The sequence below is a fragment of the Pleurodeles waltl genome, chromosome 12, assembly GCF_031143425.1.
Source record: "Pleurodeles waltl isolate 20211129_DDA chromosome 12, aPleWal1.hap1.20221129, whole genome shotgun sequence".
In the NCBI taxonomy this organism is placed as follows: Eukaryota; Metazoa; Chordata; class Amphibia; order Caudata; family Salamandridae; genus Pleurodeles; species Pleurodeles waltl.
Genome location: NC_090451.1, coordinates 414,339,189 through 414,411,277, shown reverse-complemented (window position 1 = coordinate 414,411,277; position 72,089 = coordinate 414,339,189).

Genomic DNA, 72,089 nt, shown 5'->3' with positions numbered 1-72,089 from the left:
ATATATTTTGGTGTTAAATGTTAACAATGTTATTGACATATTGATTGATATTTTGATCAGTTATCTCGTCCTACGGTGTCTCACCACTGGGCCCAAAGATTCATCGGCCTAAAACAAGTCCTGATATGTATAAATTAACATAGACGGACGCGTTAACAAACTGATAAACGTAATCTTCTCCAAATTCTTTTTTTAAGTTTAGTATTTTCACTGATGAAGTGGAAATTATGCATGTATTTCCGGTAAACCCGTACATGAGAACAATGATACACAAAAAAAGAATTAAATACAAAGGCTCATTCAAACATTATGAATACAAATAATCGCAGAATGCAGGTAACCTGATTAAACCTAGTATTATTAAAAGAAAGTAAAAACAGAATAAGGAAAGTAAAGGAAGAAGAGAAGAAAGAGAGAAAAAAGGAGGAAAAAAAGCTGTAAATAGAATAAAATTGTTGAGCAAAACTTCTAATTTATTGTATGAGAATAAAAACCCTGTTATAAAAAGGAAAAATGCATAGACAACAATCCATAATCCAAGTGCTTAAATGTATTAAGTGGTTACGTTATAGTGTGAATGTGTTCAGACAAATAAATAGTTAACCCCTTAGCTGCTGTGCCCCCCACCTCAATCTCCCACCCTCTGTGCTGAGCCCTTATTTGGGGTAGTTTGCACTTAGGTCTCCATAACTTTTTTTTCCACATAAGGTATCCATGCCAAATTTGCGTCCTCCTTTTTCCAACATCCTGGGGATTGTAAAGGTACCCACGGTTTGTGGATTTCCCTAGATGGGACTTAGAAAATAGGCAAAAAATAGCAACATTTTCAGTTTTTTTTAGAACAAAAGGGAAAAAGTGCTCAAGATAAAAGTATCTGTTTTTTTTTCCCTAAGAACGGCATCCACAAATAGTTTGCTGTACTAAAGTTACCAACTTACCAGCTGTCAGGAACATACAGAGCTGAATCTAAAAATCAATATTTATCCACAGTTTGGGAATTTTTCTAAGAGGTAGCCTATTTTCCCTATTTTTGTGTGGTCGATCTACTTGAGGTTTGTGATGGAAACCAGTGTGAAACCCATGGTTGATTAAAAAAAGTTAAAGATTTCTGAAAAGTAGACAACATTTCAAATTCAGCAAGAGATCATATGTGTAGATCCCACAAGGTTTTGCCAAGGAAGAGAACTATTGAAATAAAGACAAATTGGAAATAAGTAGGATAAAACAGGCAAATTTGACAACATTTTCATTTGTAATGTTTTGTCACAATGGCCAATTGACAGAAGCAATATACCCAGGGGCGACTCATTCGCTATGGAGCGTCGCCCCCCTGGCCAGGAGCCAGGAGATGAAAAATTAAACAATAGTTTTCTATCGTTTCAATTTTTATCTGCTGGCTCAGCCAGCAGGTGCAGGAAGTTAAAGGACTGGGCCACGGGGATGTTTGAGGATGGGAGGTGGGGAGGGTGCACTGAGTATGCATGTGGGTGTCTGAGGTGGCCAAATACTTATACGCACCTAGGTTTCTCCAACCTGACTGCATACACAGCTAGGCTGGAGAAACTGCACAGACCCCAGACTTGAGTCTGAGTGGCAGTCACTGCCACTTAGACCAATCATGACGCCACTTACATGCTATGTTTAGCATGTAAGCAGGGCCAATGATTGCTTATATGCAGGAAACAACATCTTCCCGCACATAAACAATAATTTCTGGCATTTCACTCTTTCTATGAGTGCTGCAAAATGCAGCACGCATAGAAAAATAAAAAAACGAGGAGGACTAAAAGTATTCCTCCTCGTTGCACCTTCCTAATGCCACCCCTCTGGGTGGCGTTAGATTTTGGTGCTGCCTCAGGTTTACAAAATCAAAATTCAATTGGTGTTGCTGTGGCACACCCACAGCAACACCCATTGCATGCTCCTCTGAAGCAGCTAACTGCGTCGAAGGGGCCCATATTTACAAGAGGCATAACACCACAAAAAGTGGCGCTACAGCTCCTTGTAAGTATGGAGCAGAGTTTAGCACCACTGGAGCGTCACGTAAAGTGATGCTCCAGTGGCGCTAGGGCTTCTTAAGGATACCCCTTAGTGGTATCCCAGGTGAGCTGATTTGAATGGCTCTCACCATGTTTTTTTTTTTATCCAGAATCCCTTGCAAACCTCAACTTTTAACTAAAAACACCTTTCTCACATTTCTGTGATGGAAAGTTCTGGAATCTGTGGGGAGCCACAAACTTCATTCCACCTGGCATTCCCCCAGGTCTCCTTATAAAAAGGGTACCTTACTTGCATGGGTAGTCCTAGTGCCTGCAATAAGAAAGGACTCAAAACGCAACATGGACACAGAGCATTTTTCCACAAAAAACTGGCCCTTTTTTCCAATGTGGGTAGCTTGGTATTTCAGACCCTAACTCAGCCAGCACCTAAGGAAACCTAGCCAACATATACGTGTTTGAAAGCTAGACACCTAGGGATATCCAAGGTGTTCTGACTTGCATGGCTCACACCTCTTTTTGGACCCAGAATCCCTTGCAAACCTCAAACATTGACTAAAAAAACATATTTTCCTCACATTTCTGTGATGGAAAGCTCCAGAGTCTGTGGGGAGCCACAAACTTACTGCCACCTGGCATTCCCCCAGGTCTCTCCATAAAATTGGTTCCTTACGTGGGTGGCTAGACCTAGCGCCCACAACAAACAGTGGCCTGAAACACGACATGGGCACAGACCATTTTCAACCCAAAACTGATCCTTTTTTTCCAATGTGGGTAGCTTGAGGTTTTGGACCCTAGCTCAGCCAGCACCTAGGGAAACCTAGCCAACCTTTACATTTTTTTAAAATGGACACCTAGGGCTATCCCCAGTGGGGTGACTTGTGTGGCTCACAGCACTTTCTTTACCCAGAATCCCTTTCAAACCTCAAATTTTGACTAAAGAACGCATTTTCCTCATATCTCTGTGATGGAAAGCTTTGGAATCTGCAGGGAGCCACAAAAATTCTTCCACCTGACATTCCGCCAGATCTCTTGATAAAAATGGTACCTCACTTGTGTGGGTAGGCCTACTGCCAGCAACACAAAAATTGCCCTTTTTTTCCAATTTGGGTAAATCGAGATTTTGGACCCTAGCTCAGCCGGCACATTTGAAAAACCTAGCCATCTGTACATTTTTGAAAACTAGACACCTAGGAGTATCCAATGTGGGCTGACCTGCATGGCTCACGTTGTGTTTTTTTTTTTTTTTTACTAAGAATCCCTTGAAAATTTCAAACATTCACTAAAATAACATATTTCCCTCAAATATCTGTAATGGAAAGTTCTGGAATCTGAGGAGAGCCACAAACTTCCTTCCACCTGGCATTTCCCCTGGTCTCTCCATAAAAATGGCACCTCACTTGTGTGGGTAGGCCTAGTGACCGCAACAGGAAATGGCCCAAAACATAATATGGATGCAAATCATTTTCCCACCAAAAACTGATCCTTTTTTTCCAAATTGTGTATCTTGAGATTTTGGACCCTGGCTCAGCCAGTACCTAGGGAAATCTAGCCAATCTGTACATTTTTAACAGCTAGACACCTGGGAGTATCCAAGGTGAGTGAACTTGCATGCCTCACACCATGTTTTGTGACCTAGAATCCCTTGCAAATCTCAAGCTTTCACAAAATAAACACATTTTTCTCACATTTTTGTGATTGAAAGTTATGGAATATGTGGGGAGCCACAAACCTCCTTATAGCCGGCATTCCCCCAGGTCTGTCCATAAAAATGGCTCTTCATGTGTGTGAGTGGGCCAAGTGTCCAGAACAGGGAAGGGCCCAAAACATATTGTGGTGATAATAATAAATAATGGGGGAGTGCTAATTAATCCTGTGATCGGGAATCATGTAAGGAAAGGTATGAAACACAGGCATTTCTGAAAAGTAGAGATCAAGGGGAGTCCAGGGAGGTATCACTTGTGTAGATTCCCCAAAGTTTTCTAACCCAGAATGCCCTTCAAAGGTGAAATGCTGAATAAAAACAATATTTTTCCTTTCATTTCTGTGACCTAAACTTCATAAATATGCAGTGATCCAGAAACTTCTTGCGATCCAGCATTCCTCAACTTGTCCCGATAAAAACACTACCCCACTGGTGTGCCTGGGCCTAGTGCCCACAACAGGAATAGATCACACAAGGTTCATGGTAGCCCTTGTATAAGGGCTACTGATGAACCTGGGGTGATCCATTTCAGACACAGTCACTAGGCACAGGCACACAAGTGGGGTAATGTATGTATCAGGACAAGTGGGGGAACACTGGGTGGTAGGAACTTTGTAAATCCATGCACATTCCTGTAGTTTATGTCACAGAAATGAAAGGAAATATGTTTTTTTATTCAATGTTTCACATTTTCATTGTATTCTGGGTAAGACAATTTATGGGGACCCACACAAGCTACACCTCCCTGGACTTCCCCAGGTGTCTAGTTTTAATAAATGCCTGGTGTTGGTAGGTTTCACTATATGGCCTCTGAGCCTGGGACCAAAAACGTAGGTGCCCGCCTTGCAAAACCAGGTTGTTTTGTGATATACAATTTTTATGTCTCCACAATATGTTTTGGGCCCACCCATCCCTGTGACATCCACTTGCCCACCCTCACAGGTGAGGCACCATTTTTCTCAGAAGACTTTGGGAAATACTGGGTGGTAGAAAATTTGTGGCTACCCACAAATTCCTGGACTTTTCCTCATGGAAATGTATGGAAAATGTGTTTTTTTAGGCAAAATTTAAATTTTGCATGGGGTTCTGGGTAAAAGCAACCAGTGAGAGCCACGCGAGTCATTCACCCCTGGACTCCTCTAGTTGTAAAAAAAAAATGCAGGTTTGCCTAGGTGTCAGCTGAGCTAGGGCCCAAAATCCACAGCTACCCATAATTATTTAAAAAAAAAGACCAGGGTAAGGGCCATTTTACCACCACAGATTTAAATCTGGTAGTAATTTTTTACAGTTAATCCACCACTCCCACTGGTTGGTTTTAGCACTTCTAGAAATTCTGGTTTCAAAGCATAAATACTTATCGAAGTATCTGCATATTGAAACCAAGCCTTCTGAAGGTGAGCCATAAAGCCTTTTTACGGCACCAACCACTTTATGGTCCATTCACACGTCATTCATGCACAACACACAAGACTTTCATACTACCTGCCACGGGCCAATCAATGCACTCACATCAACTTACTGCCACCAGACAAGAGCCCATCACATTCATACACCACAGGATGGAATACGTTTGACTACATTTTAACACCTGTCAAGTAACCGCCTCCTTCTTCTTGAACATTACCGAATGCATACGTAGTAAACCTTTGTGAGAAAGAAGCCTCTTTCTAGCATGGTTACCCCCACTTTTGGCCTGTTTGTGAGTGTGTGTCAGTGTGTTTTTACTGTGTCACTGGGATCCTGATAGCCAGGACCCCAGTGCTCATAGTTTGTGGCCTAATGTGTTTGCCTGTGTAGTGCCTAAGGGGCATATTTATACTCCTTTCGCGTCGAATTTGCGTCGTTTTTTTCAACGCAAATTCGGCGCAAAACTAACGCCATATTTATACTTTGGCGTTAGACGCGTCTAGCGCCAAAGTATGAGGAAAGAGCGTCATTTTTTTGCGTGAACGCCTTCCTTGCGTTAATGAGATGCAAGGTAGGCGTTCCCGTCTAAAAAAATGACTGCGACGCAAATGCGTCGTATTTATACTCCCGGGCAAAAATCATGCCCGGGAGTGGGCGGGGCAAAAAACCCCGCATTTGCGCCGGATTTTAGCGCCTGGGTCAGGGCAGGCGTTAAGGGACCTGTGGGCTCAAAATGAGCCCACAGCTGCCCTCCCATGCCCCCAGGGACCATCCCTGCCACCCTTGCCCACCCCAGGAGGACACCCAAGGATGGAGGGACCCATCCCAGGGACATTCAGGTAAGTTCAGGTAAGTATAATTTTTTATTTTTTTTATATTTTTTTTGGCATAGGGGGGCCTGATTTGTGCCCCCCTACATGCCTCAATGCCCAATGACCATGCCCAGGGGACATAAGTCCCCTGGGCATGGCCATTGGGCAAGGGGGCATGACTCCTGTCTTTACTAAGACAGGAGTCATGTAAATGGCGTCTGGGCGTCGTTAAAAATGGCGCAAATCGGGTGGAGGCGATTTTTTGGCGTCAACCTGACTTGCACCATTTTAAGACGCCCTAACGCCATTTTCCCCAACGCCGGCGCTGCCTGGTGTACGTAGTTTTTTTCCACGCACACCAGGCAGCGCCGGTCTGCTAGCGCCGGCTAACGCCATTCAATAAATACGGCGCCCGCATGGCGCTTCAGAATGGCGTTAGCCGGCGCAAAACTTTTTGACGCTAAACTGCGTTAGCGCAGTTTAGCGTCAAAAAGTATAAATTCGGGCCTAAGTGTATCACTGAGGCTCTGCTAATCACAACCTCAGTGCTTATGCTCTCTCTGCTTTTAAATGTGTCACTGTAGGCTAGTGACTTCATTTACCAATTTCAATTGGCATACTCGACCCCTCTTATAAGTCCCTAGTATATGGTACCTAGGTACCAAGGGCATTGGGGTTCCAGGAGATCCATATGGGCTGCGGCATTTCTTTTGCCACCCATAGGGAGCTCAAACAAACCCTTGCACAGGCCTGCCATTGCAGCCTGCGTGAAATACCGCACACGTTATTTCACAGCCATTTTCACTATACTTAAGTACTTATAAGTTACCTATATGTCTAACCTTCACTTGCTGAAGGTTAGGTGCAAAGTTACTGAGTGTGAGGGCACCCTTGCACTAGCTAAGGTTCCCACACATAGTTCAGGGCCATTTCCCTGGACTTTGTGAGTGCGGGGACACCATTACACAAGTGCACTACATATAGGTCAATACCTATATGTAGCTTCACAATGGCAACTCCGAATATGGCCACGTAACATGTCTAAGATCATGGAATTGCCCCCACATTCCAAATCTGGTATTGGGGAGCCAATTCCATGCATCCTGGGGGCTCCACGACGGACCCCCAGTACTGCCAAACCAGCTCTTTGAGGCTTGCACTGCAGCTACAGCTGCTGCCACCTCACAGACAGGGTTATGCCCTCCTGGGGTATGGGCAGCCCAGTCCCAGGAAGGCAGAACAAAGCATTTCCTCTGAGAGCAGGGTGTTACACCCGCTCCCTTTGGAAATAGGTGTTACAGGCTGGGGAGGGGTAGCCTCCCCCAGCCTCTGGAAATGCATTGAAGGGCACAGATGGTGCCCTCCTTGCATAAACCAGTCTACACTAGTTCAGGGACCCCTTCTCCCCTGCTCTGGCACGAAACTGGACACAGGAAAGGGGAGTGACCACTCCCCTGCCCATCACCACCCCAGGGGTAGTGCCCAGAGCTCCTCCAGTGTGTCCCAGACTTCAGCCATCTTGCTTTGCAAGGTGTGTGGGCACTTTGGAGGGCTCTGAGTGGCCAGTGCCAGTAGGTGACGTCAGTGACCCCTCCTGATAGGTCCATGCCTGATAAGGTAGCCAATTACCCTCTCAGGGCTATTTAGGGTCCCTCCAGTGGGTTCTCTTCAGATTCTGCTTGCAAGTTTCTTTCTGGAATCCTCTGCAACAACTTCAGCATCCTCTGACCTCGGATCAAACGCAGCCTGCTCCAATAAATGCTGTAACTTCAACAAAGTGTCTACAAAAGACACTTTTCTTCAGCAACCTCAGCTCCAAGTCAGCAACTGCAACAGTTTCCATGGTGTGCATGCTCTCAGGACTCCCTGTATTCATCCTGCACCAGAAGGACCAAAGAAATCTCCCGTGAAGTGATTAAGTCACTCCCCTGCTCCAAGCAGGCACCTACCAAGGTGATGACCAGTACCCTGGGACTCCTCTCACGTCGATGAGCCTGCTCCTAAGGACACAGAGGGTGGACATCATTGACATAGACTGTCCTGAGGTCCTGCTGACGCAATTTGGAGGAGGTAAGATCTTGCCTTCTCCGAGAACGACTGTACCCCTGTGTTTTGTGTCTTCTTCACCTCTTGAGGCCTCTGTGCACTCTTTGCAAAATTCCTTTGTGCACAGCCTAGCCCAGGTCCCCAGCACTCCACCCTGTGACGCTCAACTCACAGAGTTGTTCTCTGGCGGCGTGGGGCCTTCTTCTGTTGTGCTGCATCAACTGCATTTTGCACCTCCTTTGAACCCAGATCTTGCTGCTTCTGGGGGTGCTGGATGGCATCCTGAGGGCTCTCTAAAGTGCTGAGATGCCCCTCTTCCTCCTCCCACAGAGTTGAGGTCCCCAGGTCCCTCCTGGGTCCATCTACTGCCATTTTGATGAAAAATGCAGTTTTGACGTAGCCAAGCCTTGTTTGCGCCTTCCAACACGAAATCTCATCTGCAACTATCTTCACGCCGTGGGACATATTTTGCATCAGGAACCCGCTACACTTCCTAGGGTGTATTTCTGCAGTCTTCAACTAACCAGGGACTCTTCTTTTGCACCCTCTTCTGGGTTGGCAGGGGCTCCTGTCCTTCCTGGAACTTCTTTCGACTTCTAGACTTGGTCCCCTTCCTTTGCAGGTCTTCAGGTCCAATAATCCAGCAGTTGTTCTTTGCAGACTTGGTTGGCTGCTGCAAAACCCCCAAAACGAGGTATAGTGTGTCCTAAGGAAACTTGCAGTACTTTACTCCTGCTTTTCTGGGCTCTGGGGTGGAGTAATTTACTTACTTTTAATGTATTCTTACTCTCCCAGCGATTGTGCACACACTACACTTGTCTACGGGGGAATTTGTGATTCACATTCCACTTTTTTGGTATATGGTTGGTGTTGCCCCTAGACCTATTTTCTCCCATTGCATTCTGGTAGCAACAGTAGGAATAAGAAGAGAACTATTCTAGTAAAATGTATAAAAGTCCTAATATGCTATTAGCATTTGGTAAAGGGTTTTTGTTTCTCAAATCTAGTTTATATATATTTTGAGATGCTAATTGGCAATTTTTGATGACTTTTTTGAGTATTGTGTGTATATAGATACATATATAGAAAATCCCAAAGGAAAATAATGGAGCACTCACAGTGTCAGATTACAGTTATTTAATCCAAGCAGCAGATGCATTTCGGGGTTAGCCGTTATCAATGCATACTAAAACAACATAACGCAGCTGATGAAGGCTTTTGAATACAACTTATACACTCCCTTTGGAGCATGGAAAATAAGACTCAAAAGAGGACTGCTGCCATCCAGTGTGTTATTCAGCATCTTTTGGCAGCCATATCTATTTGGTTGACTTTTAATAATTTTGCATAGTCACATCAACAGTGTGCCACTTCTCTCCACTAAAGTCTGAGATGACAGATAACATATCCCACCTTAAATAGATGCACAACATCAAAGTGCAAATATACAAATACCACATGTCTGGTGAATTATACACAGTCCAATCCTTACCTTTCAATCTTTTAGCTGTGTTACTTTGTAAAGCGTCCCTCAGGAAAACTACACATATTTAAAAAGGTCATCTATGTATTTATATATATTTACTTAGAGAGAGAGAGAGATAGGATCTCTCTTTACATATATATATATATATATATATATATATATATATATATATATATATATATATATCAAATCAAATCAAATCAAATCATTAACATTTATAAAGCGCGCTACTCACCCGTGCGGGTCTCAAGGCGCTAGGGGAAAGGGGGAGTTACTGCTGCTCGAATAGCCAGGTTTTTAGGAGTCTCCGGAAAGCGGAGTGGTCCTGGGTGGTCCTGAGGCTGGTGGGGAGGGAGTTCCAGGTCTTGGCCGCCAGGAAGGAAAAAGATCTCCCACCCGCCATGGAGCGGCGGATGCGAGGGACGGCAGCGAGTGCGAGACCAGAGGAACGGAGGAGGCGGGTGGGGACGTAGAAGCTGAGGCGTCGGTTGAGGTATTCCGGTCCCTGTTGTGGAGGGCTTTGTGTGCGTGGGTGAGAAGTCGAAAGGTGATCCTTTTGCTGACTGGGAGCCAATGCAGGTGTCTCAGGTGTGCGGAGATGTGGCTGTTGCGGGGTACGTCGAGGATGAGGCGGGCCGAGGCGTTTTGAATGCGTTGCAGGCGATTTTGGAGTTTGGCTGTGGTCCCGGCGTAGAGGGTGTTGCCGTAGTCCAGGCGGCTCGTGACGAGGGCGTGGGTCACGGTTTTTCTAGTGTCAGCGGGGATCCAGCGGAAGATCTTGCGGAGCATGCGGAGGGTGAGGAAGCAGGCGGAGGACACGGTGTTGACTTGCTTGGTCATGGTGAGAAGAGGGTCCAAGATGAAGCCGAGGTTGCGGGCGTGGTCTGTGGGGGTCGGTGAGGTGCCGAGGGCCGTGGGCCACCAGGAGTCGTCCCAGGCGGACGGGGTGTTGCCGAGGATGAGGACTTCCGTTTTTTCAGAGTTCAGCTTTAGGCGGCTGAGCCTCATCCAATCTGCGACGTCCTTCATACCCTCTTGTAGGTTGGTCTTGGCGCTGGCGGGGTCCTTGGTGAGGGAGAGTATAAGTTGGGTGTCGTCGGCGTAGGAGGTGATGATGATGTCGTGCTTGCGAACGATGTTGGCGAGGGGGCTCATGTAGACATTGAAGAGTGTCGGGCTGAGCGATGAGCCTTGAGGTACGCCGCAGATGATCTCGGTGGGTTCTGAGCGAAACGGAGGGAGGTAAACTCTTTGGGAACGGTTTGAGAGGAAGGAGGCGATCCAGTCCAGGGCCTGGCCTTGGATCCCAGTGGAGCGGAGGCGGGTGATTAGGGTGCGGTGACAGACGGTGTCGAAGGCAGCCGAGAGGTCGAGGAGAATGGGGGCGACTGTTTCACCGTTGTCCATCAGGGTTCTGATGTCGTCAGTGACTGAGATGAGGGCGGTTTCCATGCTGTGGTTGGTTCGGAATCCGGTTTGTGAAGGGTCGAGCAGGTTGTTGTTTTCCAGGAAGGTGGTCAGCTGTTTGTTGACGGTCTTCTCTATTACCTTGGCTGGGAAAGGCAGAAGAGAGATGGGGCGGAAGTTTTTCAGGTCGCTCGGGTCAGCCGTAGGTTTCTTTAGTAGGGCGTTGACTTCGGCGTGTTTCCAGCATTCGGGGAAGTTAGCAGAAGAAAAAGAAGAGTTGATGACGGTCTGGAGGTGCGGGGCGATGATGTCGTCGGCTTTGTTAAAGATGAAGTGAGGGCAGGGGTCCGAAGGGGCGCCGCAGTGGATAGAGTTCATGATGGATTTGGTTTCTTCAGTGTTGATGTGGGTCCAGTTGTTGAGGGTAATGGCCGGGGGTGCGGGTTCGGTGGTGTTATGTTGGGTCTGGTGTCCGAAGCTGTCGTGGAGGTCACTGATCTTGCGATGGAAGAAAGTGGCGAGGGATTCACACAAATCCTGTGAGGGCGTGACGGCGTTGGCGTTGGGGTTGGAGAACTCCTTGACGATGCTGAAGAGTTCCCTGCTGTTGTGGGTGTTTTTGTCCAGTCTGTCGGTGAAAAAGTTCTTTTTAGCAGCGCGGATCAGGCGGTGGTGTTCGCGGGTAGCGTTCTTGAGGGCGGTCATGTTGTCAGCGGTGTGGTCCTTGCGCCAGGCCTTCTCGAGGGCGCGACAAGTTTTCTTTGATTCTTTGAGGGTGTCAGAGAACCAGAGAGGTTTTTTGGTGTTGGTCTGTCGATGCGTGCGTTGGAGGGGAGCAAGGTTGTCTGCGCAGTTGGAGATCCAGTTTGTGAGGCTGAGGGCTGCGTCGTTGGGGTCGGTGGTGAGGGTGGGTTGGTTGGCGGCGAGTGCTGAGAAGAGTTGCTCTTCGGGGATCTTGTTCCACTGTCGACGAGGGATGGGTTGAGTGCGGAGGTGGTGGGTCTCGCGTCGGAATGTGAAGTGGACACAGCTGTGGTCGGTCCAGTGTAGAGCGGAGGTGTGGCTGAAGAAGACGTGTTTGCTGGCGGAGAAGATAGGGTCAAGCGTGTGTCCGGCGATGTGGGTGGCGGTGTTCACCAGTTGTTTGAGGCCGAGGTTGGCGAGGTTGTCGAGCAGGGTGGTGGTGTTGGGGTTGTTATTTTGTTCCAGATGGAAGTTGAGGTCGCCTAGGAGGATGTAGTCCGGTGAGGCGATGGCGTCGCTGAAGGGGGCGCGCGGTCCGGGAGGACGGTAGACGAAGGATCCTCTGAGGGTGGTCCTCGGGTCGGTGCAATCTGAAAATGCAGGTGTTCAGCGGCGAGAGGGGTGTCTTCGGTGGAGGTGGTGACGCTGATGGAGTCTTTGAAGACAATGGCGATACCTCCTCCTACTTGGTTGGTGTGGTCTTTTCTGGAGATCTTATAGCCTTCGGGGATGGCGGTGGCGATGTCTGGAGCAGAGGAGGCGTTCATCCAGGTCTCCGTGATGAAGGCGACGTCCGGTGCTGTGGAGTCCTGGAGGTCCCAGAGTTCAACGGCGTGCTTGTGGACGGATCGAGCGTTGACCAGGATGCACTTGAGGTGGTTGATGGCGCGTGGGCTTGTGGTCGTGGTAGTTGCGTGGTGGAAGATGTGTTTGCAGGAGTTGCAGGCGAAGGGTCCATGGGTGCGTTTGGGGTGAGCTTGGAAGCAGGTGTTGGAGCGTCCTGGGTTGAGGGCGAGGAGGGCGGTGGGGTCGTAGCGGATCAGCGGGGCTTGGGAGAGCTGGGGACCAGGGTTCGTGGCGCTGGGAGCGGGCCAGGCGTGGACGGGCGCCATATGAGGTAGGAGGGGGGGAGGGGTCAGCTGGGGGCGAATGGGAGCTGGGGGGCGGGGCGTGCAGGAGGTCGCGGCGGGAAAGCGCGAGGGAGGGGGGGACAGGTAGAGTGAGAAGAGCTGGGGGAGGGGGGTTTAAGGGTGGAGGGGGGAGAGTGTTAGGAGGTTTGGGAGATTAGGAAGAGAGATAGGAGTAGGGTTGTGAAGATAGGGGAGGGGGTTGTAGAGGTAGGTGAGGGTGAGAGGTAGAGTGAGAGGATAGGAAGAATAGGTAATAGAGGGGGTGGCGGGAAGGGGGGAGAGATAGAGAAATAGATAGATAGATAGATAGAGAAATAGATAGATGGAGAGATAGGTAGATAGGAGGAGGTGGAGAGTGAGGGAGTTAGATAGTGAGATAGAGAGATATAGAGATAGGTGGATAGGAGGAGAGAGGGAGGTAGATAGCGAATGGGTTAGATAGGGGTAATAGAGAGGGGGAGGCGAGTGAGGGAGGGGGATGAGGCAGGAGCAGGAGGGCAGGCGCGGGGAGAAGAAGACGGTGGGGGCAGAGGAGCCGAAGACAGAAGATAGAAGACAGAAGACCGGAAGAACAGAAGAACAGAAGACCGGAAGAACAGAAGAACAGAAGAACAGAAGAACAGAAGACCGGAAGAACAGAAGAACAGAAGAACAGAAGAACAGAAGACCGGAAGAACAGAAGAACAGAAGAACAGAAGACCGGAAGAACAGAAGAACAGAAGAAACAGGAGTCCAGAAGAACTCAGAAGAGCAGAAGTTCACAGAAGAGCAGAAGATCACAGATGAAGATACGAAGAACAGAAGGCAAAAGACAGGCAGAAGACCTCAGAAGAAGATGAAGAAGAAGAGAGGCGACAGGAGAGGCAGAGAAGCACACAGAAGAAGAGAGAAGACAGGGAGAAGAAGAGTACAGAATAAGATTACAGGCGAGGAGCGATAGCGAATGGGTTAGATAGGGGTGATAGAGAGGAGGAGGCGAGTGAGGGAGGGGGATGAGGCAGGAGCAGGAGGGCAGGCGCGGGGAGAAGAAGACGGAGGGGGCAGAGGAGCCGAAGACAGAAGATAGAAGACAGAAGACCGGAAGAACAGAAGAACAGAAGAACAGAAGAACAGAAGACCAGAAGAACAGAAGACCGGAAGAACAGAAGAACAGAAGAACAGAAGAACAGAAGACCGGAAGAACAGAAGAACAGAAGAAACAGGAGTCCAGAAGAACTCAGAAGAGCAGAAGTTCACAGAAGAGCAGAAGATCACAGATGAAGATACGAAGAACAGAAGGCAGAAGACAGGCAGAAGACCTCAGAAGAAGATGAAGAAGAAGAGAGGCGACAGGAGAGGCAGAGAAGCACACAGAAGAAGAGAGAAGACGGGAGAAGAAGAGTACAGAAGAAGATTACAGGCGAGGAGCGAGGAGGAAGAACAGAGAAGAAGAAAAGAAGAAAAGAAGCAGGAGCAGGAGAGAGGGTGAGTAGCGCGGGGCAGGGCGAGGGGCTGGGAGGTGGGGGGTACTTACTGTGAGGTGGGTCTCAGGAACTCAGGAACCTGGAGGAGCTGCAGCGGCAGGGGGAGCGACCTACCCTTGGGTCAAGGGTCGCTGCCATATATATATATATATGTGTGTGTTTGTGTATATATAGAGCTATCTCTATATCTAAATCTATCTATATATATATATGTAGCCTCTCTCTCTACGTAAAAATATACAAATATATCAAATATATTGATCACTTTTTTCTATTGGACGTGTGGTGACATGCCCGTGCAAAATCTGCACAAAGTAGCTTCAAAACAAAGCAATTTAACCAAATTAACCTGTGTAAGTGAGCAAGAGCCACCTCATAAATTGTGCCCACCACATAGCAGTGTCCTGATATCTGTCACAAAGTGAGTAAACCATAACACCATCACTGGTGAATTGGGAATTATGTGCTCAGAAAGCCCAAACATGATTAGACCAATTAGTGGGAGACCACATAATACAATTAAAATAAAATGAAGGTGTATAAGGGTTAGTATTAGGACGGTAGTACCTTCTTATGTACACATGCTTGGAAGAAAATAAACTTCTGTTAAAATAAGGGAATTGACAAAAATGTAAGCCAAAAGCCTCACATAATGAGAGGTAAGTTGGGTGTAAAAGAAACCAAACTCTGCATCGGGAACTCGCCTCTGAGACGACACAGTAAGTAGGGAAGTAAGTAAGGTCATTCACTAGTAAAATGAACAGGGTGAACAGTAAACCCTGCTGACCAAGAAGGTGGTAAATCTCGTTCCTATGGCGAAGAGAGTAAAAGGAAAAAAGAAAAGAAAGAAGAAGAAAAAAAAAAGGAAGAAAAAGAAAAGGTTGGCATCAGAACAGGTCAGGAGAAATCAAGTGAAGTCAAAAAGTTGCAGATAGTACTGCCACAAAATGAAAGCACATTGGCAATTAATGTACTTGTGGCTGAGAGAGAAAGGACAGACTAAACAAAAGGGCCCATGGGTGAGTACTGCCAGAAAGTGCCTGAGACCTGTAGCAGTAGGCCCAGTGCAGCATGCAACGAGGCAGTGAAAAGGTGACTAGACGTTAAGAGCACAACAAATCTAAACCGGCTGACTAAATGGTCCACAAGAACGGACCAAAGAGAGTGACATAAAACGGGGTGGCAGGGTGAATGAGGTGTGTATTAATGAAAAGGTAGGGGAACAGGGCACAAAATAACATTGGGCAGTATGGAGTAGCTTACATGGTCTATGTCGACCACATCTATGCAGGAACCTACATCTCTATATATATTTTGCAGCCTTGAAAAGTCACCTGTTGTGACCAAACACGTGTTAGCTGTGTATATGGAACTATGCTCAACTGACTACTTGACTGTGTATTGGAGGGCTGACTCCCCCTGACAATTTCAATTATTTAAATTGTTTTATTTTCCTCTGGGGGCGCAATCATGCTCCCATGGGAAAAAACACCTTTCTTTTAATTTATATGTCCCCGGCCATGATCCGTGTTCAGGAATTTGTTTGTGAGAGCCATCACTGGAAAGGAGAGGGAGACTCTCACCTTTTAAGCGATGCCTCCCACATACATAGGGGACTTCTAAAACACCCCAAAACCTCACCGGATGCGGAACAGACCTTACCTTGTTCTCAATGGCTGCTCTGGTGGGGTTTTTTTTATGTCCACGGAGTGCACTGATGGGGCAGATGGGTTGGGGTGTGGGGCAGGGAGAGATGCAGAAGCTATTCTGCATCTCCTCGGGCTTTAGAAAAAAATCCTCCAATGCTCTGCACCGGAGGATTTTTCAAAGGCCTCCCTGGTGAAAGCCAGTGGTTGTGAGATGTAGCAGGGAGGGTGTGTGTGTGGCCATTGGCCATCAAATACACCTCACGGGTTAATGGTTCACAAAGTTTGCCTCATTTTTCTGACAAATATGAAGAGTGAAGGTTATACCGATCGAGAAGGTGGTTATGACAAACCAAGTTCCACCACTGTTTTAATGTAATACCCTCAGACTTCCAATTAGTGATGATCATCTGGAATGCAATAGCAAGCAGCATATCAACCAGTTTGCAAAGTAATTTATTTTGAGGCCAGATACTTTGTCAATAACCTAAAAATAAAACCTTTATGGGATAATGAAATGTGAACTTTGGTGACATCTCCTATTGTTGTCCATAACTGTTTCCAGAATAAGGAAGGTTTAACATAGAAAGAACATGTGAAGATATGTAACAGGATGAGAGGATCAACACCAGTATGCATCACTTTTGAGTAAATTGAGTTTAAACAAATATTTAGGTGTATAATAAAGCCTGTTATAGAAGTAATATAGCGTTTGTGTGAGGTTGGTGGTACATGCCTTTTAATAAATGTTTTCACATTCTTCTGCCAGAGTATGGGAGGCCAACAAGAAACCATATCTGCTTCTCACAGAACCTACAATTTTGATTTTGGTCTATCTAAAGAGAGGGTTATCAGTGTTTTATAAGTTACTGAGGCCTTGGAAGCATGGAGTATGTACCTGTGATTTGACTGCACACAGTTTCCCTGATTGGAAGAGGAAGACAAATATGGCAGTTTAGAAGCCAACAAGGATTATAAAATCTGATATTGTTTGAGACATTTCAGGGAGAGATTAAAAGAAGAGTAGTGACTTGTAAATGAAATAATGCAATTATTATGTAGACTCAATTGAAAAACAGTAACTATACTCTTTTGTAAACCACTTTTTTGAAGGACCTGGTTAAATATTTGTGAGTAACCGAAAGTAATTGATCCTGTGAGGTAATTTCAGCCACCAAGTATGGCTTGAATAGAGAACTAGAATGAGAGATGACTTCTGGTATTTAGGGGTGCGTGTCATATGTGTAATATGACTATGAGAAAAAGGAGAGATAAGAGTTAATTCCTGCTGAAATCATAATTTGGTTGAAGGTTTTGAAGGTTCAAGAAATCAGCTATGAAGATGTTCAATAACGAAGGCTGTATGATAGGAAGAGAAGTCTGGAAAATTAACGCCTCAGATGGATTTTGATACCTTTAAGAGATGTAGGGAAATACTGGAAGGTTTCCCATTCCATGAAAATGTAGATACGAGTCTATTGATAGCTATGAAGTATTTGACCCAAATTTTAATAAATAACGCCATAAGAAAGACAATAATAATTGGTAGACCCATCATTTTAATAGTATCCAAGAAGGGCATCCATATTAGATTCCAATATATCTCTGAGAGCTTTACCGTATAGGATACCAACACATTTCATCTTTTCAGGGTTCCAGGATTGATCCATCCCAGTAAAGGGAACTTTATTACAAAACCTTTTGAGAGGCATCACTTCAGATTTTTCAATGTTAAGTTTGTAACCTGATGCTTTCCAATATGATTTTAGTTCTTCAAAAAGCTAGGCAGAGACGTTTCAGGTTTGGAGATATAGAGGAGGATGTCATCTACATATGCTGCATATTTTATGTAAACCCTATATAACTGGAAACAGGAGAAGATGTCAGAGTGTTTCAACCTGAATAAGGAGGGCTCGCATGCAAGAATATACAACCTGGAAGACGGGGCATCCCTGCCGTGTGCCCCTCTGGAGATAAATGTAAGAGGATTGGATACAATTGACCAAAACAGAAGTACATGTGGAGGTGCATAATAAGAAAGTTAATTGAAAAAAATGTGATCCGAACCCATGCCAATGAAGAGCATACTTTAGATAGTTCCAGTCTAATAAAAAAAAATGCATTTTTAGCATTTAGAGCCACAGCTACCAGAGAGTGAATATGTTTTTCTGCTTTACTAAGGATGTTCATAAACACCCAAAAATTGCCCAGTATTGTCCTATTTTTTATTAAACCAGTCTACTGAACTCTCACTAGATTGGGCATAAAGTTGTTAAGATGCAGAGCAAGCACTAAGGCAAAAAGTTTACAGTCTGTATTAAAAACTGATATGGGGCGGTAATTCTTGCAATGAGAGGGGTCTCTTTCTTTTTTAGGAATACAACAAATCATCACTTCCATAAAAGATCCAGAACATTTATTCAATGTGAGGAAGTGAGTGATTAATTTAAACAGCTGGGGAAAAGTAATTTAAAAGAACTGAAGGTAGAATTAAACTATAAATCCATCTGGACACAGTGCCATACATTATGAAAGATGCTTGATTGCAGAGAACAGTTCTTCCACATGCAGTGGATCTTCAAGAGGGGCCAAGTCAACTTGGGAAGGCTTCTGCATGTAAGGGTCGGAAACAAATAAGGAGAGGGAGCCCTCAGAAGGAGTGGCTTCTGGGGTATATAGCTTTTGGTAATAATCTACAAAACATCTAGCAATATCTGGATCAGAGAAACATTTAGTACCATATTTATAAGTGGTAGAGGCAACGGTAGAACAAAGTTCCAGTTTTATTTAATCCCCCATAATATCTAAATAAATTTTTAGAAATGTTCCACATGCCCTTTCCATCGTAGTTTTATTGAATTAAAGTTTGACTGTCACTGATGCATCGAGGTCAGTTTTATTATTTTTAGACTTAAAATATTTATGCTCTAATCTCATAATTTCACTGAGAATGAAAGCTGATTCCTTCTCCATATCTTCCTATTTGTTAGAGATATAGCTAATAATGAGGCCTCCAGATGCAGTTTTCAATGCATCTCAAACAAAATGAAAAGAAGACTCTCCCATATCATTAATGTTAGACCTGACATGCCTTAGGGTGGTCACCCCTAACTTTTTGCCTGCCTCTCTCCACTTTTTGGACTCTGTTTTTGTTGGCCTAAAAGCCTAACCTAGAGTCTAACTCTACGCACTTTACCACCGCTAACTAGTGCTAAAGTGCATATGCTCTCTCCCTTTAAACATGGTAACTTTGGATCATACTCAATTGGACTAGTTAATATACTTATAAGTCCTCAGTAATGGGCACTGTATGTGCCTAGGGCCTGTACATTAAATGCTACTAGTGGGCCTGCAGCACTGGTTGTGCCACCCACTCAAGTAGCCCCTTTACCTTGTCCCAGGCCTGCCATGGCAAGGCCTGTGTGTGCAGTTTCACTGCCACTTCGACTTGGCATTTAAAAGTACTTGCCAAGCCTAAAGCTCCCCTTTTTCTACACATAAGTCACCTCTAATGTGTGCCCTAGGTAACCCCTAGAGCAGGGTGCTGTGTGGGTAAAAGGAAAAACATGTACCTGTGTAGTTTACATGTCCTGGTAGTGTAAAACTCCTAAATTTGTTTTTACACTACTGTGAGGCCTGCTCCCTTCATAGGCTAACATTGGGGCTGCCCTCATACATTGGTGAAGTGGCAGCTGCTGATCTGAAGGGAGTAGGAAGGTCATATTTAGTATGGCCAGAATGGTAATACAAAATCCTGCTGACTGCTGAAGTTGGATTTAATATTACTATTTTAGAAATGCCACTTTTAGAAAGTGAGCATTTTTCTGCACTTAAATCTTTCTGTGCCTTACAATCCACGCCTGGCTAGGTTTAGTTGACAGCTCCTTGTGCATTCACTCAGACACACCCCAAACACAGGGTACTCAGCCTCACTTGCATACATCTGCATTTTGAATGGGTCTTCCTGGGCTGGGAGGGTGGAGGGCCTGCTCTGACACAAAGGACTGCCACACCCCCTACTGGGACCCTGGCAGACAGGATTGAACTGAAAGGGGAACTGGTGCACTTCTAAACCACTCTTTGAAGTCTCCCCCACTTCAAAGGCATATTTGGGTATAAAACAGGGCCTCTGCCCTACCACCTCAGACACTTGCTGGAGAAGAAACCTGAACCAGAACCTGCATCCTGTCAAGAAGAACTGCCTGGCTACTCAAAGGACTCACCTGTCTGCTTTCTACAAAGGACTGCTGCCTTGCTGTTGGCCTGCTGCCTTGCTGAACTCTTGTCTGGCTGCCAAAGCGCTCTCCAAGGGCTTGGATAGAGCTTGCCTCCTGTTCCCTGAGGTCTCAGGACCAAAAAGACTTCTCTTTTTCATTTGGACTCCTCATGCGCTGAAAAATTGGACGCACAGCTTGCTCCGCGGTGAGAAAATCGCTGCACGCCGACGCTGCCCGACGCAATGCCTACGTGGCGACCGGAACTTCGACGCACGGCCTCGCATGGACAATGCCGCCCGGCTTCCAGAGAGGAAATCGACGTGACGCCTGCAGTGAGAAAGAAAATTACACGCACAGCCTCACGGAATGATGCGCAGCCGGATAACAAGCCGAGGAATCCACGCACAGACCCTGGGACATCTGGTAATCCCGTGAACCATAGACGGAGTCGGCCCGCGTGCCGGAAAACGACACACGTCTTCCCCGAGTGAAAAATAACGACACAAGTCCGTGTGTGAATGGGTGAAACCGATGCACACACCATTTTTCTTCCCGCAGAACGACGCACGTCTCCCCGCGTGAAAAATAACAACGCAAGTCTGTGTGTGAAGGGGCGAAACCACACACACCATTTTTCCACGCATCTCCTCCTCTGCGGCCCTCTGCGGAGATTTTCCACTCCAAACCAGGTACTTTGTGCTTGAAAGAGACTGTGGCGGTCATTCGGTCGCGAATGACGGAAGCACCGCTGGCGGTGCTTCCAAGCCCATTCTGACCGTGGCGGTAAAGCCGCGGTCAGAAAACCGGGGCCGGCGGTTTCCCACTGTTTTTCACCGGCTGGGCGAATCTGCCGGATTCCGACCCCCTTACCGCCAGCCTGTTTCTGGCAGTTTTCACTGCCAGGAAGAGGCTGGCGGTAACGGGTGTCCTGGGGCCCCCTAACAGGGCCCCATGATGCTTTTCACTGTCTGCCTAGCGGACAGTGAAAAGCGCGACGGGTGCAACTGCACCCGTCGCACGCCCGCAACACCGCCGGCTCCATTCGGTTGCAGGCCTCCTTCCCGCTGGGCCGGCGGGCGCTAATATGGTTAGCGCCCGCCGGCCCAGTGGGAAGGTTGGAATGCCGGAAGCGCTATTTTGGCCGCATAGCGGCCAAATGGCAGTTCCCGCATGGCGGGCGGCTACAGCCGCCCGCCAGACTTTGAATGAGGGCCTGTGTTTGCTTTTTAAAGACTTAAGACACTTTGGGGGTAATTCTGACCCCGGCGGTCATGGACCGCCGGGGCCAGGGTTGGAGGGAGCACCGCCAACAGGCTGGCGGTGCTCCACAGGGTATTCTGACCGCAGCGGTTCAGCCGCGGCCAGAAAGGGAAAACCGGCGGTCTCCCGCCGGTTTTCCGCTGCCCTGGGAATCCCCCATGGCGGCGCAGCTTGCTGCGCCGCCATGGGGGATTCTGACACCCCATACCGCTATCCTGTTCCTGGCGGTTCGCCCGCCAGGAACAGGATGGCGGTATGGGGTGTCGTGCCAATGGCATGGGCACTGCAGGGGCCCCCGTAAGAGGGCCCCACTTTGTATTGCAGTGTCTGCCTTGCAGACACTGAAATACGCGACGGGTGCCACTGCACCCGTCGCACCTTCCCACTCCGCCGGCTCAATTCTGAGCCGGCGTCCACGTGGGAAGGATGATTTGCACTGGGCTGGCGGGCGGCCTTTTGTCGGTCGCCCGCCAGCCCAGTGCAAATCCCAAAATACCCTCTGCGGTCTTTCGACCGCGTAGCGGTATTTTGGAGGGGGGAACTCTGGCGGGTGGCCTCCGCCGCCCGCCAGGGTGAGAATCACCCCCTTTATATCACTTTTCAGTGATATTTCTACAAATTCTTATTGCATCTTTTATTGTGTTGAACTACAAATATTCAGATAAATATTCTATATTTTTCTAAACACTGTGTGGTGTATTTTTGTGGTGCTATATGGTGTTATTGTATGATTTATTGCACAAATACTTTACACATTGCCTTCTAAGTTAAGTCTGACTACTCGTGCCAAGCTACCAGAGGGTGGGCACAGGATAATTTGGATTGTGGGTGACTTACCCTGACTAGAGTGAGGGTTCTTGCTTGGACAGAGGGTAACCTGACTGCCAACCAAAAACCCCATTTCTAACATTGGTGATCAGCGGTGAGGATAGGACTTGTATTTGTGCAGTGACATACAGTAGCTAAGTATTTCACTACCTACCCACAGTAGAAGGTCAACTTGATCTTTATCTCTTTTTGCAAAATTCGTTTTTCCTGACAATTTTCAAAAACTAAGTCCTCACTCAACATGTCTCTGGCTGGGTCTCAAGTAGGAGATTTGGACCTAGCCCTGTTGGAGACATATACTGTCAAACAGCTAAAAGGGTTCTGCAGGGTGATGAGAGTTCCCACCCAAGGAGCCTCCAAAAAGGAGGACTTTCAAGTGGCGCTGAGGGCCTGGGCAGAAGCCCATTTAGAGGAAAGTGATGAGGAAAAGGAGTCAGAAAATGGCCTCTCAGAGGATTTATTGCCATCAGTGGGTAATGTTACCACTGAAATAGTGCCCCCTTCCAGGCCAGGGAGCAGTGTCTCTGAGCAAAGCCTGACCGCAGAGGAAAGGAGAGAAGAAAGGGAGTTCCAATTGCAAATGGCAAAACTGAAAATTGAGGCCCAACAGGAGGAAAAGAGAGCAGAGAGAGAAGCCAAACAAGCTGAGGCTGAAAGAGCAGCCAAACAGGTGGAAGCTGAAAGAGCTTTGGCTGAAAAGAAACTATTGTTGGCTCATGAACTGAGTCACAAGGAGCTGGAGATCAAGGCAAGACAGTCTGAATCCAGCAGTAATGGTGGCAGCATACAGACAGGACCTGCTGGAGAAAAGAAGGTTCGTATACCCAAAAATGTGGTGCCCATTTTTGTGGTGGGAGATGACATAGATAAATGGTTAGCTGCTTATGAAGTTGCAGTAAAGGCTCTTGAGGTTCCTGAAGGGCAATGGGGGTAGCTATGTGGGGTTATGTGCCGCCATTGGGGAGGGACACACTTCTTACATTGGATCAACCTGATCAAAACACATACCAACTTCAGAAAGCCACTTTACTTGCCAAGTTTGGTCTGACCACTGAGGGATACCGTCAGAGGTTCAGGGACAGCACCAAACAATCCACACAAACATGGGTAGATTTCTTTGACTTTTCCAGTAAGGCACTGAATGGATGGGTGTGGGGCAACAAAGTAGATAATTATAAGGGGGTTTATGACTTGATTCTGAGAGAGCATATGCTCAATACTACTTTTACAGAGTTGCGCCAGCACTTGGTAGACAGTAAGCTGACTGATCCCAGGAAGCTTGCTGAGGAGGCGGACCTCTGGGTTAGCACCAGAGAGTCCAAAAAGGTAGCTGGGGGGTACACCCACAAAGGTGGTCAGGGTTCCCAACAGAAGTAAGAGGGGAGAGATAAACTTACAGATAAGGAACTCTCCAAAGGCCCCCAAAAGAATTCCCAGGGAGGGGGTGGCAACCATTCCTTTTCCAGATTCGGAAAAAAGCCCGGGACTTATGATAAATCAGGGAGATCCAACCCCAAATGCTTAGAGTGCTACCAGTATGGTCACTATAAAGGCGACCCCCAGTGCTCCAAGAGGGCACCGTCTACTACTGGACAGACACCTGGGTTGACTAGTGTAGCGCTTGGGGGGGAGATGGACCCAGATAGCTTTGGGGAACAGGCAGAGGTTTCCCTTTTGTCCCTGGGAGAAAGAGAAATGGTGTCCAAAGCCCACATGCCCCAAAATACTCCCAAGTACAGGCAGTGGGTCACCATTGATGGGCAAAAGGTGGAGGCTCTGCATGACACAGGAGCCAGTATGACTGCTATCAAGAGTCAACTGGTGTCATCAGAGCAGATATTCCCTAATACATTCCACCAGGTCATAGTCGCTGACAATCGTGAGAGTCACCTACTGGTTCCCTTTGAGTGGGGGGGTCTCTGGTACTCTGAAAGTAGCTGTGAGTCCTGCCATGCCTGTAGTTTGTCTGTTAGGCAATGATCTTGAGCATACTGCCTGGAAAGAATTAGAGCTCAGATCCCACCTGGAGATGGTAGGGTTACCTGAGTGGGTCTGCATGACCACACGGTCCATGGCTGCCTGGGAAGGGAGTCAAGGGCGTCTGGAGCCTGGGAAAATGGCCCAGACAGCTGCAAAGAGGAAGGGCAAGAGGCACGGGAAACCCGCCTCAAATGTCTCCATGGTGGTTGACGAGGCCCCTGAGGAGGAGGAGGCCCCTGAGCCAACTGGGGAGGACATAGCTGACCTGGGTAACCTACCTGAACTTGCTGGCTGGCAAGTAGAGGGGGAGCCAACCAGAGCAGAATTCTGCAAGGCACAGAAGGAATGCCCCGCCCTTGAGGGTCTGAGGCAACAGGCCACAGCCCAAGCAGGGGGTGATGCCTCTGGCACTCACCATATTTACTGGGAGAATGACCTCCTTTACAGTGAGCGTAAGGTTCCAGGTCCTGGGGCAGCCCGTGTGCTGGTGGTCCCCCAGTGTTACCGGAACTTCCTACTGGGTCTGGCTCACGACATCCCCCTGGCAGGACACCTGGGCCAAGACAAGACCTTTAACAGGCTTGACACCCACTTCCATTGGCCCAGAATGAGGACAGCCTCAGATAACTTCTGCAGAGCTTGCCCCACCTGCCAGGCTAGTGGGAACACAGGGAAACGGCTTAAGGCTCCCCTACTCCCGCTCCCAGTCATTGGCACCCCCTTTGAAAGGGTGCGCATCGACATTTTTGGTCCCTTGGACCCCAAAGCTGCCTTGGGCAACAGGTTTATCCTGGTTTTGGTGGACCATGCCACCCGCTATCCAGAGGCAATCCCTTTGAGAATAGTGACTGCACCGGTGGTAATCAGAGCCCTGTTGGGAATATTTACCTCTGTGGGATTCCCTAAGGAGGTTGTGTCTGACAGGGGCACAAACTTCATGTCTGCATACATGAAGTCCATGTGGGATGAGTGTGGGGTGACCTATCGGTTTACCACCCCTTACCATCCTCAATCCAATGGGCTTGTTGAGAGATTCAACAAGACCCTGAAAGGCATGATTAGTGGCCTGACTGATGCCATGAGGCGTAAGTGGGACATCCTCTTACCCTGCCTGTTGTTTGCTTACAGAGAGGTGCCCCAGAAAGGGGTGGGGTTCAGCCCCTTTGAGCTTCTCTATGGTCACCCTGTCAGGGGACCCCTAAGCATTGTGAAGGAGGGCTGGGAGAAAGCTCCCAAGTCACCTCCCAGGATGTGGTCAGCTACATGCTGGCCCTCCGCAACCAAACCCAACGCTTCTGGAAGCAGGCCCAGAGTAACCTCAAGGCCAGTCAAGAGGTGATGAACGAGTGGTATGACCGGAAGACCACTCTGGTTGAGTTCTCACGTGGAGACAAAGTTTGGGTGATGGAGCCAGTAGAGCCCAGGGCTCTCCAGGACCGCTGGACTGGCCCCTTTGAGATCAAGGAGCGTAAAGGGGAGGCCACTTAACTAGTGGACCTCAAGACCCCTAGGCACCCCCTAAGGGTCCTCCATCACAACCGGCTCAAACCTCACTTTGAGAGGTCTGAGGTCAGTATGCTCCTGGTCACAGATGAGGGCATGGAAGAGGAGAGTGAACCTCTCCCCGACCTCCTCTCTGTCAAAGAAGGGGATGGGTCAGTGGGGGGTGTCAATCTCTCTGACTCCATGACTCTAACCCAGAGAGGAGACTGCTATGAGCTGTTAGAGCAGTTCTCCTCCCTGTTCTCCCTTACTCCTGGACTGACCCACATCTGTGTTCATGACATTGACACAGGTGACAGTCCCCCTGAGAAGAACAAAATTTACAGGTTGTCAGATAAGGTGAAGGCCAGCATCAAGGAGGAGGTCTCCAAGATGTTGACTTTAGGGGTTATTGAGAAATCCAGTAGTCCCTGGGCCAGCCCGGTGGTATTGGTTCCTAAGGCTACTGCCCCAGGTGCGAAGCCAGAACTCCGGTTCTGTGTGGACTACCGGGGTCTCAACTCAGTCACCCGACTGATGCTCACCCCATCCCCCGAGCTGATGAGCTCGTTGACAGACTCGGTGCTGCCAAGTTCCTGAGTACGTTCGATCTTACTTCAGGGTACTGGCAGATCGGCCTGACTGAGGGGGCTAAAGAAAGATCAGCATTTTCCACCCCTGATGGCCATTACCAATTCCGGGTGATGCCATTTGGACTGGAAAATGCCCCCGCTACCTTCCGGTTGGTTAACGGGGTCCTAGCTGGTAAAGATGCCTACTGTGCAGCTTACCTGGACGACATAGCTGTCTACAGTTCCAGCTGGGAGGAACACCTGCTCCACCTCAAGGAGGTGCTTCAGGCTCTGCAACAGGCAGGCCTGACTATCAAGGCTAGTGAGTGCCAGATTTGGCAGGGTTCCATGGTGTACTTGGGACACCTAGTAGGTGGTGGCAAGGTGCAGCCACTCCAGGCCAAGATTGAAACTATCAAGGCATGGCAACCACCTAGAACACAGACTGAGGTGAGAGCCTTTTTGGGCCTCACTGGATACTACTGCAGATTCGTCAAGGGCTATGGTACCATTGTGTCCCCCTTGACAGAACTCACTTCCAAGAAACAACCTAGGTTGGTGAATTGGACAGAGGCTTGTCAGAAAGCCTTTGATTCTCTGAAGGAAGCCATGTGCACGGCCCCCGTGCTCAAGGCCCCTGAGTACTACCAGGAATTTATTGTGCAGACAGACGCTTCAGAGCATGGCATAGGGGCTGTTCTAGCACAGCTAAATGAGGAGGGCTCAGACCAACCAGTAGTCTTTATTAGCAGAAGACTATTACCACGGGAACAAAGGTGGAGTGCTATTGAGAGAGAAGCATTTGCTGTGGTGTGGGCACTGAAGAAGCTAAGACCCTATCGGTTTGGGACTCACTTCCGGTTTCAGACAGATCACAGGCCCCTCAGATGGCTCATGCAGATGAGGGGTGAGAATCCAAAACTCTTGAGGTGGTCCATTTCCCTACAGGGGATGGACTTTACGGTGGAGCACTGCCGAGGGGTTGACCACGCCAATGCTGATGGTCTCTCCAGATACTTCCACCTTAGCGATGAGAGCTCCCAGGAGGTCAGGAAGCTCTCCCCACTTTCAGCTGGGGGGGACACATGTTAGACCGTACATGCCTTAGGGTGGTCACCACTAACTTTTTGCCTGCCTCTCTCCACTTTTTGGACTCTGTTTTTGCTGGCTTTTAGACTCTGCGCACTTTACCACTGCTAACCAGTGCTACCGTGCATATGCTCTCTCCCTTTAAACATGGTAACTTTGGATCATACCCAATTGGACTATTTAATATACTTATAAGTCCCTAGTAATGGGCACTGTATGTGCCTAGGGCCGGTACATTAAATGCTACTAGTGGGCCTGCAGCGCTGGTTGTGCCACCCACTCAAGTGGCCCCTTTACCTTGTCCCAGGCCTGCCATGGCAAGGCCTGTGTGTGCAGTTTCACTGCCACTTCGGCTTGGCATTTAAAAGTACTTGCCAAGCCTAAAGCTCCCCTTTTTCTACACATAAGTCACCTCTAATGTGTGCCCTAGGTAACCCCTAGAGCAGGGTGCTGTGTGGGTAAAAGGCAGGACATGTACCTGTGTAGTTTACATGTCCTGGTAGCGTAAAACTCCTAAATTTGTTTTTACACTACTGTGAGGCCTGCTCCCCATTGGCTAACATTGGGACTGCCCTCATACATTGGTGAAGTGGCAGCTGCTGATCTGAAGGGAGTAGGAAGGTCATATTTAGTATGGCCAGATTGGTAATACAAAATCCTGCTGACTGGTGAAGTTGGATTTAATATTACTATTTTAGAAATGCCACTTTTAGAAAGTGAGCATTTCTCTGCACTTAAATCTTTCTGTGCCTTACAATCCATGTCTGGCTAGGTTTAGTTGACAGCTCCTTGTGCATTCACTCAGACACACCCCAAACACAGGGTACTCAGCCTCACTTGCATACATCTGCATTTTGAATGGGTCTTCCTGGGCTGGGAGGGTGGAGGGCCTGCTCTGACACAAAGGACTGCCACACCCCCTACTGGGACCCTGGCAGACAGGATTGAACTGAAAGGGGAACTGGTGCACTTCTAAACCACTCTTTGAAGTCTCCCCCACTTCAAAGGCATATTTGGGTATAAAACAGGGCCTCTGCCCAACCTCCTCAGACACTTGCTGGAGAAGAAACCTGAACCAGAACCTGCATCCTGCTAAGAAGAACTGCCTGGCTGCTCAAAGGACTCACCTGTCGGCTTTCTACAAAGGACTGCTGCCTTGCTGTTGGCCTGCTGCCTTGCTGAACTCTTGTCTGGCTGCCAAAGCGCTCTCCAAGGGCTTGGATAGAGCTTGCCTCCTGTTCCCTGAAGTCTCAGGACCAAAAAGACTTCTCTTTTTCATTTGGACTCCTCGTGCGGCGAGAAATTTGATGCACAGCTTGCTCTGCGGTGAGAAAATCGCTGCACACCGACACTGCCCGATGCGACGCCTACGGGGAGACCAGAACTTCGACGCACGGCTTTGCATGGACAACGCCGCCCGGCTTCCAGTGAGGAAATCGACGCGACGCCTGCCGTGAGACAGAAAATTCCATGTACAGCCTCCCGGAACGATGCGCAGCCGGATAACAAGCCGAGGAATCCATGCACAGACCCTGGGACATCTGGTAATCCCGTGAACCATAGACGGAGTCCGCCCGCGTGCTGGAAAATGACGCACGTCTTCCCCGAGTGAAAAATAACGACGCAAGTCCGTGTGTGAAGGGGCGAAACCGACGCACACACCATTTTTCTTCCCGCAGAACGACACACGTCTCCCCGCGTGAAAAATAACAATGCAAGTCCGTGTGTGAAGGGGTGAAACTGACGCACACCCCATTTTTCCACGCATCTCCTCCTCTGCAGCCCTCTGCAGAGATTTTCCACTCCAAACCAGGTACTTTGTGCTTGAAAGAGACTTTGTTTGCTTTTTAAAGACTTAAGACACTTTGGGGGTTATTCTAACTTTGGAGGAGGTGTTAATCCGTCCCAAAAGTGACGGAAAAGTGACGGATTTACCACCAGCCGTATTACGAGTCCATTATATCCTATGGAACTCGTACTACGGCTGGTGGTAAATCCGTCACTTTTCCGTCACTTTTGGGACGGTTTAACACCTCCTCCAAAGTTAGAATAACCCCCTTTATATCACTTTTCAGTGATATTTCTACAAAGTCTTATTTCATCTTTTATTGTGTTGAACTACAAATATCTAGATAAATATTCTATATTTTTCTAAACACTGTGTGGTGTATTTTGTTGGTGCTATATAGTGTTATTGCATGATTTATTGCACAAATACTTTACACATTGTTACAAGTTAAGCCTGACTGCTCGTGCCAAGCTACCAGAGGGTGGGCACAGGATAATTTGGATTGTGTGTGACTTACCCTGACTAGAGTGAGGGTTCTTGCTTGGACAGAGGGTAACCTGACTGCCAACCAAAAACCCCATTTCTAACAATTAACATTTAAAATGTTTTGAAATCCTTATCGGAACGTAAGTGATTGTTGAACCTCCAATGGGATCTGTGTGTAGCATTGTGAAGCACATGTAAATCAGTGGAGACAAGTGCTTAAGTTTGATATTACAGCCTATCTCAGAATTGACAAGGTGTTGTGTGAGGCTTTTGCTGATAATTTCCGTTTTATTGGTGCTATGAGCAAGGACATAAAATCAACCATAGAACAGGTTAGATTTCAAGTCTGAAATAACACCATTTTAGAATAACCTGTGATAAGAATTATATGATATAGGGGGACATAGATATATTCATTATGAATTACTCTTTGACTAACTTTTATTTTTTCGAATTCGTATATTACAAAGGTTTTATTCAACAAAGGGCTTAGCTACTTGTGCAATGGTGCTAAAATCTGTTCACATATTCAGGTCTGGGGTTCCAAACGCTTCCAGACAGTTATTAAAATGTATTACAACTTTAAAAGCAATTGCAATGGTTGAGTTTCCATAATAGATGATAAACTAGCTTAAAATGAACAATATACATTGAAGACGGTGAACTGGAGGTCCGATTCAAAGGGTTTTCTTCCATGAAAGGTGAGAGCTTTCTGCCATGAAAGGTATGAATTACTCCTAGAAATTCTGGAATTAAAGAGTAAATGAGGAGTATGTTAGGGCTACTCTCCGAAAAAAAAAAACCTTTGTGAATCAGTTCAATTATTTAAGGTTCAATTATATAAATATTTTATTGTGTAGCTTCAAAACCAAGCACTCTATGAATGAAAAGCACCTCAAACAAGCAAGTCACATTTTCTAGAAGGAGTTTGCAAAGTAAAGTATGCACAATTCTTGCAAAAACTAGAAATAAAAAAACCCTCACAGTAACCAAAGTTACATTCAAGGCACACATTGGTGTATTAATAAGGGATTTTTTAAGACATTGTCTCAGTGACTGTTATTTTTGTTGTGTCACTCAACGAGAAAAAGCTAGGCAAGGTAAGCACTAGAGATGCGCAAAGGTTACTTAATTTGTATGTCTGTAATTATGGGAAGATTCAGAAAAATTATGTGAAATGTGAAACCGACATTTGGCGCTATATTTTAGCACAAAATCCATCCTTGCATCCATTTTTGACACAATGACACATTTGAAGCTAGAACAATAGTGCAAAATCCACAAGCACTGCAAACAACAGATGCTTGTTTTTTGGTCATTCACATTGTGCCCATGGATTTCTGCTAAATGTTTGCTGCAAACACCACACAATTATGTGGCATTGTGCAATACAAAATTCCCAAATGTATTCAAGATTGCACTCCCATAACGTATAGTTTGCATAGACCTAGTAAGCACTACCATGCAATGGCTCTGATTTACCATGATTTTGCATTCCGACTGTGTCACTTTTGTGGCATAGCCCAGACTCAAAATAATTTTTGCCATTTACTACGACATACAACCTCACTTTGCATTGATTTTCATATTTTAATATATGCAAATTATTGCAACACATTGCATAGCACTGTCTAGAGTTACTTTGCATTGAGTAGGCATTACATGGGTGGAGCATAGGAGCACAACCAGACTTACAAAAACTTATAAACCTGGGTTTGCACCAAAATGGTGTGTCTACCTGACAGATGCATAACGAGGCAAAATAGGTTGATTTCTCCTCCTTACTTTCTGTTCCCATGTGTGCAGCATTCTGTTGCGCACAAAGAAAGAGGAATATGCCTCTAGGGATTGTTTTTCTGCAAGAAGGTGTCCCTCCCAGAGCAAAAACAATCCTGCCCAAAACGCAGGCACCCTTGCACTCTTGTGCAAGGGTGCCTGCATTTCCACTAGGCATCAGACAGTGAGCAAGAGCAAGAAAAGAGCATAAGTGCTCCATATGTTTGTAAATATGGAGCATTTCTGCTCTCTCATTTTCACGCAACTCACCACAGCAAGTTCCCCTGCTGTGCACGTTGCATGAAAAAAAGTAAATGCGCCTCCAAATGTTTATGAGTTACAAGAGAGACACAGGGGCATATTTATACTCCGTTTGCGCCGAATTTGCGTCGTTTTTTTCGAAGCAAATTAGACGCAAAACTAACTCCATATTTATACTTTGGCGTTAGACGCGTCTAGCGCCAAAGTTCATGGAGTTAGCGTCATTTTTTTGCGTGAACACCTTCCTTGCGTTAATGATATGCAAGGTAGGCGTTCCCGTCTTAAAAAATGACTCCGATGCATATGCGTCGTATTTATACTCCCGGGCAAAAATGACGCCCGGGAGTGGGCGGGTCTAAAAAACCCGCATTAGCGCCGGATTTTAGCACCTGGGTCAGGGCAGGCGTTAAGGGACCTGTGGGCTCAGAATGAGCCCAGAGGTGCCCTCCCCTGCCCCCAGGGACACCCCCTGCCACCCTTGCCCACCTCAGGAGGACACCCAAGGATGGAGGGACCCACCCCAGGGACATTAAGGTAAGTCCAGGTAAGTATTTTTTTTAATTTTTTTTGTGGCATAGGGGGGCCTGATTTGTGCCCCCCTACATGCCACTATGCCCAATGACCATGCCCAGGGGACAGAAGTCCCCTGGGCATGGCCATTGGGCAAGGGGGCATGACTCATGTCTTTGCTAAGACAGGAGTCATTTCAATGGGGGATGGGCGTCGTAAAAAAATGGCGCAAATCGGGTTGTGGCGATTTTTTTGCCTCAGCCTGACTTGCACCATTTATGGACGCCCATACGCCATTTTCCCCCTATGCCGGCGCTGCCTGGTGTACGTCGTTTTTTTTAACGCACACCAGACAGCGCCGGCGGCTAACGCCGGCTAACGTCATTGAATAAATACGGCGCCCGCATGGCGCTTCAGAATGGCGTTAGCCGGCGCTAATTTTTTTGGCGCAAAACTGCGTTAGCGCAGTTTTGCGTCAAAAAGTATAAATATGGCCCACAGTTTCAAGATAATTGCAATAAAAAGACAAGTAAGGAATGCAGTTGGATGCACACTGTCGTGGGAACCTGGAGTCACAGAACGCTTGCAATTAAAAAAACTTTGCAAGTTTTTGGGTATAGGATAAGCAGGACACTCCATGAGAAATATGTAGACCTATATATTGATACAGCAAGAGCCAACTCTCACTGCTTTGATTTTTTTTAGTCAAAGTAAGTAGCCCAACTAACCTACCATTCTTTCAGTGTGAGTACCGAATGTGTTCCTTTACCAAAGAATTCTCAGACATTAATTTTAGGAAAGGGAATTTTTAAATGCACTTCTCCGCACTGTACAGAAAGGAGTTCTGATTTCTCAGCTGGTTGGAATATGTCAGGGAGGAAGACTGCACAGAAGTGGGAACAATGTTGATGCTATTAGGAAAGAAGTAATTTGAACTTTGAAAGAGTGTTATTTATTTTATTAAGGGTATTTGTTGCACACTGCTAACTGCTAACTGCCAATTGGAAGTAAATGAGTGAAAATACATTGGAGACATATTCGACCTGAGGAAATTCCATAGTAGATTATTGGACTTTCAGCCCAGGTCAAAAGCAGACCCACTGAAGGATTTAAAGAGGATAAAGCCGTTAGTATAACCCATCTGACAGGTGCTCTATGATACGTAGCCTCAGTATTATTTAAATGCACATAAAAAAGGAGAGTCTTTAGGATATCATGAATTTGAAGTTATCCTTTTTCCTATCAAATTTTCTTAGTTAAGAATTTACAAAGGGAGGTAGGAACCTTGGTGAAAAAGAGTCTGACTGCCAAACCTTTCATATTTGGATTGGTGTGGTGTCAACTGTCTTTTGTTGGTAGACCTGATCTTCTGATACAGCAAACAGAGAACAAAACACTGGCAATATAGTTTGGGGTGCAATCATTTGCCGTGTAAACAAGAAAGGGTGTTTTGAACTTTGCTATTTCTTGCAAAGGGAAATAATGGAGTGATTTGAGACCCGGGGTAACATGATCATAACAATTAGGGATGTATTACAATTGGGCATCATAGATTTCAAATCAAAGGAGGTTGCTTACGGAAGTGATGGAAAGACCAGTGTAGGGTCCTGTTGGAAAGTGGTTTATTGGTAAGGGCAGGTAAGTACCTACACTTAGCAATAAGCCACTAACCCCCACTAGGTCCAGTTAGGTCTCAATAAAATAATCTCAGCTCAATCCTTGTTAGCTTGACAACAAGCAGTTAGGCTTAATTTAGTAGCAGGTGTGTAAAGCATTCCAAAATCACAAAAAGAGTACATAAGTAAAATACAATAAAAATCCAATTTATAAAAATAAATTATATGTTTATCTTTAAAATGACACCAAAATTAATAAAATCGGATAAGGAGAACTGAAGATATGATTTTTTAAAGATTAAGGCCCTCATTACAACCCTGGTGGTCGGTGTTAAAGCAGCGTTAATACCGCAGACATGCCGGCAGTAAAAGAAATGGGATTTTGTCCCTGGCGGTAAACGCCATCAAAGGCCGCCACTTTAACACACCGACTGCCAGGGTGGTGACGGCTGCTGGGCTGGAGACTTCGGGCTCCAGCCCGGCGGACGTCACAATCCCACCCTCGGGGATTACGACCTGGCCTACCGCCATGGTTTTCGTGGCAAACTTACCGCCACGAAAACCATGGCAGTAGACAATATCAGTGTCAGGGAATCCCTTCCCTGGCACTGATTGGGGTCTCACCTGCCCCCCACCCCCTCCCCAGAGTTCTCCCCCACCACCCCCCTCCCTCTCCTGCCCCCGCACATATACACACCCACACATGCAACCATTTACACACATGCACACACGCATACCCACCACCACCCACGCATGCACACATACATACCCACACACCGCAACACACACCAACATACCTTGTCACACACATGCATTCACAACCCACAACACTCACAATCACTAATTCACGCACGCATTCAATGCGACTCACACCAGCATGCATGCATTCCAAAACATACACCCCCCATACACACAACACTCCCAACCCCCTCTCCTGTCGGAGAACCCGACTTACCTGCTTGCAGGGGGTCCTCCGGCTGGAGACGGTCCGCAGCGCTGCTGTCAGCAGCAGGGTCCGCCAGAAAAACACTGCCTGGCCGTATCATTGCTCATGTTTTGCTTACCGCCGTCCGCCGCCATGACCGTTTTGGCGGTCATGATACATGTAGACAGCTAGCAGCCATGGCGACGGTATGTTGGCGGCTGTCACTGTGGCGGTAGGCGGTAGTTACCACCAATGTTGGAATGAGGGCCTAAATGTTTTTTTAGCACATAGAAACTAAAAGCACCTAACTGGACATCTATTCGCACATCAACTGCGGTAAAGTCAAAATTTAAGGCCAACCGTAATGGAGCACTGCTCGGCTACAGTGAGCTGGAGGCCTCGGTCAAAAGTTAACCTTCAGACTTGGGGCCTCATTACGAGTTTGGTGGTCTGACTGTAAGACCACCGCAGTGGTGGTAGCCAAAAGACCACTGTGTTGTTGATCATACAGAACACCGAATTGTGAGTTACACAGCCAAGCCCGCTAGAAGACAGACAAAAATCCTAAATGAGACAGGACACTGGAGGGTGGGATAGAGGCGGTCCCACCACCAGCCAGTCAAAAACCTCAGATCTTATTATGAACCAAAAATTACTTTAGCAGTTCTTCCATGGCGCTATACCAATGGCGGTGCGAACCACGGCGGTCAGCAGTCACATCAGCAAAACAGCACACCACATTGAATAGTTTGAAAACCCCACACCTGACACATATTGACACACCTGACACACCTGCACACTGCGCTATAAAACACACCCCTTCACACTCCACAATCCTTTGCAACCAGAACGCCATACAACGCAAGATAGAGGACGCACAAAAATATTTAAAGAACAGGCACCTCTATGCAAATCACATAGCACTCATCCCACACAACACATCTGACACATACATTAATCCCCCACACATTCAACACCTCCGGTCAACAACTCACATCACAGCACCCATACATCATCACCACTGATTCACGTAATTATTTTATTCATCCTCACCATCTCATCCACCACCATCATGTCCCCAAGTAAACATCCCAGTTTCACAGATGATGAATTGAGGGTCATAGTGGACAAAAAAATCAGAGTAGAGCCACAACTATCTGGAGCAGAAGTCCAGCAAACATCTATAGCCAGGAAAATGGAGTTGTGGCAAAGAATAGTCAACATGGTCAATTCTGTAGGCAGCTACCCATGCACAAGAGAAGGCATCAGTAAGAGGTGGAATGACCTCAGGGGCAAGGTATGTTCCATGGCCACCAGACACCAGCTGGGGATCCTCAAGACTGGCGGGTCTCCCACCTCCTCCCCCACAATTCACATAGCTGGTGGAGAAGGTCTTGGACATCCTGCATCCAGAGGGCTTGACACAAATACTTGGAGGAATGAAGTTAGGTAAGTCACTATACAACAACTGTCACTAAACTGCAATGTCCTGCATGCTCACTAATCTCCTTTGGCCACATTAACATCCAACCCACTCACCACCCCTGTGTCCAAATGTACAAATACCCTTCTCTGTCATACCACATGTCAACTAAATTCACCTGGGGGCACACCTTCTGTGTATGGCATGAGTAGTACCAGGACTGACAGTATTACAACTCCCAGCATGCACTGTTCTACCATTAAGGAAACCAGATGTTTGTACTACAAGTTAAATAGTCTTGCATCTGAAACTAACAATCAATTGAACTCCCTGACTCCTTCACTATTGTACAGTCCATGGCAATGTCAACGATGTTATGGCCATCTGCCAGTACTATTAAAAGCAACACACAGCTACAGCTGGGTTCCCTACTAAACTGGCCTTTAAATCAACATCCAAACTATGGTGGTCATTTTGAGCCTGCCAGCCTCGCAGCGGTGGTCTCCCGCTGAGGACCCAGCGGTGAAGATTATGGCATAGGCAGTTTGACTGCAGCCAAACTGCCACAATGTTGCCAGTTCTGCCAGGGCGGTCGGATCATCGGACCAGAGGTGAGCACCTCTGGCCTGGCAGCAGCTGTGACACCGCCAGCGATGTTAGGACACAGCAGACCGCCAGGCTTTCCACCATGAAAACCCTGGTGGTAATGTACCCGGCAACAGGAATCTCCATTCCTGTCCCCGGCACCCTCCACTCCCATGTCCACACACATGCACGCACACTCCCCCCCACTCCCATGGACCTGCAAACCCTCTCCCCCCACTTCCACTCACATGCAAACACCCTCTCCCCACTTCCACGCACATGCATGAACCCCCCCACTTCCACGCACATGCACACACCCTCCCCACCCAACTGTACACAACCATACACACACACCCACTCATACTAACACATATGCACCCCCCTTCTGTGATCATGCACACCCCCACCACATCCATTCACACACTCCCCCCTCCACAATCATGCACACACCCAGACACCACATCATTCATGCACTCCCCCTCTCCGCATTAAACCGCAGGATAGCTCCACAAAGCAAAGTCACAGGCAGGGCAGCTCTTCATCCTCAGCTCTTCAGCTCTTCTCCAGGCAGAGGTGCCTCTTGGTTTCCAGAAGTGTCCTAAAGTCTGTGGTTGTGGGTGCCCTTCTTATACCCAATTTCTCCTTTGAAGTAGGCCTACTTCAAAGTAAAATCTCTCTTGAATGTGAAATCCTGCCTTGCCCAGGCCACGCTCCAGAAACTCATCAGGGGGTTGGAGACTGCATTGTGTGAGGGCAGGCACAGCCCTTTCAGGTGTGAGTGACCACTCCTCCCCTCCCTCCTAGCACAGATAGCTCATCAGGATATGCAGGCTACACCCCAGCTCCCTTTGTGTCACTGTCTAATGTGAGGTGCAACCAGCCCAACTGTCAAACTGACCCAGACAGGAATCCACAAACAGGCAGAGTCACAGAAATGGTATAAGCAAGAAAATGCTCACTTTCTAAAGGTGGTATTTTCAAAGACACTATCTTAAAATCAACTTTACTAAAAGGTGCATTTTTAAATTGTGAGCTCAGAGACCCCAAACTCCACATGTCCATCCGCCCCCAAAGGGAATCTACATCTTAATCATATTCAAAGGTAGCCCCCATCTTAACCTCTGAGAGGGACAGGCCTTGCAACAGTGAAAAACAAATTTAGCAATATTTCACTGTCAGGACATGTAAAACACATTACTATATGTCCTACCTTAACTGCACCCTTCCTTTGGGGCTATCTAGGGCCTACCCTAGAGGCATCTGACGAGTAAGATAAGGAAAGGTTTAGGTCTGGCAAGTGGGAGCACTTGCCAAGTCGAATTTACGGTTAAAACTGCACACACAGACACTGCAGTGGCAGGTCTGAGACACGATTTCAGGGCTACTTATGTGGGTGGCACAACCAGTGCTGCAGGCCCACTAGTAGCATGTGATTTACAGGCCCTGGCACCTCTAGTGAACTTTACTAGGGACTTACTAGTAAATCAAATATGCCAATCATGGATAAGCCAATTACACACACATTTTGTAAAGGAGCACTTGCACTTTAGCCATGGTTAGCAGTGGTAAAGTGCCAAGAGTAACAAAAGCAGCAAAATCAGAATTCAGCACACATCAACAACCTGGGAAACAGAGGCAAAAAGTTAAGGGAGACCATGTCAAGGATGAAAAGTCTAACAGTAAACATCAATTGAGAATTCATAAATAGATGGATTTGGGCAGGTGAGCATTGTTTTTGTCATTGATGTTAGAGACACAGGGCATATTGGGGTTTGCATTCCAGTCACTCCCTCTTCTTCCCAAAACCATACAAATGTTATTCTCCCAGATGAGTAAACTTTATTTGAGAGTTGAGACATAGGGGTATTTGGGCATGAGAATACTGGGCTTGTGTTGGGAGTTAGAGCGACTGAGCCTCCTGGCATTACCAGTCATGTCACTCCCTCTCTTCATACACTTGATAAATGTCATCCCCACAGGAGAGTACACTTCATTTGTGAGTTTCCAAAGAAGTATTTGGACAATTGAACTCTGGGCTGGTGTTTGAGTTAGTGAAACAGTGCCTCCTGGCCTAAGCAGTCACATCATGCCCTGTACAACTCACACTATACAAATATAATCTTCTCAGTTGAGTACACTTCAACTGAGAGTTAAGATTCAGGGGTCTTTGGACAAGGAAATACTGGGCTGGTGTTTGTAGTTACAGAAACAAGGCCTGCTGGGAATTGCAGTCATGTCACTCTCTCTATGACATACAATTGGCCAATGTTATTCCCTCAGGTGAGTAAACAGATGCATTGGGGCATGCGACCACTGGGCTGGTGGTTGGAGTTACAGAAACAAGGTCTGCTCGGAGTTACAATCAGGTCACCCTCTCTACTACACACACTTGACCAGTTTTATCCCCAGGTGAGTAAACTTCATTTAGGAGTTGACAAACAGGGTTCTTTGGACAAGAGAAAACCTGGATGGTGTTTCTGTTACAGAAACAGGGCCTGCCTGCCTTAGCAGTCATGTCAGTCCCTGTACTACACACACAATACAAATGTTATCCCCCAGGTGAGTGCACTTCATTTGTGAGTTAACAAACATGAGTCTTTGGAGGAGAGGACACTGGCGGATTAGTGAAGTAATGGTAACAGACCCTTTGGGCCTTAGTAGGCATGTCACTCCCTCTACTACGCACACTATACAAATGGCATTCTTCCTGGTGAGTAAACTTACAATGAGGGTTGCCAAACATGGGTCTTTCGATGAGTGAACACTGCTCTGGTGTTTTGAGTTGCTGAAACAGTGCCTCCTGTGAGTTGCTGTCAGGTTATTCCAACTAGTTATCGCACTTTTCAAATGTTCTCCCCCCAGGTGAGTATACTTCATTGGTGAGTTGACAAACAGGGGTATATGGGCAAGTGACCACAGTGCTGGTGTTTGGAGTTTCCAGAAACACGGCCTGCTGGAAGTTGAAGTCATGTCACTTTCTGTACTACACAGACAATGCAAATATTATCCCCCAGGTGAGTACACTTCATATGTCAGTTACCGGACAGGAGTCTTTGAAGTAGAGGACACTGGATTGCTGTTTGGAGTAACCAAAACAGCCTCCTGGGAGTTGTAGTCATGAACTCCCTGTACTACACACACTGTACAAATGTTATCCCCTCAGGTGATTCCACTTCAATTGAGAGTTCACAAACATTGGTATTTGGACAAGAGAACAATGGGCCGATGGTTGATTTTATAGAAATGGGACCTTCCTGGCCTTTGTGGTCTTGTCACTCCCTCTACTTCCCACATTTGACAAATGGCATCCTCCCAGTTCAGTAAACTTAAGTTGTGAGTTGACAGACAGTGATCTGTGGACCAGTTAATAGTGTTCTGATGTTTGGAGTTGCTGAAACAGTGTTCTTTGTGAGTTTGCAGTTCTACACACACATGACCAATGATTTCCCCCCAGGTGAGTACACTTCAATTGAGAGTTCACTAGCAGATGTATTGTAGCATGTGACCACTGTTCTAGTGTTTGTAGTAATAGGAGCAGTACCTGCTGGGAGTCCCTGTACTACACACAGTTGACAAATGTTATCTCCCCAGGTGTGAACCCTTAAATTGATAGGTAACAAACAGGAGTGTTTCGAGAAGTGACCACTGGTCTGGTGTTTGGAGTTATAGAACAGCACCTCCTGAGAGTTGGAGTCGTGTCAGACCCTGTACTACACACACTATACAAATGTCATCTCCCCAAGTGAGTACACTTCAAATGTGAGTTGCCAAATAGAGGTCTTTGGACTGGAGCACACTGGGCTAATGATTGAAGTGACAGTAAGAGCGGCAAAATGTGAGCCATGAGCATGCATGACATTGTGTTTTGGTGATATTTTAGTGTTGTAACTTACCAGACTCCAATCCCCTATATATTTCTGTCAAGCCCTTAGGATGCAGGATGGCTAAGACCTTCTCCTCCAAGGGAAAGAGATGTAATGGGGAACTGGGAGGGCCATCACCAGTCTTCTTGGCCTGCAGCTGGTGCCTGGCAACCAAGGAATGGACCTGGCTCCTGAGTTCGTTCCACCTCTTCCTAATGTCCTCCTTTGTGCGCAGGATGGTGCCTACAGCATTCACTCTGTTGACTATCGTGTCCCACATTTCCATTTTCCTAACAATTGCGGCTCTACTCTAGTGATATCATCCACCATGACTCTTAACTAACTTTTGGAACTTGGCATAGTGTAAGAAAAAAGCAGATGACAGTGACATACTAAACAGTGAAGTACAAATGGGTGTGAATGGACGGGGAAGTGCAAATGGGTGTGAATAGACAAAAGTGTGTGAAGGGTGTTGTATGGAATGGTGAAGAAAGTGGTGCATAGTATCTGTACTGTGTGGAAAAAAAGTAACTCTGGCTTCTGTGTGTTGCATTGTAAATGCAAAGAATTGTGGTCTGTGAATGGGGTGTGTCTTATTGGGACCTTTGTATGTATGTCCAGTATGGCAATGTATGTCAGCTGTGTTGTTTTCAAATTCATCCAATATGCAGTTGTGAATTACTTTAGTGACCATGGACCACCGTGGTTCGGACTGCCATTGGCTGACCACATGGGGCCTGTGTGCTTGTATTACGCACAGTGGTTGTTCGTAGTGCTGACGTTGCTGGAGGTCAGACTGCTTATTTCCAGGCCTCGCACTGCTGATGGTCTGCCTTCTTTGGTTGGTGGTCCTGTCTGAATAATTCATAATAGGGTGGTCTGCAAGACCACCAACATGGTGGTCTTTTTAGGACCACCAACCTGGCGGTCCAACCGCCATACTTTTAATGAGGCCCTTAGATCATTGCCCCTATTACCTTATGCGCTACACCAAGGAAAGGGACAGTAGTCCTCTATCCACTATAAGGGTAAGCTTGGTGCATCCTTCCTGGTCACAGGACAAATCCTGGACCTCACATTGTCATGGGCATTCCTAGTTCTCCTGGTGCTAGGGCCAAAATAAATTTCAGGATACCACATTCACAAGCAGTTGTGCTCTCAGGGCAGCAGTGATGCATGGCCTGGCCCTATACCACACAGTGAACATTCACACTCCATATATTATATGAAAAGAGCTTGTAAGCAAGTTATATACGTGTGTTATCTTTATAACTGTAAACTTTGTAATTTTTAATGGTTTCATTTATGGTATAAAATGTTTCCCTAACTTTTACTGAGCTATTTAACCTCAGTTTTTAATATATATATATATATATATATATATATATATATATATATATATATATATATATATATATATATATATATATATATAATACTTGAAAATTTCGTGTGAGTCAGCATCCAGCACTGCAGGCTGCGACAGGGTCACGAACCCCTAAATCATGCAAAGTACTTCTTAAAAAGAAGACAGTGTCGCAGCCACTTACTTGCTACAGTCCCAGTGTTCTTTATTCAAGCAGATAAGCACTATAAAAGACAAAACTTAAATTCTCCGACGTGTTTCAGGAGACTCTGCTCCCTTGATCCCAGTGATATTCAGAAACCCTTTTCCCTTTCCATTATAACTAACATAATAAACATAAGAAGTGGACTACAATTACTATCTGAAAACTACCCAAACTATATAAGAATGCGAAAAATCCACCTGGGAGGCCTATTGTGTCCTCTATGGGGAGTTTGTTGGAAAATGTTTCTAAGTATGTAGACAACTTTTTGCGTCCCTTCGTGGAGGCCCTACCCTCTTATGTTAAGGATACAAGAGATTTTTTACGTATAATCAATGGAATTGGATGGGAAAAGGATTTCCATATGAAATGCTATAACACTGCATTTAAATTTATCTCAGAGTGTTTCTTAAGTTGAAAACAGTTTTAATGTTTGTGCAGTAGTTATAATCTTGCAAAGGAGTTGAAAATGTTATATATTTGCTTTATACTAAAACTGTAAAATTTGTAACTTTTGTGTAGTGTAGTGGGTTTGTCTATAGTAAAAATAAATAATGTTTCCCTAACTAAAACTGAACTATACCCTTTTTGTTAATGTGTGAAACAGATTTTTTAGAAAACTATAATAATGAAATGAAATTCATACGTAATGGTAAAACTAGAAAAATGAATCCAATTTAAAACTACTTTGATTTGTGACGGAATCAAATGCATGCCCACTGGTGAAACAGGTGGCTGAGAATGATGCATCTCGGGTTTTACGTGTGAGTGAAATACTTTTTTATTTATTTCAAGGATGCGGAACAGCAGTGGTCGACGCTAACCCCTTCACATTAGAGCGGTCCTTTGCGTCAAGGTGAACGCTGACTGAAGGAGTGTATACGGAAGTCGGAAACGGTAACGGTAACGGAACGGAACGTTGCAGTGCGTCTCGCAAGATTGGTGGTCGGCAGAGGAGGTCAGAGGAGGCGTTTGCTCGCCGTGATGATTGAGGCGAGGCGGCCCCTGCACCTTCGCCCCCTCCGCTCGGCCCGAAGTGACTCAGCCCGGAGGGGCGTGTGAGCTAGTGTGCAGACCCCGGCATCTGCGACAGTCAAACTGAGGATTTGATGCCACCGCCGTGTCTCTCGCTGAGAGTCTCACACCCCCACGAGACCATGTGCCGGTTGGCAGGGGAGGTCGGCGTTTTCAGAGAGTGAGGCTACGGCAGAGGCAGTTCCAGGCCTCCTAGCCTCTTGCTTTGGCCCTGCCTGGCCCTTGGTCCCCCGGTCTGCCAGCCCTCCCTGGTTTGGCATTCCTCCCAGGAAATCGTCGGGCTCTGCGGTCATGGGTGTGAAACCTGACCTGCGTGGGTGGTGGCCCTCGGCTCTTCTTGGAAGGGCGCCCTGCCCAAGGAAATTGGCAGGGTAGTGAGGCCCCTAAATGTGCCTGGAGCAGAGTGGGCACAGAATTGAAGGTGGCTGGTGTTCTAAGCTGACTGGGTGATGCAGGAAGGAAGGAAGGAAGGAAGGAGCACTCAGTCACAGTTTCTTTTTGGAACAACGCTGGAGGCTGGTGGCGGATAATAATAACAATAACAATATGTATCAGACAGGTGGCGGTGTGAGTCTGGTGAGTGTGAGCTATAGTTGACTTGGGGTTGTAAGGGATTGGGGTCCCGGCATAGAGAATCCCTCCTCCCTCTCCCTCCTGCCACCACACTCTTTCTTAGGGCAGGTCTCACTCCTGTGGGTACTGTTGGGTACTCATCTCTATGTACTATCGCAGTGGGCTGGAGGATTGCCGGCCTTCGTTGCGTCCTCGTTTTGTCCACCCCAGGAAAACCAGCTTTATGAAAACCCTTGGAAATCTGGAAGAAGGTCTACATTTTTTAAATAGACTATACAGCCATAAATATTATGTGGGAGTCTCCTGCTTGGCTACCAGAAACCTCGGGGAGTGCCTGTAGCTAAAGAGTAGCTAAAGAGTTTGAGTATCCCGGTCTCAGGGGCTGAGAGGAAAAGATCTGTTGTCCAGTTTGCTAAGTCAATCCTTCCCTGAGCTATGACAGCCAAACACCTAGGATAGGCAGAGTTTTTCTCAACCGAGCCTGCAAAAAGACTAAATCGAATCCTTTACGAAACAAGTCTATGTCTCATTTGAATACAAAAAACTCTTGCACTATTCTTCCCTTTTTGCAAAAGGAAACTTTTGGCTATTCCCCTCCTATTGAGGAAGCTCCTGTAAACCCAGTGGGTTTTGATCATCTCAATAACTCTGGGAAGATTCTGGCCACACCTGCTTCTTTTAGTCAGTCGCCTATTGCCGGGGGTGATCTAGAGAACATGATTCTCTCTTCTTTTAACACAGGTCCTCCCCCGGATGTGTAAGGACCTGCCGGGCATTGAGGTAAAAGGGATGTTTCTCACAAAGAGCTTGGCTCCTCATCAGGCATCTCCGCCCCTGCAGGGAAAAGAGGATTCCCATCGCCTAAGACTTATTACTAGTACACCTTTGGATCTTTCCCTATCTCCAGGATTTCTCTCACTGACCCCGGAGTTTTTGTCCTCTAGAAATTTGCCAAGTGCCCCATGGATCAACAAACTGTAATATCGGAGTCCTTTAAATGCCTACAGAGAATACTTTTGTCTATTTTAGAGCTTTTGGAAAAATCGATAAATAGCTTTGATCAATCGAAAGATACTCTGTTGTCTATATTGAAAGTCCTAACTGGTCAAAAAATGGAGGGTTCTACCCTAATTGAGGAAAAGCCATCTACTGTAAATAAGGCCTCCAAGGAATCGGGGGACAGTTGTCCTAGTATATCTCAGGTCTCCTTGGCTGCAAACTTTTACAGAAACTCAATTAAACCACCTGTTTTGTTTACCAGAGGAACCCAGGCTGGGAAACCTCAAGTGCCCTCTTCTCTGGGAAAGTGTGAGGAAAGTTCTGATTTGGAAAGTTCTGATTATTCCCTGGAAAAGTTATTCTCCCCTCACCTCCACAGTCGAATATCCCTGTGTTAGTAAACTCAGAATTAAAATCATCCTCGTCCATGGCTCTATTTCCTATCTTCTTGCCTCAGTCATAGTCATTCTCCATCTGTCCAAGTGTGGAGTGCAAGATGATGGAAATGATTAAACAAGTAGCCAATGAAGGGAATATGGGAAAATCCCAAAAAGGGAAAAAGCAGGGAAAAAAACTTAAAGGTGGATTCCCAAAAGAAAACCTAGCAAGGTAAAGTTTGACAGCCAGACTCTTTCAGGAATCTCTCACCCCATATTTATCACCAAGAAAGACCCAATTGAGGAGAGGATGAATGTTTTTGCAGACCAGGAAGCCATAGTACCAACTCCTATTAAGGAAGAACTCGCTTTAACTCCCTTTTGGGATCTTCTGGTGGACAAACCAGATGAACTATTGAGTATGAGGAAGGTGACCTCTTCCCTTAATCCACATGCTGATGTGTTCTGTAACACCTTGCAATTAATTCCTGACAACATGGGTGGTGGAGTTTCTAATGGGGAGAGGGTAAATCCTCTAAATTTTTCTGGGTCAATTTAATGTCTTGAGTTTTGTGTTTTATTCAACTCAAATGTATCTTTAAATCGTTCTCTCTTAATATCATGTTTTGCAGATACACCGGAGTTAAGTTTAATTGAAAGTGGTGATATTGCTCACATATCTTTAATGCAGGAACGCGATTCAAAGGTTTGGTTTTACTCTAAAACTATTGCAAGTTTAATCTTAGTTAATTGTGAACAATTGCAACGTAGAGGTATAGATGTGGTCCCAATTATGAAGATGGAACCCCATTTCCAGTTCCATAGAATCCTGGAATGCTGCAGGATTGGAGACTTATATAGGTAAATTAGACCATATCTGTTCTCTTCAAATGGATCTAATCTGCATCCAGGAGACTTGGAGGGTAACTAATATTTCTTGCCCGGGGTACACGGTCCTGAGTCATAAAGCACAACCGTCGAATATAGGGCATGCAAAAGGGGGTACTGCAATATTTTTAAGTGACAATCATGAATGGGAGTTTGAAATCTTTCCAACTCCACATAATTCATACCAGATAATTGGAATTGTGCCTATACTGAAGGATGTTAGAAAATGCCAATTTTAGTTTTAAATGCTTATATTCCCCCTGATAAGGAGCATGATAGGATGTTATTGCATATGTTGAATTATATCTCTTCCTTTTTAAGTTCACATGCAACAGCATTTGCAGTATTAATAGAGGGGGATTTAAATTGTAAAATTTCAAATGCATCCCTCTCGATCTTTAGTGATATAGAAAGGGAATCCCTCCTTAATATTCCACCTATTCATTTTCCACCTGGAATTAGGACAGGCAAAAGGGGGTATGCATTGCTAAAAGGTTTGAGGGAACTCAGCTCTATAATTTTGAATGGCCAATTTCATTCGGACTCCTCTGCGGCTTTTACTCACAAATCTCGTTTGAGTAATTCCATCACTGATTATTTTTTGGCCTCCTATTCCCTAGCACGAATTGTGGAGGATATGTTGATCATGGATACGTCACTTAGTGACCAGAAGATTTTGAGCCTCTCGCTAAAACTCCAAATGTCTCCTATTGAAACATAGACCCTTAAGAGTCAAAATTTAAACTTTAATGCGAAAATGGGACAAACCCATTGGACACCGTTGAAAATTTCGTCCCTAAAGGAATTACTTGAATTAAGATCCGCTAAAATCTTTTTCCGAATTTATGGGAAATATTATTCAGAAAATCCAGTCTAAATTTATTAAACCTCCACAACAGAAATTAAAGCTCCCTCTTCTCCTATTGAACAGGGAAATTAATAGATTGGTTAGGTTACAGTATGGGCGGGAAGTGGAGGAGAGGGGTAGAAGAATTTCCCTTCTCAAGAGAAAAAGAGTACGGATGAAGGTGAGAATAAGGAAGGAGGAAGTAGATCACGCTGGATTGCTCTAAGGGAAGCAGCCAGGGTGAAAGACAGTTGTACATTCTGGTCACTTATCTCTGAAGGCTGTGGGTCTCGTAAAACTCCCTCAGCACCACCAATTGCTGAGTTAGAATAGAGGGACTATATCCTCTCCCTGTATGTGGAAAATTAGGTTCTGGAATTAGATGAATTGGACCTAAAGACCGGTTATTGTTTGGTACCCGGCGCTTTCGGGGCCCCCACAACCATCGAGATAGAGGGGTATAAGGTTGATAAGGGCATCGGGAGCGATGGGTCCAGATCAAGTCCCCATGACAGTAATTAAAAAGAGCCCTTGCTCTGGGCGAAGATCCTTAACCCGGTTTTCCGTTCTTGCTATTTGTATGTTACTATCCCGGTGTCTTGGACAGGAAGTATCATTGTCCCTTTGCATAAAAAGGGCGAAAAATCTTTAACAATAAATTATCAGCAAATAGCACTGTTTGACGCTGTTGGTAAGATCTTCGCTAAAAGCATACTTATTCATGCAACCTCCTGGGTAGAAGAAAACTCGATCCTCCCTATTGAGCAGACAGGCTTCAGGAAGGAGCATAACACCCTAGATAATATTCTTTTAAAGCAGATCATAAATGAAAAATACGTTCTGCTTAGGGGTGGGGTTGTGTACGCCGCTTTTATTGACTTTTCTACAGCTTTTGACAGGGTAGACCGTAAGTTATTATGGAAGAAACTATCAAAATTGGGTGTTCCTTTAAATTTGATATGTCTAATTATAGCCTTGCATACTTCAACGTGGGGTAAAATGCTGCTAGGTGGAGAGCAGGGTCTGTCTTCTAAATTTTAGACAAAAATGGTTTAAAACAGGGTTGCCTGTTGGCTCCTCTTCTCTTTTCCTTATATATTTATGACTTACCATCTGTACTAGGGAACACCCAAGGGTTTGCGCCCACAATTGGAGGCACTCCAATTTCCTGCCTTCTTTATGCCGATGATATAGTGGTGCTCAATCTCACCCTGAAAGGTCTCAACAGGCGACTCGTAGCCTTACATTATTTTTCGAACCAGCACTATTTAAAAATAAATGTGTCAAAATCCCAAGTAGTATGCTTTCAGGGGAATAATTTCCGTAAAAATATTAACTTTATATGGACGGTGGAGCAGCAGAGTCTGGAGAGGGTGAAATCTTATGGTATTTTGGGTAAAATCCTGACCTGTTCCCTTAGTGACCGAGACCACATATGTAAGAATAGTAGTAAGGCTTTGTCTCAATCTCAGGGGATATTAGCCTTTTACAAAGCAGTGGTCTGGCAGCATTTCTCATACCTACTCTCGGTCTATCAAGCACATTTTTTGTCTTCTATCCTGTATGCCATCGAGGGAATCAATATCTCGAAATGGGAGTTTCTGAATAAAATTGAAGGCCGGTTTCTAAGAAGCTTGGCTGCCTGTAATAACTCAGTTTCTGTGGCAGCTTTAAGGTTAGAATTTGGTTTCCAGAGTATCTATATACAGGGCCTAGCTGCAGTAATTCGGAGACCTTATTGTTTATCCCAGAGTACAGCACACTCTTTAAGATCCTTAGCCTATAAAGAAATATTTGGCTCACTAAGAGATAATTCTCTCTTTTACAGAAATATTAGCCGTGTGATGCAAATTCTTCAGTTAGATGCTCATTCGCTGTTATCTCAAAAAATCTTGTTTTTTAAAAAGAGTCTGTAGGAAGTTGGCTCTGTATGTACTATTTCAAAGTAAGAAATAGCATGCACAGAGTCCAAGGGTTCCCCTTAGAGGTAAGATAGTGGCAAAAAGAGATAATTCTAATGCTCTATTTTGTGGTAGTGTGGGCGAGCAATAGGCTTATCAGAAGGTAGTGATAAGCATTTGTTGTACACACACAGGCAATACATGAGGAACACACACTCAAAGACAATCCCAGGCCAATAGGTTTTTATATAGAAAAATATATTTTCTTAGTTTATTTTAAGAACCACAGGTTCAAGATTTACAAACAATACTTTAAATGAAAGGTATTTCACTTAGGAACTTTAGGAACTTTGAATTAGCAAAATAGCATATCCAGTTTTCACACAAATGGCAATAAGCTATTTTAAAACTAGACATGGTACTGTTTTCAACAGTTCCTGAGGGAGGTAAGTGTTTGTTAGTTTTGCAGGTAAGTAAACCACCTACAGGGTTCAAAGTTGGGTCCAAGGTAGCACACCGTTGGGGGTTCAGAGCAACCCCAAAGTTACCACACCAGCAGCTCAGGGCTGGTCACGTGCAGAGGTCAAAGTGGTGCCCAAAACGCATAAGCTTCAATGGAAAAGGGGGTGCCCCGGTTACAGTCTGCCAGCAGGTAAGTACCCGCGTCTTCGGAGTGTCCTTACCAGGCGTTGGGTCTTTGAAGCAGGCAGTCGCGGTCAGGGGGAGCCTCTGGATTCCCTCTGCAGGCGTCGCTGTGGGGGATCAGGGGGGTCAACTCTGGCTACTCACGGGCACGCATTCGCCGGGGAGTCCTCCCTGTAGTGTTTTTTCTCCACAAATCTAGCCGGGTGCGTAGGGTGCAGAGTGCAAAGTCTCCCGCTTCCAGCGGGAAACTTGTTTTCTTTCAAAGTTGCTTCTTTGTTGCAAAGTTGCAGTCTTTGTGGAGCAGGACCGCTGTCCTCGGGAGTTCTTGGTCCTTTTAGATGCAGGGTAATCCTCTGAGGCTTCAGAGGTTGCTGGACCCTGTGGAACACGTCGCTGGAGCAGTTCTTTTGAAGTGGGGAGACAGGCCGGTAGAGCTGGGGCCAAAGCAGTTGGTGTCTCCGTCTTCTCTGCAGGTTTTTTCAGCTCAGCAGTCCTTCTTCATCTTAGGTTGCAGGAATCTATCTTGCTGGGTTCTGGGAGCCCCTAAATACTCGATTTAGGGGTGTGTTTAGGTCTGGGGGGTTAGTAGCCAATGGCTACTAGCCCTGAGGGTGGCTACACCCTCTTTGTGCCTCCTCCCTGAGGGAAGGGGGGCACATCCCTATTCCTATTAGGGGAATCCTCCATCTGCAAGATGGAGGATTTCTAGAAGTCAGAGTCACCTTAGCTCAGGACACCTTAGGGGCTGTCCTGACTGGCCAGTGACTCCTCCTTGTTTTTCTCATTATCTCCTCTGGGCTTGCTGCCAAAAGTGGGGCCATGGCGGGAGGGGGCGGGCAACTCCACTAGCTGGAGTGCCCTGGGGTGCTGTAACAAAGGGGGCGAGTCTTTGAGGCTCACCGCCAGGTGTTACAGTTCCTGCAGGGGGAGGTGAGAAGCACCTCCACCCAGTACAGGATTTGTTACTAGCCACAGAGTGACAAAGGCACTCTCCCCATGTGGGCAGCAACATGTCTGGTGTGTGGCAGGCTGCTGAAACTAGTCAGCCCACACTGGTAGTCGGTTAAGGTTTCCGGGGGCATCTCTAAGATGCCCTCTGGGGTGTATATTACAATAAAATGTACACTGGCATCAGTGTGCATTTATTGAGCTGAGAAGTTTGATACCAAACTTCCCAGTTTTCAGTGTAGCCATTATGGTGCTGTGCAGTTCGTGCATGACTGACTCCCAGACCATATACTCTTATGGCTACCCTGCACTTACAATGTCTAAGGTTTTGCTTAGACACTGTAGGGGCATAGTGCTCATACACTTATGCCCTCACCTATGGTATAGTGCACCCTGCCTTAGGGCTGTAAGGCCTGCTAGAGGGGTGACTTATCTATACCTATAGGCAGTGTGAGGTTGGCATGGCACCCTGAGAGGCGTGCCATGTCGACTTAGTCATTTTATCCCCACCAGCACACACAAGCTGGCAAGCAGTGTGTCTGTGCTGAGTGAGGGGTCCCCAGGGTGGCATAAGATATGCTGCAGGCCTTAGAGACCTTCCCTGGCATCAGGGCCCTTGGTACCAGGAGTACCAGTTACAAGGGACTTACCTGGGTGCCAGGGTGTGCCAATTGTGGAAACAAAAGTACAGGTTAGGGAAAGAACACTGGTGCTGGGGCCTGGTTAGCAGGCCTCAGCACACCTTCAAATCATAATTTGGCATCAGCAAAGGCAAAAGGTCAGGGGCTAACCATGTCAAGGAGGTATTTCCTTACAGAGTCTAAAAAAAGCTACAAGGGAAAAAAGTTTCTCATTGGACATGGAGTTTTGCACTAAAAAGTGGAGGTGAAGGGCACTAACAAATTTGGTGATTTTGTATTATCCACAACCCTACTTATGGTGGAACTTACCCCATGGAGTGAAATGTTTCCTCATCTTGTTGAGATTTAACCAATTACCTCTAAGAGATGTAACTGCTAAGTGGGATGGTTCCTCGAATATTTGTGATCTTTGGCAGCTAGGTGTACAAAATGTTATGCATGTGCTATTTGTTTGCCCATCCTTAGATGAGTTGCGGAAAAAATGGTTGAAACCGTTATGTGTGAAATTCAACATATGTTCTTATGATGGGGTATTGATATTTTTGTATAATCCTCCAAATGAAATATTCTGTTTTAGGATGTTCACATTTTTTAAGGCCTTTTAAAATTTTTATTGACTTCAGCACTTGCTTGGTAGTTATAATTTACAGTCGCAATTTTGAATGTTTTGGTATTCTTTTTCTAGGGATGTATTGTCTGGGTGCAGGCATCAACTCTCCTGTTAATTGGTATTTTATTCTCTATTTTTAAAATTTGGTTATTTATCAAATAGTGTTCTTATGTAAATACTGTATGATGTTTAACTTATAAATGTTGGGTTGTGGCCTGATTACTTCATACTGAAATACTTTTTTGTTTTATGTCTTTGTCTTTTAATCAATATTAATGATGGGCATGTATTTATTTGATATGGACCACATTATTATTTTTATATCTTTTGTATTGATGTTGGGTGAACATGTGGACCTCTGTAGAGTTCCAAATCGTGAAATATATAAATTGAAATTGAAAATTACATTGTAATATATGAACAAGTATACATATGTCCATTAAGGTATCCATATTAAGTAATGCTTATTTGTATTAAAATATATGTTACATTTATAGTAATTTTGAGCAGTCAGTAAACTGTGTATGATTTGTGCTTTAATATACTACTACTGGACTGTGGTGGTAGCCCATTTGTCTACATTCTTTAACAAAATTTATAATCTCTATGTTTGTGGGCTACTGTTCTATCATTGGGCTATTTGTGTAGCCCAAATCTAAAACTGCTTTCACTGTTCTGTTCTTCAAGTTATATGTGCATTTGTTATAAACATATATTTATTTGTTTTAATGTTGTTTTAACATATATTACTGAAAGAATTCAGCATTTTAAATTATTTTTATTAGTTCTCCGGTACCATGTTACTTTCCAATTTGCAAAAAAGATTCTGACCGGCTAAAGAAGCTGCCAATTAAATGAAAGAGGACTTTTACACCCCTTTCTCATCATTTGCAGCAAGAATTTTAATGAGGGGGCATTTTCTCGTGCACTTTCCCAACTACCTGTGTCTAGTTTGTACCACAGCAGCTGATCAACAGCATCGTAGTTAGCAGAAAGAGGAAGCACAACAGTAACAAGAACTGGTGCGAGAGGAGGAGGCCAGGAGGAAGAAATTAAGAGTCGGTGGTGTGGCAATTATTTTTGCTCCCACCTGGTGAGTAGTGTCCTCTAGTGACTTGTAACCTTTGCCAGGAGGTTATCTCAAGAAGCACTTATATCAGCACTCTTTTGGGACGACAGGGTATGAAAACATCTGCAATCCAATCACTCTCAAAGGTTTGTGTCAGCCGAGAAGAGGCTGAAACAGGAGTTGGAAAAGGCCCCTGCAGGACTAGCAGCCACAGGGTTGGACTCTGCAACCCCATCAGCATCTGGAGTATCGGCCCTACCTCCAACCCAGCCACTCCGGCAGCCAGCACCTCTATACCAGTTCCTGGTACTGCTGGCCCTACACACCTCTCATGACAGGATCTCCAGATTTGTGACCAGTATGACAGTACAGCCACCTTCTGCCTACCGTGCCATACTGCTATAGTTGCTGGGGAGAAAGACCTCAACATCCTTCAGCAACTAGTGATGATTTCCATTGTCCCCCTCCACCAACATCCCTAGTGTTTTTTCTTTAGTATTGAATCTTTCATAGATCCACATGCTTGAATGTTCTCTGTCACCAAGGTGGGAATTCCACAGTAATTATAATTAGCAGTTTAAAACCAAAGGATTAAATAGTAAAGCCAAAACTGATGAGATTGTGTGTCAATCCACATTGTTTTAGGTAGAACCAAACTTCAGCCAAACAGAGAGCAGGCCCTGCCTCATTCCTCTCCTCAAATGTCTAACTAGCACTGTGTGAAAGTGAGACTCCCTGAGGTCTCTCAGCTTTGCTAGAAAACTGTTACTTTCACCTCTGCTGACCTAAAGTTCAACTCTTTTTCAGCTGCAGGAAATCTAACTCTGGCTATGCTTTATTCTGACAGAAATCCAAGATGTCAGAGGAATCCAAAAAGGGCTCATTTAGGCCCTATAGGTCTAGAGGCAAGATGAGGCTTTGTTTCTAAGTACACTCACAAGTAGTGTCTGCATTGTTCATACCCTGATCATAAACCAAGGGAATACACATATTGCAGTACATTTTCTGCCAAGACACTAAAGATAGAAAAGCAAGGCATCTTTTATGGCTTCAAAAAAGAAAAACTATAGAAACTCCATTCTCCATAGAGAAGGGATCACTAACTCCAGATAAAAAACCTTGAAGAGAGGCATGGTAAGGAGTCACCAAAGAGAAAAAGGGATAGAAAAAAGAGAGGATGGAAAGAGTCCAGATCAGATGATGTTGAGTTATGTAACACATCCAGGATCCTCTAAACAGAGGAAATCAAGGTCAGAACCTTCCACTCCTTTTGAACTGCATTAGCTTCTGCAAATATGACGATGCCTACCTCAGATCCTCTTCACATATCACACATAACTGCAAAACCATTAAATGCTATGATGTATTTGTCGGCGACAACAACTACCATGGCATCAGCTGCATCTTCAACATCAAGATTGATCTTGGCAGTGTCTTTGTCATCAATGAGAACATCTGTGGTTGAAGATGGCTGCTCTATTGGTGGCACCTTCATCAACAACCACTCCGTCAACTGTACCATCAACACCTTTGCCAACGATGACCATGAGACCTCCGGCTGATATACCAGGATTCTTCAAGTACAAGTCTGTAACCTCAAAGTACGCTCCAGAGATGGGCCTGTTGACAGTCAATACTGCACCTTTAATAAGACCAGAAGAAACCCCACCAAGCAAAGTGTTCCCTTTGACACACGTACACCTTTTAGAAACAGAAACTACAGATGAGGATGATGGATCATTCGGAGTTGCAAGTAGTCCATCGTAGCTGCATTTAAAATGTCAGGAAATGAATGAGGAATATAATCAGGATGAGTCAACTTACTTGAATGGGGATTTCTCCTCTAGAGAAAGGCACCATGACAAATGGAGATCCTACGAAGAGTTTAATGAGGACTATCCTTATGAGGAAACATTTGAACAACAGACATTTCAGGAACCAATAAGCAGGTACTTATAGCACTGGTTATAGACCTTTGCCATGTGCGTAGTCATTTCTATAAGAGATTTCTGGAAAGGTGAACTACACCCCAACAGCAGCTACAACATCTGACATCTCCAGGTGGTATTTCATGATGTTCTCCTAGGCTAATGACACAGGAAAAGAGCACTGCTGCACAGAAACATGTTATTCCCCAACCAAGACATTTGGAACCAAATACTATTCAGGATGATTGTGGATCGGGGCGATGATCATGAAGAAACTGAAGAAGTCATCATACACCATGATCGGACTACTAATAAGGGAGGCGAATTGGATGATGATGTTGCACCAATATCAGCCCTTTCCAATGCCTCTAGCGACCAGTTCGCCAGAGTGCTTTCTGTGATTTGGTGTAAATCTGTTCAGTAGTCTTGCTTTAAGGTAACTATAACTCATGCCCCTGCCATGCACAGTTTTCTCATCACTAATTTTATTGCACATGTTGCAGTTATATTACAAATTCATGTCATACAAGATTTTATTCCATTGTCACCAATAGGTAGTTATAGTTAGGACCTAGTTTCTACAGAAAAAAATATTTTCTTTTGTTAATAACTTTGGTGCCATTTGATGAATCTTCATGAAATGTTCCAAAAGGCAATGGTAGTCATTTCAACTGCTGTCTGGAAAGTTTTTGGGTGATCTGTCAACTGGGGGCTGAGAAAAAGGGGGGGTTCCCAAAACAACAAATTTTCCCCATTCATTTTACCTTAGGGATTTTGAACAATGATAGTGCCAAAACCACTGGAGAGAATTACTCCAAATTTGACAGAGAGGTAGCTCTTGGTCCAGAAAGAGGCCTTTTTATTATTTGCTGTAAATCCATTCAGTAGTGCGACCCTTTCCGATCTCGTGCTGAGATCTGATTGGCTGCCAACACTTCAACAAGAAAGTGTTGCCAGTGATGTAGGGACTCGGCTTTAAAGTGCAAAAAAAACAAAAGGGACCACGGTAATCACCCTGACCCCCTAGCTCTGGTGCTGGGGTCCCAGAGGACCCCCTGAGCTAAAAAGCATTTTTTAAAAACATTTTCGGTTCACTGTGGATCTGTAGACTAGTGAACATTTATTTTTAAAGTGCAAGCTCCCATGCTTGCCAAATCTGAATCCCCCGGTTGGACCAAGTCCCGGGGGATTGCTATTTTAATGTGGAGGGGGGGTTGCATACCCCCACAGCCCCTGGGCCCTACCTCCCTGGTGCAAAAGAAAATATGTGTGCAGGGAGCCACCTGGCCCCCGCAGCCCCGGGGACCAACACCTGCCCGAGGCTTCAAGCCAAAATGATGCGGGCCGTGCAGCCCCCTGCAGCACCAGGGACCGCCACTCTCCGGGGATGCAATACAAAAGTAAAGGGCATCCGTTTCAGACCTCCAAGCCCTGGGAACTACCACCTCCCTGGGGCTATACTCATTGGGGGGAGCTGCGTGGCCCCCCTCGAGGACCTACTGATCCCTGGGGTCTGCCACCACCCAGGGCTAGCTCCTGCTATGTCCAGGGTACCCATCTCCAGGACATAGCTGTTTGCTTTTGCTTGTTGGGCATTGACAGCGCCACCAAGCAAATGTGAACAAAGTCCGCTTTCTTCAAATGAGAGCTGTCAAAAGCTTTCCCTTGCAGAAAATGGAGTTTTCATTTGTCTTCCCTGCATGCACATATGAGGCTCCCCCACAGCCCTGTTACTCTCTCTCTCTTCCGTCCCGTAGTAGGATGAAAGTGAGAGAGACAGAGATAGTCATTGCAATGGTCTCTCCATACAATAACTGCACAACACATGCTGGTTGTGGCATAGTGGTTAAGGTCACAAACCCTCACACTGAAAGTTGAGGGTTCTAGTGTAGGTCAGTATGTGGTCATTTTCCTACTTTATTTTTTTTAAATCTAGAAAAGTTTAAGGGTCCTAATTAAAGGTGACCTCAGTGTTTTTAATTGACAAATACATTTTTGTTTTCAATTTGTCAAGAAATATCTAATTCTAAGTATGTCAGCCACCAAGCATAAATAGTTGTCTTTCTGTGTCTCCCTCTCCTTCTTTCTCTCTCTCAGTTTCTCTTTTTCTATCTTTCACCCACTCATAACCTTACACACCCACCCCTCCACAGACCCACTCAGAAACTCAAGCACCCACTCACAGACCCCCTCAGACTCTTGTGCACCCACTCACAGACCCACTCAGACCCTTATGCACCCACTTACAGACCCACTCAGATACTCATGCACCCACTCACAGACCCACTAAGACTCTCACACACCCACTCACAGGCCCACTGAAAACCTCATGCACCCACTCACAGACGTAGACAGAAAATGACGTACCCACTAAGACACTGATGCACCCACTCTCACACCCAGACAGACACTCTCACCCGCAGAGATACCCTCTCACACCCAGAGAGACAGGCTGCGGCCATTTCAGATGCCCTTTAGTCCAGGGGATCATCACTTCCCTGGGGCTATGATTGTTGGAGGGAGGAGCGAGTTATAGTTGCCTTAGGGAACGAGTTACAGTTACTTGAGGCAACTCTAACTGGTGAATTTCTATGGTTTCATACCTTTTAAATGTGAGCCTAACTATAAGGTCTCTGTAACCTTTTGTTGTTTTAGTAAATTTGTATATATCAAACACTCGTTGTCCTCACCAGGAAGCTAAGGAAACGAGAGGTCAACAGGTGGTTAGAAGGGTCAATCTTGCAGCAATACCTTAACATGGAGAGAGCAGCCCAAGTCCTCCATTAAGACACAAAACAGACGCATGGAAGCGTGAGCAATGATCTCTTATAACAATGGATTGAGAACAATGCTAATTGCTCTAAAAGGATGATTAAGATTGTAATCACACTTGCATGGAAAGAATATGAGGAGGCTGTGAAACAAACTGAGGTTCTTGAAAAAGAGATGGATACTTGCAAAAAAACAAGAGTTAAAAATATTTAAAGAAAAAATGGAAATAAGGGTGCCACAATTTGAGGATGATATCAAAAAGCAAACACATTGAAAATTCCAGAGGAACAAAATGGACTATGATAGTGGGTGAGTGCCTACATTTGCAAGGAAACTTGATCACAATAGAGAGGTTACAGTCAACTATAGAAACAGATTTCCGTATCGATTTGTGTTCACATTGTATTTTATTTCTAACAGTATACGTTTCTGCTACTGGAACCATTTCAGCCTTCTTTGGCCTCACTTTAGAGATATTTTTGTGTTGCCTACATTTCAGATTATTATGTATTTTTGCACTTTCTCCCTTTAATTTTTCTATCTATTTTCTTCATGTGCACTGGGAACAGGGAGACTTATCTATGGGGGCTAATTGCATGTGTCTTGCTTTTATTCATAGTGGTACTGTATCCCCTAACACTTACCTTCTTATCACTATTCTTGGATAGACATGCTACTGTCTCCCTAGTTTGACTAACTTATTGTGACACTATGGCTCAAATTTAAGGATGGCCTTGCGCCATCTAATGCCACATCAGCGTCATTTTTCTGATGCTAATGTGGTTTTAGATTGCAAAAAACACTGCACCATATCTACAAAGTGGCGCAATGCATGCATAATGTATGCAAAGGGGGCGTCCCAGCACAAGGAGGCCCTGCAAAAATTCAATCCACAAGATTTCATTGTGCCATGTTTGGCGTCATGTTTTAAAGCCTGCTGAATGCAGGAATATAAAGGACGTACCCATTGAAATCAATGGGCCTCCTTGTACTTTGCTCCAAGAGCGACAGAATTTTTGATGGTAGTGGTGCAAAGCTCCACAAAAGGGTCAAATATTTTGATGCTATTGTTCCTAATACCACCATGGTGTGCTGTATCTTAAATACGGTGCACACATGGTGGCGTTGGGGGGGCGCAGTGAGTCGTGAGAAAAGTGGCACTTCACAATGTGAAGCTCCACTTTTCTTAAATCTGGACCTATGGATGTTGCCCTAGGAGCAATGTTGCAATAAGATTTTTTACATGTTTTACGTTTTTAGGTTGAGGCCTCATCTAGCTATATCTGACTTTTTTACACCGCATGGTGGAGGATGGTGAGTCCTATGCGCTAGACCTAACAAAAGCCAAACCTTTCACTGCACGGTTAACCCTCCGGACAAAATTAGAAACTGTTTAGCTTCATTGGGAAACCCTCACCCATCAGGGTTACCACTTGGTGGCATGCTTCATCAGTGGGTCCTTCCTGTTCTGATGTAGAATGGGGCGTGCTACGACCAGCAAATTACGTGGGAGCACTTTATATGTAATTCACTATGGTGATGTGTAATAGGAGTGGGAGACCCATAAACAACATTTAAAATACCTGCCTCCTAGGTAAGCTACTGATTTAATATCTTCCTTAGTAGAGAGTGTTCAATGAATCTGCCTGTCCAAAATGGCGGCGCACATGATGCTGGTGAGGAGCCGAGGTATCGGCATCAGCTTCATTCTCACTGGACTTCTTTCTTTAAGAAACGTGAATTGATCTTTCACTCTATTTCTTTTGGCAAAATACCATATCGGCCTTGGAAGGATTGTAGTTGAAAACAAACGCGGGGCTGCGTGATAAAGAACTTTGGGTTCAGCGGCTGAAAGAAGAATACCAGGCTCTCATCAAGGTCAGTCATCGAACACTGATCTAGGCCATTACAATGGATGTCTTGGAATAAATATTCCAGCAGGGTTCAGGATTTCACAGGAATAATTCAGTGGTTTTCTACCAATTTGCCTTAAAAGGAGTGGAAGTCTCGGCAGCTCGCGCCCGGCAGTCAGATCTTGTCCTGTCCCAGATTCCCACCTCCAGGGGCGGCTCTCTCACAAAGGCTGCTGAAGACACCGTCAGCGGCGCGTTTTATCACCGCTGACAGCTTCTCCCTGCTTTGCCTCTCGCTGCACACACAGTCCTGTCCCGGAATAAACTTGCATAGCGGCCAGGTGACAGCCACCTGATGCAGCGCTCGTTAGAGCCAAGGGATTGGAAAAGTGCCGTGCGTGCATCTTCCTGTACGCCGACGGAAAGCAGGGCCTCTTGGCACTAATTGCCTTTCCCAAAGTAACTTGCAGCGAGAAACTTTGCATTACTCCACGCTCTGTCATTCCTCCTGCAGTCACACAGAACGTCGACAAGGCACTTTTCATGGTTCAAAGTAAAATAATCCAGGTCAATAACATCGACCGTCACCTATATTGACTCCAGGGGTCGCGCCAGAACTTTCCTCATTGGGCAGGAGCCCTTTAAATTTCACATAGCGCGCCAGCTGCTTGGGTCGCACCAGAACTTTCCTCATTGGGCAGGAGCCCTTTAAATTTCACGTAGTGCGCCCGATGCTTGGGTCGCGCCAGAACTTTCCTCATTGGGCAGGAGCCCTTTAAATTTCACGTAGCGCGCCCGCTGCGCGGGACACGCCAGAACTTTCCTCATTGGGCAGGAGCCCTTTAAATTTCACGTAGCGCGCCCGCTGCTTGGGTCGCGCCAGAACTTTCCTCATTGGGCAGGAGCCCTTTAAATTTCACGTAGCGCGCCCGCTGCTTGGGTCGCGCCAGAACTTTCCTCATTGGGCAGGAGCCCTTTAAATTTCACATAGCTCGCCCGCTCCTTGGGTCGCGCCAGAACTTTCCTCATTGGGCAGGAGCCCTTTAAATTTCACACAGCGCGCCCGCTGCTTGGGTCGCGCCAGAACTTTCCTCATTGGGCAGAATCCCTCGGGATGCACGCGGGCCAAGGGCGGGCCCGTGCTGCGCCCGTCAGCGGCTGACAGAGGCTGGGCTGGGCCACCCCCCTGACACCTATCACCAAAGCCTCATTGGACTTAGCCCCATTTACTATTGCCAACTCTGTGACCTCAGTAAGCTGCTCTACTAAACCTGACACCTTATAGTTCAACCTTGCACCAACATCAGCACCAGATGGGCAAAAGGAAAGCAACAGAGGCTCGGGCCAGGGTCGTGCTAAAAGCCAAGCAAAAAAGCCATAAGCATGCAGCTAGCAACTGCGTCATGGATAGAATCGACTCTCTCCTGGGTGAATGCAATGGAATACTAACTAGCCCCCAGGGAAATAATTCTATTGAAACTGGGGGGGAGCCCACATCAATTAACAGGAAGGATGGTCCCATGAAAATCGGTGAGATTTTCGTGAAACGTGGACAACAAGTCATTAACACTACAGGGCAGGGCGAGAGTAGGAACGTTATCACCCATACCGCCCCTTCTCTAGTAGAAGACCTACCACTGGCCAACAACGATTTCATCCAGCTCAGCAACTGTTTTAATCCCTTAATCAACATCCCTGAATCACACGACGACATCAATCCAGGCACCCTGGCAGATGGGCCAGCAGCTACCAATATGCATTTTCCTCACGTAACCCCACAGCATATTGAATGCATACAAGTTCTAAAGAAGGAAGTCACAGAACTCAAGCATATGGTTAACTCCTTAATTGCAATAGTAAAACAGCTAACTCACGCAAATAACACGGCCACCACAAACCTTGTCCAAAACCCAACCCTATCAGGCATCATAACAAACCCGCCCAACTTCTCAGCTTCTAACCATGTCGGCCCCCTCCCCATCAGAGATAAGACCACGAACTCTTACCAGACACCCTTTTTCCACAATTCAGGCATAGGAAACTCACTAGACATCTATCATAAAACCCCCAAACCGATGAGCAACACTACCTCAAAATACTCTGCACAACCTGCCACTGATCGGTCCCATTCAGGTAACATAGTTCTAATGGTTAACGTTCCCAAGTTAACCACATTGACACGCAAGGAAGGGGCAGACTCTATCAAAAACAAGGCAATCCATTGGATTCGCCATGTCAGAGGCTGCCGATCCATAATACGCGAGGACCTAATTAATGTAGTACGACGGCCAGACCCGGGAACTCACTTTGACATCCTAAAACTGACACTCAAGGACGGGACCATGGTGAACAACCTGGTGGCCCTAGATGCAAGAACAAGCCCACCAGCACACTCACGGATCCAGTTTAAATACCCCAGGCCACCTACGCACCACAAGGAGAGCTCGAGTTACCACCCAGCAGAAAATTTATCCACTCTTGGTAAAAATGATTGACTCACAGCCTCACCTAAAATCTATGCTGGCAAACCTTGCAACTCTCTAACATCTATCACCCCCAGATCTACCTTTCACCCCACCACTGTTTGTCCATGTATTCTTTCCCCTACCCATGACACTAAGACCACTGCCAGACCACTGAGCAATCATGACAACGATGCACCTTCCATCTTGCAGGCGCATTGCCCACCAAACCAAGTGCTTCTGGCTAGGCCTGCAAGCACTTCCCGGATCAGGAACAGGTCAGTTCCAACAGAGGAACATCACCAACCACCCCAGGCCCCACGGGTAAACATTGGTATCAACCCACTTCTGCTCACTCAACCACATCTGCCAGACCAACCCCCGACAGCCAACCATACAAACCCCAGGCATTTAGACAGGATTGTTCAGCCACACACTGGGGTACGACTTGTTTCATGGAACGTGGCAGGTTTGAAATCTATTCTTCCCCTTCCATCTTTCTCCTCCTTTATTGACGAACATGACATATGTCTCCTCCAAGAGACATGGTCACTCAATCCACTTTTTCGAACAGGCTATACAAACTTCAACATCACCGCTGTGGCCAGCACGAGAGGCAGGCCCTCAGGAGGACTGACCATCTGGATCAAAACATCACTTAGCTGCCATATATCACAGCTACCTACCGACTCTCCCGACCTGTTAGGCCTTCGTCTATCCTTTGGGCCCGACTCTGTGGTGAACATCTTTAATAACTACACTCGAGGGGTCAGGGGGGTCAAGTCTCCAAAACCCTCTGCGCCCTCTTAGCCCTCTTACAAAACTACCCCCACCATCACAAAACCATTGTGGCTGGGGACTTCAACGTCACATTCGAACCCCTTGACTGGGACGATCTCAGGTCTACCAACGAGGAGGATCAAGCCTGGTCTATCCCCGCCCTATCAATCCCACCCATCAAGAGATGGACGCAGGTCACTATCCAGGTCAAATCACTGACCATGGAGTTCGGGCTCAGGGCGTTAAATGGAAGAACCAAATCAGACACCAATGGCAGTCACACGTTCAACAAAACCAACCACACCAGCAGAATCGACTATTGTCTATTCAATATAAGACTATGGCCTCTAGTCATCGACATGACGATCATTGAAAGGACTGAAAGTGATCACAAGCCTCTCTCTGTCCACACATTAGCTCTAGGTAATCTCCCATCCACGTCTAACTCCCAAGCAGTAGCACCGAGGGTATTAGCCTGGCCAACAATAAACAACACCTAAAATGGGACAAGGTCGTGGCTCGGCCCGCACTCATCAACTCTGCCAATAACACCCTAAAACTCACACTAATGGGCCTAGAGGCAGGTCCTGCAATTCTCTACCAGGAAATAAGCCTAATTCACACCTCCTGCTTTAGGGATATCGCAGCCCACTTCTCAGTACCCCCAGCCCACGACGACAAACGACCCACAGGTAGGCACCGCTGGTTCAACAAAACGTGTCGGTCCCTAAACAAGCGCTTAGTTCAAGCCATTAAATCCAAGGACCCCACTGCCATCCGCGTAGCTAGGAAGTCCTATAAATCTGCAATACGCATAGCCAAGCGTGACCAAGATAATAAATGGTGGACAGCACTCAGTGACGCTGTGCGCGAGAGGAACCATGGTCTGTTCTGGTCCATGGCAGCGCGAGGCCCAGAAACCAGTGGTTTGGACATCACAACCAATATTGCCCCGAGACTGGGTAGTTCACTTTAGCAGCCTGTACTCCCCTGATCATGATAGCCCCATCCCTGTTTGCACGGGCCCCCACCTAAATCACCCATTAGCACCAACCACCGCAGCACCCCTGTTGTTTTCCCAAAGTGACATAACCTATTCTCTAAGCACCTTAAAACGCGGCAGGGCCCCTGGATCAGACTGCGTCCCAGCAGACCTGTTCTCAACAGACCTATCATCTTGGTCAAGATACCTCACCATAATAGCTAACGCAATAGCATCTGGGGCACCAATTCCAGAGTCTTGGAAAGCGGCTATTGTTATTCCAAACTTTAAAAAGGGCGACAGATCACTTCCTTCCAACTATGGACCTATTAGCCTAATCGACTGTGTCCAAAAAGTCTTCTGCCACTGCCTCTTAGGAAAGATCGAAGAATGGATGACTTAACGCGATATCCTTAGCCCCCTCCAAGCTGGTTTCCGGAAGAAAATTTCCACCACTGATTAAGCCCTCAGATTCCTATTATTATATTGGAAAACAGTGTTCATTGGTAAAGGCAGCCTTTATGTAGCTTTTGTGGACCTCAAATCTGCTTTTCACCTAGTACCTTGCAACAAACTATGGGACACTCTCTTTCGGCTGGGAATCCCAGAGCACATTCTTGCCATTTTGATACGACTCCACGAGGACAACTACGCACAAGTCAGGTGGGGCGACAAGGGATAATTAACTGATAGAATCCATGTTTCCCGGGGTGTGAGGCAAGGGTGCGTACTTGACCGACCCTCTTTTCCCTGTATATCAATGAAATCGTCCCCTCCCTCCTCAGACTGCAGGCTGACGCACCTTCACTCGGCACACAAAAAATCCCAGTCTTACTCTTTGCCGATGACACTCTTCTGATATCCAAGACCCCTAGTGGTCTAAGGAAACTCCTTGCGTGCTTCGAGCATTTCTGCTTATCACAGGGACTCAAAATCAACGCCTCGAAAACAAAACTAATGACCCTCAATCCCCACAGATCTTTTAAAGGGAAGTTTACTTTAGAGGGCTCCACACTTGAGAAGGTGGGCATTTTCAGCTACCTGGGCATAACATTCACTGACAACATGTCTTGGAAGCCACACATAGGAAAACAAGCCCTAAAACTAAAACAAACAACAGGGGTACTACTAAAAAAATGTCACCTCTCACACACAAAACCAATTCGCCCAGCATTACAGTTATACGAAGCCCAGGCTGTTTCCTCAGCGCTTTACGGGGCTGAACTATGGGGCTATACCAAAACCCAAGACTTAACCACAGCTGAAAACAACTTCCTAAGAAACCTTGTGTCCCTTCCGCTAAGCACCCCACTGTTCCCCCTTTTCAAGGATCTCGGTATCAAACGCATTGGACACAAAGCCCGCCTGTGACCTCTGCTGTACTGGCGGTGTCTCTGGACCACTCCGGAGCTCGACATCTTCACTGAAGCTCTACAGGTCATCCTAAAAGCCGACCATCTTCACAGAATCCCCTGGCTACGATGCATCAAGGGTTCACTGTACTCACTTGGGCTCGATGATCTTTGGAACTCACCAACCACGTCAGTCTTCCCCTCGAAAAGCGAACTAAAGAAACTATACTGGCAAATGGCAAATTACGAAGACACAAGGGCTGCACTCCACACTACACTATCTTGTGACTTTGCCAATCTAAAAGAGTCATGCAAGTACGAAGCTTTTTGGGACCTAATCACGCCGCCAAGGGAAAGGAAACTGTACTTCCAGCTCCGCATTGGAACACTCCCATTAAGACTTCTCACCAGTAGCTGGTCACACAATGAATCAACAGTATGCCCAGCTTGCAAAGCCCCCGTCGAGAATCTCCCTCACGTCCTTTTTGCCTGCCCTGCGTACACCGCCCCCGGTAGGAAATGGCTGGCCCTGGCATGCAGACTACTGGGAGTCCGCAGCTATGCGCTAGCCCTGCGAATCCTCAGATCAGACACGAGGCCAACGCTAGTGATCGCCGTCGCCAAATTCCTCGGAGCTAGTTGGCTTGTTAGAGGGAAAACCCTTCTGGATAAAGACTCCAAATAAGACTGTTCCATCGTCCTGTGCAGCACATTTTATTCAATTTTTATTCCATTTTATTCCATTTTTATTCCACTTTTTTCCATTTTCTCTTATCTTTTACTCCCATTTATCATTATATTTACTTGTAATTATCATTATGTGTATTTATTTGTATTTATTACTGCTTTCGCTTTTTTGGCTCTTATAGCCGCAATAAAGCTCCTTTGAATTAGAATTAGAATCTGCCTGTTGTAATTTAATAGCGATTAGATTAAGCATTAGCAGAAGACATCTTGTATTTAGCAACTATTGTGAACATTTCGCGGAATCCATTTTGTATTCATGGCAGCCATTTTCTCTGCCATGTGCTCGCCATGTGCTCTGTCCTACCTTTCTGTTAACTACTCTTGAAAATCTGTCTAGTGACAAGTTATATTTAGCATCTCCCACTTTCGCACATGCCCAGTAAGAACTGCAGCTGTTAGTAATCAGTAACAGACAGTAATGTGTCAACTAGTCTTTGAAAACTGTTAGCCCCTCCTACCTGTTGACTGTGCATTTCCATATGACCTTTTATGTATGTAAGTCTTGCTTCTATAATTGTACCACCTTCTTTTAGCCCCTGCGTGGGTATAAAAGGACCATGCTCTCTTAGTTCAGTGTGCTACTTCAAACATTACCGAAGGGTGCTGTTTGAACTGTAGTACCACCTCATGAGGTTTAATAAACTTTGTCTTTTATTTCAGTTTCTGTGCCAACATCTTCCTATATGGTCTGAGGACTTTGTGCAGAGAAGGGCAAACCCCTTGCATTAGTAGGCCTTGCTGAGGCTTACTTCGACAAATTGGCACCCAAACAGGGACTCATCGGCGACTCGGACGCCTGACGGATTGGTTGCGACGAAGGATTGGGATCTCGCTGCAGACGATCAATGCCTGAGGAGACCCGAGTCTTGGCAACCATGGCGTTTTTCCCTTCTTTCTGATTTGACCATCCAGGTGGCGCCGGTCCTCGACTGAGATCCTTTTTGTTCATTCATCATGCAGTGACCATTTGGTCAATTTTAGAACTTGGCAGTTGGAACCTGGACGCCCTGTGATTGGTAAGAGCCGTTTTACGGCCCTTGCTGTGGGTTTTGATGCCTTTGTTTGGTAATGAAGTTTAGCACCACATACTGTGGCTCTCGTGTTTTGGGTGACTAGTCAATTTGTGTCCTTTGAATTGATATATAAATTGCAATTTATAAAGGCAGGTAATGAGGATAATTTTCTCCAATTTAATTTTGATTTGAACGGCACCTTAAGTGCTACTTTGATTATAATATTGCATATTCTGCACTATTTTTGGCATGCCTGTTTTTAGCGCACTTCGTTGGATGTGTTGCTTTTGTAATGGTACCAATTTGAGACTGGAAGAATCGCAACCGGCACCCCCAGAGGGGACGCCCAATAGAGATATGTATGTTAAACATGGTCTTTCTTCTATAATGTACAGCACATTATAGAATAAATATACTTGTGCGCATCCTGAGTTAGGTTGGCCTATGCATGGGTCATTTGATTTGCGAAAGACTGAGTATGTGGAACAATGTATGTGTAAGTGAAGGTCTAGGCAAGATATGTTTGACTGTGTATGAATGTGGGAGAAAGAAGTGCGCGGACGAGTGAAGCGTGAGCAAGCCTTGCTTGAGAAAGAGCAGCGGAAGAATGTATATGTGAAAGCATTGGAAATGAGAAAGAAAGAAAGAAATGACTTAAAGGAGCTAGAAGAGATAGCAAGGATAAAAAGATGAAAGAATTAAAGACGAAGGTTATGTTGGCTCAAGCTTATGGTCTGCCTTTTAGAGGTAGTGATAGAGGTGAATGTGGATCTTATGGTTCTTCTTACACTCGTTCAAATTTGTCTGTTGATCAGTGTGCGTATTGAAAGAAATGTAGCCATTGGGCTGCCAATTGTCCAGCACTACGTGTTCAGCAGTGTTCACGTGGTCGGGGACAAATAAGAAATCGCTCAGGATATTCAGAGCCCAGAAGAAGCGCAAATGATCATGCTAGGGTTGATGCTAATGTACGATGGCACGATGGGTTTAACACTTTTGATAGACGGAACCAAAACCAGATGTCTAACTATGTGCAGCCTGATTTCCAAGATTCTGCTTATGCATAGGATTGCCTAGGATGGGGTAAGGAATCAGTTGAAGTTCCAGTACATCAGAGGGGTCCCTATGTTACAGCACGTGTTTTGGCTTCTACTGATCAGTTTCTGGTTGATACAGGAGCTACTCGTAGCGCCTTGTCTAAACAATTGATTCCAAGGGCTCCCCTGTCTGGCTTAACCATTACATCAATAGGTTTCGATGGAACGCCTTCCCCTAGCCCATTGTCACAACCACTTGCATTCCATGTTGATAAATTTACTGCTGCATGTCCATTTTTGCTTTCTCCAAATACACCAGACAATATTGTGGGTCTTGATATACTCAAGTATTTCAGGGCTACAATACGATGCTCTCCTGAAGGGGTGCGTGTAATTTTGAATGATAACATCCTGTGATGGAAATAGTTTGTCTTGTTAAAGAGGATATAGCATTAGCTTCACTCCCTAGTACTTTGTGGGCTACTTCAAATGATTATTCCACCGGTACATATTAGTGTCAAGGAGGGAGCTGTATTGCCACGTTTGCCTAAATACAAAATTTCACAGGAGGGCGAAGAAGCACTCACACGAATTGTGCATGATCTTATTGCAGTTGGAGTTGTTGAGGAAGTTCCGTATAATGTTTGTAACAGTCCAATTCTTCCTATTCTGAAAAAGGATACTGATACTAGGATTTACCGATTCATTATTGATTTACGAGAAGTCAATAAGATTGTGGTACCACAATATCCTGTGGTATCTGACATCACAACACTTCTTACTTTGGTTCCCCCGACAGCAACTACGTTCTCTGTGATAGACTTGAAGAATGCTTTCTTTTCTATCCCTATTCATCCTGACAGCCGATATTTGTTTGGTTTTACTTTGAATAAACGATCATTTAGATTTTGCAGAGTTCCTCAAGGCTATACTGAGAGTCCTAGTATTTATTGTCAAGCGATAAAATAACAACTTGATTCTTTTGTTTTGCCTGAAGGTGTGGCTCTCATACAATATGTTGATGATATTTTGTTGGCAGCTGATACCCCTGAGCAATGTGAAAAGTGCACTTTGTCCTTACTTTCTTTTCTTGCTTCACACCATCATAAAGTGTCACGAAAGAAATTGCAATGTCGTAGACCAAAGGTAACCTATTTAGATCACCTTTTGTCTAAGGAGGGCTGTGCATTTACATCAGATCATATTCAAGCAATTTTAGACACACCAGTACCCTCTACTCAGAAAGATGTTTGTGCATTCCTTGGTCTTACTTCTTTTTGTAGGCAATGGATATTAGGGTTTTCACACATTGTCAAATCTTTGCTAGCACTTTTGACTAAAGATACTCCAATGCCCCTCCCATGGACAGATGAATGTGAGACTGCTTTCCGGCAGCTACGACAAGCCCTTTGTTCAGTACCAGTGTTAGGTACTCCGGATTACACAAAGCCTTTTGCACATTACGTACATGAGAAAGATGGATGTGCTTTGTCAGTTTTAGTACAGACACATGGTGATAAGCAGCGTCCCTGTTCATATTTTTCAGCAGTACTTGATCCTGTCGCTCGAGCATTGCCTGGGTGTTTTCGTTCAGTTGCTGCAACAGCTGTGTCAAAACGTCAGAGTGAAGGGATAGTTTTGTCACATAAGCTGTTGGTGTTAGTACCCCATGTGGCTGATGCTCTTTTAAATCAAACAAAGACACAACATTTAACTAGCGCTCGCCTGACAGGATATGAATTGACATTGCTGGCTCCTCACATTACACTGAAGAGATGTGCAACACTAAATCCAGCCATTTTGTTGCCATATCTGGTGACTCAGCCTCAGTCACAAGAAACACATGATTGTATATTCCTTACCAAAGAACAGACAAAGGGTCGTATTGATTTACAAGATACGCCCCTTCCAGATGTAGACGGGGAATTGTGGGTTGATGGGTCTTGTTTGAAGTTGCCAGACGGTACGACCTCAGCTGCATATGCAATCACCACAATACACATGGTAGTGGAGACAGCTCGTATACCACAGAAGTCAGCTCAAGCAGCTGAACTAATAGCTTTGACACGAGCATGTGAGCTTAGTACTGACTTATGTGTGAACATTTATACAGACAGCCGCTATGTTTTTTTTAGTGGCTCATGATTTTGGTTTGCTTTGGAAGGAGAGAGGCTTTCTCACATCCCAAGGGATGCAGATAATGCACGGAGAATTATTGCCTAACCTCTTGACTGCATTGACATATCCAAAGAAACTAGCTATTGTGAAATGTAGTGCACACAAGAAAGTGACCGATAAGATAGGGCAAGGTAAATCCCTTGCGGACAGCGTAGCACGTGAGACTGCGATGCAGCGAAGTACTACTTCTATGTATGTAGTGAAGTCACAAGCTGAACGTTGGCATAATGCTAGACAAGACGTATTAGATATACAGAAATCTGCTTCTGTGAAAAAACGTGAGCAATGGTCTGAAGAAGGAGAATTGGATGATGAGGGCTGTTGGCGGAATAAGCAGATGGATAAATGGAAATTGCCTATAGCTTTTGTACAACCTATGGTTCAGATGGCACATGGGCTGGCACATGTTGGAGCTTCAACAATAACGAAGGTGCTTACGCAAATTTGGGAGCATCCAGAAATTTCCAGTGCAGCTAAGAGAGTAGTACAGTCTTGTTTGATCTGTTTACAATACAATCTTGGAAAAGGGACACAAACTCCTGCAGGAGGGTTTGCTACACCAACTGCACCTTTCGAAGTTCTACAAATGGATTATATTCAGCTTGAATGCTGCAACAATTTAAAGTATGTTTTGGTGGTGGTATGTGCCTTGAGTAAATGGATAGAGGCGTACCCCAGAAAGGATAATACTGCCATTACCACAGCGAAGGTGCTTTTGAAAGAATTTTTCCCTAGATTTGGTGTTTGATGACTTTTATGGAATGATAACGGACCTCATTTTGTTGGGGAAGTTATTAAGTATGTCCTGAAAGGATTAGTGATCAAACAGAAGTTCCATGCGGTTTTCCACCCCACAATCAGCAGGGTTGATGGAAAGGAATAATGCTACTTTGAAGCTGAAGATAGCGAAGATACAGGCTTCCACATCCTTAACTTGGCCGGATGCATTACTGTTGGCATTATTGTCTATTAGGTCAGTGCCACACTCTCGAATCGGCCTTAAACCCTATGAAATAGTGTTTGGAAGGCCAATAAACATTTGGGGAGTTCCTAAGCCAAATTCTGTATATAATGTACCTTGTGTCCTGATGAATGATTATTTGGCACAGCTAACTGGCAATTTGGTTTCTAGTCATCAATAGGTTCGAGAAGCTCTTCCTGACAGATCTACAGGTGAAGGCCATGAACTCCGATCTGGTGACCAGGTGTTGATTAACTCCTTTGAAAGATCAAGCAGCTTGGAACTAAGGTGGCGAAGCCCAGAGCAGGTGCTCCTTGAGACAAGGACAGCAGTTTGAGTGACGAACCGAAATAATTGGGTCCATAGTACTCACTGCAAGAGAGTGCTACCTACCTTGGTGGATCCTGCTGTGCTGACTGATCATAGAGAGATTTTGACTACTGAGAAAGGTCGTGCTATATCACCTGATGAATCTGCGGAGTACTTCCCGGACCAAACGATTTCTGGAGTGTCGAAATATAATTTGAGACTGAGAAAAGACTCCGTAGTGCTGGAGAAAACTGGTTGAGCTACCGCCCTGGGGTAGTGAAACAGAGAGCCAATGTGTCAAGGGGGGGGATCAGCCATGCATTAGAGTAATGACACCCGTCTTGGCCCGTGGTGAAGAAATCAGCGGCTGCCCAGGGATAAGAGCTCCAACGATTGTTTTTAATTAATTTCTGAAAGGGTCGATTATCACTGTTGCTAAAATGAATAACAAACTGATCATTAGTACTATGGGGTTTGTAGTTGTTTTGGTGGTTATAGCAATAATCACCTGGTTTATTGAAAAGAAGGCTCCTGCTTGTGAGTTTTTTGTTGCCACTATTCCAGTACCAGAGGATCACTATTACTTTACGCTTCCCTATCAGGAGCAGAAGCACCGTCAATCGTACTTCAATAATACTTTCATTCAGATGTTGCATCATACTCATAATGCTACAAATACTACTAACTGTTGGGTATGTGGAATGATACCTGTGCATCAAAAGAAAGGAGGAACACCTTTCATTCCTCTTTCTTTTTCACACAGTGGTTCTTGTCAAGCTTGGTATACGCTTTTGTTTGCATCTGGAAAACGTACAGAGGGCGGACTTCTTTTTCGCCTCAATAAAGTATGCTACCAAGACAAAGATGGGCATCCCCACGCCAAAGGAATTAAATGGGAATGGGAAGAGAATCAACCGGACAATGTTTCAATACCATATGTCTTCACAAATATAAGAGACTCTGACAAGAAAGAACAATTTGTGATTTCTGTTACAAAAACTAAAGCAGATTTATGTATGCGTAGCATTGGGCGAATTCCAGTGGGGATAAGCAATTGTACCTTGATTTTAACTATTGAGGGTGTAAATATTAGTAGTTTTACAGCTTCA